At 45.0% G+C, this 72,089-nt stretch overlaps 3 protein-coding genes and 1 long non-coding RNA gene across 4 annotated transcripts; all 4 read right to left on the bottom strand.

Moving 5' to 3' along the window:
- Positions 1-15,813: 15,813 nt before the first annotated feature.
- On the bottom strand, positions 15,814-18,347 carry LOC109786962 (uncharacterized). The gene is made up of 3 exons (XM_020345525.3): positions 17,921-18,347; positions 17,346-17,670; positions 15,814-16,251 (listed from the first exon to the last, which is right to left on the bottom strand). Exons 1-2 carry the CDS (start codon positions 18,191-18,193, stop codon positions 17,347-17,349), a joined length of 597 nt encoding a protein of 198 aa, XP_020201114.1. The 5' UTR covers positions 18,194-18,347; the 3' UTR covers positions 15,814-16,251; position 17,346.
- Positions 18,348-20,357: 2,010 nt separating this feature from the next.
- On the bottom strand, positions 20,358-23,998 carry LOC141041540 (uncharacterized). The gene is made up of 3 exons (XR_012201848.1): positions 22,558-23,998; positions 22,065-22,368; positions 20,358-20,755 (listed from the first exon to the last, which is right to left on the bottom strand). It is a non-coding gene; the product is annotated as an uncharacterized lncRNA (long non-coding RNA).
- A 15,505-nt stretch (positions 23,999-39,503) lies between these two features.
- LOC109786946 (uncharacterized) lies at positions 39,504-42,239 on the bottom strand. Its single transcript, XM_020345512.3, has 3 exons — positions 41,728-42,239; positions 41,123-41,429; positions 39,504-39,898 (listed from the first exon to the last, which is right to left on the bottom strand). The coding sequence occupies exons 1-2, from the start codon at positions 42,148-42,150 to the stop codon at positions 41,157-41,159; spliced, it is 696 nt and encodes a 231-aa protein (XP_020201101.1). The 5' UTR covers positions 42,151-42,239; the 3' UTR covers positions 39,504-39,898; positions 41,123-41,156.
- A 9,911-nt stretch (positions 42,240-52,150) lies between these two features.
- On the bottom strand, positions 52,151-54,841 carry LOC109786955 (uncharacterized). The gene is made up of 3 exons (XM_020345517.3): positions 54,312-54,841; positions 53,736-54,042; positions 52,151-52,554 (listed from the first exon to the last, which is right to left on the bottom strand). The coding sequence occupies exons 1-2, from the start codon at positions 54,729-54,731 to the stop codon at positions 53,770-53,772; spliced, it is 693 nt and encodes a 230-aa protein (XP_020201106.1). The 5' UTR covers positions 54,732-54,841; the 3' UTR covers positions 52,151-52,554; positions 53,736-53,769.
- Between the last annotated feature and the right edge of the window lie 17,248 nt (positions 54,842-72,089).

Raw genomic sequence — 72,089 nt, 5'->3', positions numbered from 1 at the left:
CATTATCCTGACATCGATTTCAAGCAAATCGAATGGATAGCATTGCAGAATTCTCCTTGAGTGCCTTCTCTATGGCCCTCGGATTGAAGTTTAGCAATTTGTCCTAAGGTCTAGACTCAAAATGGTTTGGTAGAATCATATCCAAAGAGTTAAGCTCATTGCATTATCTTTACTTTGGAATTGCAACTTGCCAACTTTACGTTGGAGTCATTCAGTTTTACACGCTCATGACAAAACTGCATAATATTATTCCCCTCTATCTTTGATATGTGGATATCTACCAAGTATTTCCTATCTGCGGTAATTCGGTTGCATACCGATATCACCACTCGGCATACATCATTGGCCCCTCAACATATAGTTGGGATCTATGTGAGGAATAACTGTATTTCCGTCAATACCTCAAGCCCCTCGCATGGGGAGTTATTCAAGGCCAGTATGCTAATTCAATGAGGAACATTTCCAGGCATTAGGGGGAGATTTCAAGTACCATTAAGAATGCCAGGAAATTAGTGGAAGGTTCAACACATTTCTGCCTCAAATCCATGTACTCAAAGATCTGAACCATGCGTTCAGAAGATTTGCAACACATTGCAAATAACCTGCCAGATTCATTTACTGACTATAAAGGTGTCATACAATCCTACAATCCTGAAAAATATGTCAGAAAGAGTGAAGGTACCAACTAAAACCACTCAACTTCCCGTTCAAAGCAACAGGGGGAGAAGTACGACAATGGTACATCAGGATTCACACTAGTAGGAAAAGGGGATTTTACCCCGGTTTGTAAGGGCCTTTTGTCCCGGTTTTTGAACCGGGACTAAAGGGTCGTTACTAAAGCCCTAACCCTTTAGTCCCGGTTCTTACACGAACCGGGACAGAAGGTCCTCCACGTGGCCACTGCTGCCAGCCCAGACAGGGGGGCCTTTGGTCCCGGTTGGTGCCACCAACCGGGACCAATAGGCAGGGCCTTTTGTCCCAGTTGGTGTTACCAACCGGGACCAATAGGCAGGGCCTTTTGTCTATTGGTCCCGGTTGGTGGCACCAACCGGGACCAATAGGCATCCACGCGTCAGCATTTCAGGGGCTGGGGGTTCTGTTTTTTTGAAAGGGGGGGGGGTTGGGGGTTAATTTAGGTGTTTCACATATTGTGTTAGCTAGCTAATTAATAGAGAGAAGTGTCCTCTCTTATCTCCGTGCTTGGTCGACGCTGCGTACTATATACGTATGGAGAGGACTAGACACGCTAGCTAGTAATCAAATGAAGGAAACAAAAGATCGTCATGAACATATGCATACAGAGAGAAGTGATATCGACCACCTCTCCTTCTCCGAGAGATTGGTCGAACAACAAGTTCTCGTATATCTATCCGACACTACCGGCTACATATATACAATAATTATCTCTTACAATACAATCTCCTAATTAAATTGTAAGAACACAGGGTCCATATAGTATTCTCCGTTTTCAGCGATCACGTGGTCAAGGAAGAATGCCGCCAATTCCTTTTGAATTGCTCGCATACGATCTGGTGCTAGGAGTTCATCCCGCTTCCGAAACATCTAATTTGAAGAAGGGGGTCAATACATATATATATATGAATAAATGAAACTCAACACAAATGATGGTAATAAAATAAAATTGTGAATATTATTGCTTACGCACTTCATATTGTTCGTCAGAGTAGCCCCGCTCACAGGTCGTGTAGCAGATGGACTCGCAAACGTAGTATCCACAGTAATTATTCTCGGGTTCCTGCCACAACCACTTTACAAGAAATAGAGGTCAATCAAACTGATAAGCAAGCATGCTAAATGATATTGATGAAACTAGCGCTTGAATCACTAGGAGATGCGCGGAACATGCTACTATAGTACTTACTTTCGGGTGTTTAAATTGTAGCTTCTTCGGCAGTCCCGGAGCTTTTGTGGTGAATTTTCTCCAAACCCTGCCAGACAAAGAAAACAATTACTTGATATCAGGAAATGAACAAAGTTGCTGATATGGTGGATAATGATCGATTTAACTTACTTCTCGAGCATTTGAGTCATGTTCGCATAGTCCTGGGGATCTTTTCGTCTCGAGTCTAAGACGGTTACTACTCCCTGCTCAAGCTTAATCTCTAGGAGAATATAGTGGAAGCTGCGCATGCATGCATAAGTCATCAATTACATTACCATAACCTGGACTAATAAGGGAAACCGAATATGCACAAGACAGTAACACTCACTTGAAGTTGTAAGGAAAGAGTATTATATCTTTGTTTTGATTTAATACCAACGATCGTAGCAAGTTGGCCTCGGCTTCTTTGGCATGTTTTTCAACCGTATATGCATCTATGAGATTTGTGTTAATGAACCCAATATCACCGATTTGTCTTTTCTTCAATTCGGCGATCTTCAATCTGCATAATGTAGTGAGGATAATTATAAATACATGCAATGAAAGAGCTGACCTATATAGAGAGACTTAATGACAGAAGTAGTACTACTTACAGACAGTAGCAAGTGATCGTTGTTTTATCGAGGGCCTTTTGATTGTAAAACTGGAAGAAATCCTCAAATGGAACATTCAGCAGTTCAATTCCAACGAGGTCATGCTCCGGTTTAACTCTCAGCGTCAAAGTACTCATCCCATCAGACTCTCTGCAGGTTTTCATGTACCAATCATGTAATCTTCGCATCATCGTTGTTAGAGATCTTTCATCTTTGACGAGAGGCTTCCCGTAATGGTATTTGTGTTCGTCCACCTCCATGATTTCATAATGTACATCGTCGGGCAGGTAATCTCCAAGATTGCTATAACCGGCCACCATCCTCGGATCATTAGCGACGATGTCTTTTGACACCTTGAGCGGGGGGCACGATTGGTTCGCTTGTTCGCCGAGCTGGGCAATTTTTTTCCCAGCTCGTCGTTCTTTTAACCTTTGATCACTGACAGTACTTCCCGACCGCTCCGCTTCGGCATATGTCTTTGCAAGAATGCACTCATAGTTGCCTCTCGGCGGAGACTTTGGTGGTTTTGTCAGGGTAGCCAGAGTGCGCTTTGCTTTCACCGGATCTACCTTCTCCTCCAGAGGTGGATGTTTCTTTGCTTTCACCCCTTCAAAGAAGTTTGTCACTTCGTCTCGCACGATCTTCCTGGTTTCCTCCTCGGTCCTCTCGTATGGTAACTTCTCTGGAGTCTTCAGAGAAAGACCGAATCTGTATTGCCTCCCGCCTCTGGCAGCTGTACTGCTAGACGCCGGCAGAGCAGACGGAGCGGCTGCGGCTGTCTTCTTTCCTTGCTTACGAGGCGGAGGAGAAGGACTACGACGCGCCGGAGCAGCCGCAGCGGTAGCGGGTCTCTTCCGCCCTTGCTGACGAGGCGGAGAAGGAGGAGGCTGGCTGCTCTGGTGCGCCGGCAGGCGGAGAAGGAGGCGGAGTGCCGCCACACGCCGGAGAAGGAGGCTGAGTGCCCTGATCACTCGCCGGAGGAGGAGGCGGAGGAGGAGGCGGAGTGCCGCCACGCGCCGGAGAAGGAGGTTGAGTGCCCTGATCACTCGCCAGAGGAGGAGGCGGACTGCCCTTACTCGCCGGAGCCGTCTAGTTCGGTAGGTTGATGAGCTCCTTCCGCCATAGGCACGGAGTCTTCAGAGCTAAACCCAGCCGAGTCTCCCCTTCACCGGTAGGGTGGTCAAGCTGGAGGTCCTCAAATCCCTCCATTATTTCATCCACCATCACGCTACCATATCCTTCTGGAATCGGCCGGCAGTGGTAGGTTGCGCCGGGTTCAGGAGGTAAAACAGAGCCAACAGCCGCCTTGACTTTGAAGTTCTGCCATTGCGCCATAAGGTGGCAATGTTGAGACTCCGTGATAGCATCCACGGGGTAGCTAGCAGGAGCCGTCAAGACATGCTCCAGCTGAAGCAGCTCGGTGGAAGCCACACTGCTTCTCCGCTGAGATGGCGGGGTAGCTTCGGGGGTAGTTTCGGCATGTCGATTGTTGTCTCGTTCCTCTAGCGCCTGAACCCTTTCGTGCAGCTTCTGAATTTGGGTCTGCTCCATTTTTTTCCTCCTCTCCTGGCTTTTGTAACCGCCTACGTCCGGAAAACCAGCCTTCCATGGAACGGAGCCTGGCGTGCCTCGTGTCCGTCCAGGGTGCTCAGGATTCCCGAGGGCCATTGTGAGCTCGTCGTTCTCTCTGTCTGGAACGAACGTCCCTTCTTGCGCTGCATCGATATATTGATGAATCTTCTTGACTAGTATTCTCAAAAGCTCGTTCGTCCAAACGCACCTCCCTGATACAGGGTCCAAGGTCCGCCAGCCCCGAAGAACCATGTCCGGCAACGGTCTGTCCAGTTCATTGTCTGTGGTTCGATCCCTTTTTCAAGCAGATCATTCTCAGCCTTGGCCCACTTAGGCCGGGCTTTGAGGTAGCCACCTGACCCCGTGCGATGGTGAAGCTTCTTCTTCGCAGCATTCTTCTTGTTTGTCGCTGACATCTTCTTACTCTTTTCCGATGTCTTGTGGGCCACAAATGCGGGTCAGTGATCTCTGATCTTCTCATACCGGCCGATGAATTCTGGTGTCTCTTCTTTGTCGACAAACGTTTTCAGCTCATTCTTCCACCTCTTGAATAGGTCTGCCATCTTCTTAAGAGCATAATACTTGATTAATTGCTCTTTAACTGGCTTCTCCGGATCCTCCTCTGGCGGTAGGGTGAAATTTGCCTTCAGCTCAGTCCAAAGATCATCTTTCTGCATATCATTGACATAAGTCACCTCAGGGTCTTCCTTCTTAGGCTTATACCATTGGTGGATGCTGATTGGGATCTTGTCCCTAACTAGAACCCCCCATTGAGCAGCAAATGCATCCTTTGTCCGGATGGGTTCAATCGGTTGGCCGTCGCGCGCGATTGCTGTGATCTCAAACCTTTCATCCGAGCGCAACTTTCTCTTCGGGCCTCGTCTCTTTACCGCAGTTGTGCTCGATCCGGAGGGCTAGAAAAAAGAAGAAAGACGAGTGTTAATTAATATGTGTACATACCAAAACAATGAATGCATCAATTAGCTAGTCAGCACAGGCTTAACTAATATATTTACCTGGCCGGACTCTGTTCGGTCACCGGACCCGTCACCACGGGCTCCTTCTTGCACCAGCATTGGGTCACCGGAGCCATCATAATCATGTCTTTCCTCCTCCACTCTTCGATCACCGTAGCCTGCTTCTTCACCCTGTTCTTCCAGACCATCATTGTCGTTAAGATACGACAAGATATCACCTCCGGCTAAGATTATGTCCCCCAACACCTCTTCTGCTTGCTCGTCTCGTCCGTGCTCCATTGTTTCTGCAATATTACAACATGGCAATTATTACACAAACATGACAGCAGGTGGTTAGTGCAAACGTAGACCTAGCTTATTCCGGGTTTGGGGTGGCCTCGGCAACGCTTCAAGGGTAGGGGCGCGGCGGGAGGGGGTAGGAGACCGACATCGTTTTTTTTCTAGGGTTTGGGTGTCCTCGAGAGTTTTGGTCGAGCAAGAGGGCCGGGGGGTGCTCCCGTGGTATAAGTTATCACGGTCGAGAGGGGGTATAAATATCGACCGTCCATCATGTCGAAGTTATCTGGGAGGGAGTTATATATATCGACAACGACGACATACATACATGGGAAAATAATGTTATCGGGGAGGGGGTATATCGACCCCCCCCCCCACGTGTTGAAGTTATCGGGAGGGGGTTATATCGACAACGACGACATACGTACATGGGAAAATAATATTATCGGGGAGGGGGTATATCGACGCCCCCCCCTCGTGTTGAAGTTATCGGGAGAGGGGTATATCGACGACGACAGACCCGATAAAACATAAGAAAACGAAGAAGAAATAAAAAGAGGAGAAGATCGAAGAAAAAAAAGAAGAAAAAAAAAAGAGGAGAAGAAGAAAGGAATAGAGGAGAGAAGAAGAAAAATAGAATTTTTTCTATTTTTTCTTCTTCTCTTCTATTCCTTTCTTCTTCTCCTCTTCTTTTTCTTCTTTTTTCCTCTTCTTATTTATTTCTCCTCTCCTCTTCTTCTCCTTTCTTCCTCTTCTTATTTTCCTTTTTCCTCTCATTCATAAAAAAATGTTCAAATAGAAAATTTCGAAAAAAAGTAAAAGTTTTGCCTAATGCATTGTTCATATGAATAAACAAACATTTGCATATTCTACAATAATTAATAGCACCAAAAAAATCTATGAACAGAAAAAATCCTAACTTTTCTAAAAATCTATCTTTTGCATATATACATGAACATATATATACACAGAGAACATATATACATACATATACTCATACATGAACATATCATCATATATATAAAAAAACAAGCATATATATGAAAAAAAAGAAGCATATATATGAAAAAGGGCGCCGGCCGGACCAAGGTGAGGAGGACCGCGGGGTCGGCGGCGAGGATGGCGACGGGGCAGTGGGCGCGCGCTCGGGGTAGGGGGCGACGGCGGCGAAGGGCGGGGCAAGGCGACGGTGACGACGGGGACGGGCCGGGCGGCGCGCGTGGGGGCAGGGGCGCGGCTGACGGCGAGGGCGCAGGCAACGGCGACGACGAGGGCAGGGGCGGCGGGCGGCGTCGGGGCAGCCTGGCGGCGTCGGGGCGGCGGGCGGCGTCGGCGTCGTCGGGGCAAACTGCAGATGAACTCTGAAAAATTTTCTAAGTGTTTGCTTATATAGCAAAGCCTTTAGTCCCGGTTCGTGGCACCAACGGGGACTAAAGGTAGGCATTAGTCCCGGTTGGTGCCACCAACCGGGACCAAAGCCCTCTTTTCAGCAGCCTAAAGGGCGGGAAGCAGTGGCCTTTGGTCCCGGTTGGTGGCACCAACCGGGACTAAAGGGGGGGCATTGGTCCCGGTTGGTGCCACGAACCGGTACCAATGCACCCCTTTAGTCCCGGTTGGTGGCACCAACCGGGACCAAAGGCCTCTTGCTGCCCGCGTCGCGGCCAAAAGTATAGTCCCACCTCGCTAGCCGAGGGGCGCCCGCACCAGTTTAAAAGCCCCGGTGCGGCTGCTGTCTCGAACTCCTCTCTATAGCAGGCTTCTGGGCCTAACTTTGGCGCGCTGCCCGTTGAGCCTTCTAGCCCTTCTGGGCCTGTATTTGCAAACCCGAGGGTTGGAAGGCCCAGCGGGCAGCGCCCCAACAATTTTTTTTGCTGTATTTAGTTTTTTTGTTTTCTTTTTTGCTTTATTTATTTTGGTTTGTTTCTACTTACAACAAAAAACTTATTTATTTTATTTTATTTTGTTTCTAATTACTTATTTATTTTACTTTATGATAATTCTTTTTGCTATTAAAGTTTCTATCAAAAAAAGTTCTTTATGAAAATTCTTTTTGCTGTATTTAGTTTTTTGTTTTCTTTTTTGCTTTATTTATTTTGTTTTGTTTCTACTTACAACAAAAAACTTATTTATTTTATTTTTGCTTTATTTATTTAATTTTATTTTGTTTCTAATTACTTATTTTGCTCCTCTCTAAAGCAGGCTTACGGGCCTAACCTCTCTGTACATGCATGTGGGCCTACTGGGCCTTCTGCGGGCCCTGAATCCTGTCCCATGGATGGGTTTCTAATCGTATTCAGGCCGTGGTGGCCCAGTACGTGGCATAATTTTTAATTTTTGGCCTATTATTTTTCATGCATTTACTAATTATTTTGAGCTATAAGACCCTAGAATTGAAAAGCATTTCAAATGAACTCTGAAAAGGTTGAAAGTTGGCATGGTATCATCATTTCATCCACATAGCATGTGCAAGAAAGTTGAGAGGGTTACGGAAAAAACTAGATGTACTTCGTGTACAAAACGGACAATGGTATCATACTCGTCTGTTACAAAGTTGGCATGGTATCATCATAATAGTTGCGGGAGAAAGTCTTCACTTTTTCTTCGCTTGTGTCATTTGCTTATTGCGCCGTAACCATGGATAATCTTCATCGTTTATCAGGATGCTTGGGTCAGCCTTGACTTTGAAGGGAGGAATTTCATGAAACTTTTCATAATCTTCAGACATGCCTGTCTTGCCCTCCACTCCCACAATGTCCCTTTTTCCTGAAAGAACTATGTGGCGCTTTGGCTCATCGTATGATGTATTCGCTTCCTTATCTTTTCTTTTTCTCGGTCTGGTAGACATGTCCTTCACATAGATAACATGTGCCACATCATTGGCTAGGACGAACGGTTCGTCAGTGTACCCAAGATTGTTCAGATCCACTGTTGTCATTCCGTACTGTGGGTCTACCTGTACCCCGCCTCCTGACAGATTGACCCATTTGCACTTAAACAAAGGGACCTTAAAATCATGTCCGTAGTCAAGTTCCCATATGTCCATTATGTAACCATAATATGTGTCCTTTCCCCTCTCGGTTGCTGCATCAAAGCGGACACCACTGTTTTGGTTGGTGCTCTTTTGATCTTGGGCGATCGTGTAAAATGTATTCCCATTTATCTCGTATCCTTTGTAAGTCAATACAGTCGAAGATGGTCCCCTGGATAACGAGTACAACTCATCACAAACAGTGGTGTCACCTCTGAGACGTGTTTCCAACCAACTGCTGAAAGTCCTGATGTGTTCACATGTAATCCAGTCGTCACACTGCTCCGGGTATTTGGAGCGCAGACTGTTCTTGTGTTCATTGACATACGGGGTCACCAAGGTAGAGTTCTGTAGAACTGTGTAGTGTGCTTGAGACCAAGAATATCCGTCCCTGCATATTATTGAGTCCCCTCCAAGCGTGCCTTTTCCAGTCAGTCTCCCCTCATACCGCGATTTAGGGAGACCTATCTTCTTAAGGCCAGGAATGAAGTCAACACAAAACCCAATGACATCCTCTGTTTGATGGCCCATGGAGATGCTTCCTTCTGGCCTAGCGCGGTTACGGACATATTTCTTTAGGACTCCCATGAACCTCTCAAAGGGGAACATATTGTGTAGAAATACGGGCCCCAGAATGACTATCTCGTCGACTAGATGAACTAGGACGTGCGTCATGATATTGAAGAAGGATGGTGGGAACACCAGCTCGAAACTGACAAGACATTGCGCCACATCACTCCTTAGCCTTGGTATGATTTCTGGATCGATCACCTTCTGAGAGATTGCATTGAGGAATGCACATAGCTTCACAATGGCTAATCGGACGTTTTCCGGTAGAAGCCCCCTCAGTGCAACCGGAAGCAGTTGCGTCATAATCACGTGGCAGTCATGAGACTTTAGGTTCTGGAACTTTTTCTCTGGCATATTTATTATTCCCTTTATATTCGACGAGAAGCCAGTCGGGACCTTCATACTGAGCAGGCATTCAAAGAAGATTTCTTTCTCTTCTTTCGTAAGAGCGTAGCTGGCAGGACCTTCATACTGCTTCGGAGGCATGCCGTCTTTTTCGTGCAAACGTTGCAGGTCCTCCCGTGCCTCAGGTGTATCTTTTGTCTTCCCATACACGCCCAAGAAGCCTAGCAGGTTCACGCAAAGGTTCTTCGTCACGTGCATCACGTCGATTGAAGAGCGGACCTCTAGCTCTTTCCAGTAGGGTAGGTCCCAAAACATAGATTTCTTCTTCCACATGGGTGCGTGTCCCTCAGCGTCATTCGGAACAGCTAGTCCGCCGGGACCCTTTCCAAAGATTACGTGTAAATCATTGACCATAGCAAGTACGTGATCACCGGTACGCATGGCGGGCTTCTTCCGGTGATCTGCCTCGCCTTTGAAATGCTTGCCTTTCTTTCGACATTGATGGTTGGTCGGAAGAAATTGATGATGGCCCAGGTACACATTCTTCCTGCATTTGTCCAGGTATATACTTTCAGTGTCATCTAAACAGTGCGTGCATGCGTGGTATCCCTTGTTTGTCTGTCCTGAAAGGTTACTGAGAGCGGGCCAATCGTTGATGGTTACAAACAGCAACGCGTGCAGGTTAAATTCCTCATGTTTGTGCTCATCCCACGTACGTACACCGTTTCCATTCCACAACTGTAAAAGTTCCTCAACTAATGGCCTTAGGTACACATCAATGTCATTGCCGGGTTGCTTAGGGCCTTGGAAGAGAACTGGCATCATAATGAACTTCCGCTTCATGCACATCCAAGGAGGAAGGTTATACATACATAGAGTCACGGACCAGGTGATGTGATTGCTGCTCTGCTCCCCGAAAGGATTAATGCCATCTGCGCTTAAACCAAACCATACGTTCCTTGGGTCAGCTGCAAACTCAGCCCAGTACTTTCTCTTGATTTTTCTCCACTGCGACCCGTCAGCGGGTGCTCTCAACTTCCCGTCTTTCTTACGGTCCTCACTGTGCCATCGCATCAACTTGGCATGCTCTTCGTTTCTGAACAGACGTTTCAACCATGGTATTATAGGAGCATACCACATCACCTTCGCAGGAACCCTCTTCCTGGGGGGCTGGCCGTCAACATCACCAGGGTCATCTCGTCTGATCTTATACCGCAATGCACCGCATACCGGGCATGCGTTCAAATCCTTGTACGCACCGCGGTAGAGGATGCAGTCATTAGGGCATGCATGTATCTTCTGCACCTCCAATCCTAGAGGGCATACGACCTTCTTTGCTGCGTATGTACTGTCGGGCAATTCGTTATCCTTTGGAAGCTTCTTCTTCAATATTTTCAATAGCTTCTCAAATCCTTTGTCAGGCACAGCATTCTCTGCCTTCCACTGCAGCAATTCCAGTACGGTACCGAGCTTTGTGTTGCCATCTTCGCAATTGGGGTACAACCCTTTTTTGTGATCCTGTAACATGCGATCGAACTTCAGCTTCTCCTTTTGACTTTCGCATTGCGTCCTTGCATCGACAATGACCCGGCGGAGATCATCATCATCGAGCACTGGTTCCTCTTGATCTTCAGCAGCTTCCCCCCTTGCAGCATCATTGGGCACATCGTCTGGTTCCTCTTGATCTTCAGCAGCTTCCCCCGTTGCAGCATCACCGTATTCAGGGGGCACATAGTTGTCATCGTCCTCTTCTTCTTCGCCGTCTTCCATCATAACCCCTATTTCTCCGTGCCTCGTCCAAACATTATAGTGTGGCATGAAACCCTTGTAAAGCAGGTGGGTGTGAAGGATTTTCCGGTCAGAGTAAGACTTCGTATTCCCACATATAGGGCATGGACAACACATAAAACCATTCTGCTTGTTTGCCTCAGCCACTTCGAGAAAATCATGCATGCCCTTAATGTACTCGGAGGTGTGTCTGTCACCGTACATCCATTGCCGGTTCATCTGCGTGCATTATATATAATTAAGTGTGTCAAAAACCATTACAGAACATCATGAATAGATAATTAAGTGACCAAATTAATAGAAGTTCATCATCACATTAAAACCAAAGTACATACATAGTTCTCATCTAACAACATATATATAGCTCTCCAGAGCATCTAATTAATTAAACCATACATTGAAACTATGTAAAACATTTCAATGCAAAAACAAATGCGATCATAATCACAACCAAGGTAACAATTGATCCAACGGCATAATGATACCAAGCCTCGGTATGAATGGCATATTTTCTAATCTTTCTAATCTTCAAGCGCATTGCATCCATCTTGATCTTGTGATCGTCGACGATATCCGCAACATGCAACTCCAATATCATCTTCTCCTCCTTAATTTTTTTATTTTTTCCTTCAAGTAATTGTTTTCTTCTTCAACTAAATTTAACCTCTCGACAATAGGGTCGGTTAGAATTTCCGGTTCAACCACCTCCTAGATAAATAAAATCTATGTCACATTGGTCGGTATATTTGTCATAAACAATAAATGAACCAAATAGTTATAAAAAGATAATATATACCACATCCGAATCATAGACAGGACGAGGGCCGACGGGGGCGGATACCAAAACCATCGCACTATGTAATAAGAAGGAATAATAAAAGTAACAAAATTAGACAAGTAACTATCTAAAGTAAGAATTTTTTCCTTTCAGAAAGAAGATAAGAACAAGAGGCTCACCACGGTGGTGCTGGCGACGAGATCGGCGCGGGCGATCGACGGCGGTGAAGACGGGGACGGGACGTGACGGACCGCTAAACCTAGACAAATCTCGGGGAAAATGGAGCTCGGAGGTCGAGTTTTGAGAGGAGAAAGATTAACTAGTGTGGCTCAGACATTTCATCGAACACCTCATGTGCATAGGAGGTGAGCTAGAGCACCCAAATGCCCTCCCTTCGCCGGCCAGAAAAAACAGAGCACTGTGGAGTGCTCTGCTGTGGCGATGGGGTATATATAGGGAACTCATTGGTCCCGGTTCGTGGCACCAACCGGGACCAATGACCACCTTTAGTCCCGGTTGGTGGCACCAACCGGGACCAAAGGCCTTGTGCTGCCCCGCGTCAAAAGTTTAGTCCCACCTCTTTAGTTGAGAGGGCTCGAGAGTGGTTTATAAGCACTGCTGCGCCCACCCTCTCGAGCTCCTCTCAACTGCAGGCTTTCGGGCCTAACCGTTCTCTTTGCCTGTGGGGCCTACTGGGCCTTCTGCGGGCCTGAATCCTGGCCCACGGATGGGTTTCAAGTCGTATTCAGGCCGTGGTGGCCCAGTAGGTGGCATAATTTTTTTGCTCTGTTTTTTGTTTTCTCTTTTGCTTTATTTGTTTTGTTTTGTTTCTACTTACAACAAAAAACTTATTTATTTTATTTCTAATTACTTATGTATTTTACTTTAATTATTTTATTTTTATTTATTTTACTGCTGCTATTTTTATTTATTTTACTGCTGCTATTTTTATTTATTTTACTGCTGCTATTTTTATTTAATTTATTAAGGTTTATTTATTTTAGTTACTATAGTTTATTTTATTTTATTTTATTTTATTAAGGTTTATTTATTTTATTTACTACAAAAAAATGAACATAGATGCGCCTATAGAGAAAATTCAACCTAAATTCATAATAAATTTCTATGAAATTCAAAGAAATTTACTGTGAATTTAGGTCAAATTCCCTGTATAAGGGCATCTATTTTCACTTTGAGAGGAGCTCAACAAGGCAGAGAGGGACGGGCTTATAAACTGGTGTGAGCGCCCTTCGGTTGGCGAGGTGGGACTAAACACTGGCCGCAACTAGGACCAGCCCTTTAGTCCCGGTTTGTGGTATGAACCGGGACTAAAGGGTGGTGGGCCAGGAGCGTGGCCCATTGGTCCCGGTTTGTCCCACCAACCGGGACCAAAGGGGCCGGACGAACCGGGACCAATGCCCCCACGAGGCCCGGCAGGCCCCTGGCCGCACGAACCGGGACCAATGCTCGCATTTCCCGGTTCGTGACTGAACCGGGACTAATGTGAATATTGCCCTGTGACCAAAGCCCAGTTTTCTACTAGTGTCAGCTTCTCGCGAGCAAGGATATCAAGACCTGTGAATCAGTAAATGCAAGTCTACTTCACGTTGACAGACACCTGATGGGTAGTATACACCCAGTGGATGGGAAACCTCCACCAACCCAGGTCATAGTGCACAAAATGACTGGGACATCGGAATACCCGACTCAATCGCATTGGAAAATCACGAGCAGTCACTATGTGTAACGATATTTCCATCAACTATATATTGATATATAGATTCTGGAGAAACATATAACCGAAGTCTACAATTGTCGACATAGATTTCTCAACTAGATTGAAAAAACCTTTCAAGTGATTCAAATCCAAAGACCATGGCCATGGCAAAGTGTGAACAACACTCGGACTGAACTCAAGCAAAGGGTATAATCTAGGTAGAAATGATCTTGCTCAATAATGGGAAGATATTCATAAGCAATACCTACACCAGTTTTCTTCTGGAAACAGAATTGAGAATAACGAGGTGGTGAAACAAAGAGCAAGTATTGTAGCACAAGGGTTCACGCAGATACCCAACTATTCTCCAGAGGTGGAATCTCATTCCGATACCTTATATCATTGGCAGTTCAAAATCATCTATCTCTGCAATTGATAGATGTAGTGATTACATATCCATGTGGATCACTAGATTCAGACATATATGATTGATTTCCGATGGAATCTCAATTCTGAATCGAAATACAAAATGCAACATACATTGTGTAAAATTAGTAAGTCACCATACGACTTATTGTGGTCGGTACATATGGTACAACCGACGTAGTGAGTTCCTTATACAAAAGGATTACTCCTGCAAAGATGATTATCCATGTTTGTATGTCTGCAATGACGACACATGTAATCATCTAATGACGGAGTTTAAATGAAGGATTTGGGTAAACCAAAACACCGCTCGTTATTGCAACTTGAGCACCTTCATTCATGCATTATGGTATACTATGTTGTCTATATCCAAAATATATTGGAGAAATTCATTGTGGACAAATCTTATCCATCCATAACTCTCATGGTAGTTCATTCTCTAGACGTAGAGAAAGATCTATTTAGACCGAGAGATGGCGAAAATGAGATATTGGGACTCAACATTCCATAATGCCATTGGATCCACCAAATACAATTGGTTGGTACTCAAGAATATATTTCGATATCTCCAAGGCATCAAACATCTTGTCCTGGTTTTTCAGTTTCACAGAAAGTGTGAACACCTACATCGATCGGATCCTCACTATGTCAGATCGTAGACAAGTTTAGTGTTCCTACTAGGTGTGGTAGCCCCCTCATGAAAAGTCTTCTAAACAGACCTCATGGCTACATTCACCAACCATTATCTCAACGATAATGTTTCTTGTGTTGTCCGGATGCAAACAGGTTACATAATAAGCAATATCACTATATTGCATATCTTGCAAGTCAAATCATGCGACTGATTTGTTCAGCGGGTCTCTACCAACTTCTATGTTTTGGTATGTGACGGCTTCGAATTTTGCAAGAATCAGGGGAGTATCTTCCTGAATTGTTCATGTTCAATGCATCATATTATACTCTTTTTCCCTTCATGAGTTTACTTTACAGGTTCTCATAAAGGTTTTTAATGAGGTAATATCAACATGAGATCATATGTCATACTTTCTGTTTTCCCCATCGGGGTTTTTGGGAAAGTATATATGACATATTTATTGTCCTCTAAACTCTATGAGTTTTCTCGTATTGAGTTAAAAGAGACAATGACCATTATATGTTGTGCCATTTTCTCCTTATTTTTCTCACTGGGTTTGAAGGAGTTTTAGCAACATATCAAACACCTATCTCCTCATATTTTTCCCACAGGGTTTTTGGAGGAGCTTTTTCAAGATGATGATACTTACACTAACAAGCATGGATTAGGAGAAGTGTTAGGATTTAATTAATCCTATTAATCTCTGCTTTTCCTAATTGAGGCGGTTGTCTCATGTCCCTTCGGACGCACCCCTTCGGGGGCTATATATATGTGTAATCCCATCATCAATAAAAACAACTGTTCATTTTACATCCTTGTCGATTGTCTCTCGTTCTCTACTCGAAACAGTCTTTTCCTTATCTTTGCCTCCCATCTACGAAAGGTTTCCACAGACAGGTTCGCTGTCACTGGCCCTGTACGCACTCAGTCTACTGTATGCATTGAGAGGAGTATCTAGCTTTGCTTTGTTAGACACATGCCGGCTGTTCCATGAAGTGTCCTCTCAAATCTTTGGTAATCGTTACGCCACCGCCCACCCACGTCCATATACACGCCAAGTACTCAGCTAATGCGTATATGCAATTATGCATATGTAGACAGGAGACAGGAGTACCATAGATAACCACCCCTTAACTAACCACGAGGATATATATCCGAACATACATAACCCACTTGCGAAACGCTACCAAGCATACAAGTACAACATATACGAACCCAAAACCGACGGCAGTGATACCAATTCATCACCAGATTAACATCTCATGGAAGCATTTACTTCCAACAGGGTATTACAATGGGATCATGAACGAATTGCACCATCATATATACACCAATGCTCTAGTAGTGCAAACTTGTAAGGGAGTCACGCACGGAGGAGTATTCGGATATCGTTGACACGCCCATAATGACGCAACAAACTCATGGCTATTGACGATTACAATCTAGTAATGGCAGAAATAAGCATGCCTACAAAAGTTTTCATGGCCAATGACGATTTGGATATACTAGTAGAAACAAGCAAGTCTGCAAAGACTCTTTTTCACCTGAAAACTTGTATCTGTTGGGATCACTCACAACCATCAGCAGAATGGGTACTGTAGCTCCTTGCAAAATTCTCCACACACCTTCTCTTCTTAGCTTCGTCTGCCAATAATCCAACCCAAGTATCAAACAGTATAGTTTCAAGTAGTATGAATCTAAAGGCAATGCCACTCATTTTCCAGCAATGAAGTAACTTCTATCTTGTGAGATATTACAGAATTTGAATCTTTCTCGTCCTTTCAATTGGTAGTGCTAACAAACACACAACTGACGATATGAACTTGCAAGGCCAGAAATTAACTGTTCTGAAAGGCACGTCTGCCAAAATGTAGTGCCATAGCACCACCTTAGAGTACTAGATGTGCGTCCATTTACTGTCATGTTATTTATTTACATGATCAAACAGTGTATTTTTTTTTACGACAGCATAAAAGCATTAAACTGTGTCACAGAACAGAGGAAAAAGCAACAATGGCAATCCTACCAAATGTATTGGGCATAGCGCCACATAAAAGTTGATAATTGTTAAAAGAACTAGAGGCGTGCCATTTAAACGTCTTGTTATTTATTTACATGATCAAACAATTTACTTCTTTTTACCAGTCACGAAACATGGCAGTCACAATTGCCAAATGCAGCTAAGAAGAGTAGACTCGTATGCCATAGCCAACTTGAAAATGTTGGGTCCTCCCATTGGTTTCAATGGAGAAATTATCAATGACAGGAGTTCTCAAACAATGTTACAATCTCACTCGCTGCAAAGATACAAAGGTCGCAGGGGACCATAGAGTGTAAACAGTTAATATTACTTTTCTCTAATATGTGGAACATCGATCATTTTAATGATCATCACTTCGTAACGAAGGCATATAATAGAAGTGTACAACTGCATCAGTTGGCACCTTGCACAATTTAAGATCGATGCCAATCCCAATTTCATCATGAATGCTAATATGCAATGACCAGTGGAAATAGCAAAATCTTCATTGGTTTTATATAGAACAATGCTCCATCTTAACAAATATCAACACCAGTAGTCACTAAGATAAGATAAATGATGGCAAACTAACAACACTGACTGTTTCCATGATATTAAGAGGCTACACAAAATATGCAGATTATAATTGAGAAAGATGATATGACTCACAGATACAGGGGAGCAAAGCAAAGGGGGAGGTAAATATATATATATATACCTCAACAGAACTGCGATGGTGCATTCCTGTTTGCCTGGTACTCCCTCCAGAGACTAAGAACGAGAGCTGGCATGATAACAAAGCAAGCTGTCGCGTGCGAACCAAATATCCCCACATCTATGATCACCGAACCAACCATTTCTCCCTGAGATATCGATCCCTCCACATGTGGCGACATCATTGCTACCAGAAAACCAGCGACCGCTAGCAGGATGAAGGCCACATATGCGACAAATCCAAGCACAATGGGGCGCAGAAGCCTAAAGAAGCGTGCAACCGACTCCGGCCTGATTGCTCCGAAGGCGCTCTGAGGAGGACAGCAATTCTAACAAAACCATACGGATGAACATTATATATGGAATGGTTCGGAAATGGTAGGATGCAAATGAAGTGATGAACACACATGGAAAAAAAACTACTACTACCACTACTCAGCATCAGGACAGCCTGAACTACGAAATTAATTAGACCACAATATATATAGCAACTTAATTAGAACATAATGGTAACCCTGGCCTATGTACAGCTGCAATTCGACCGGATTAAAGATCACAGGGAGTTAATTTGCACGATACCTTCTTGAATCCCGAAGTGGATCCAGATACAACTGCAATCGCGTAGGCCACGCACTGCTGCAGGACGGCAAGCGCGAGCAACACAAGAAAGCTGTAGACGCAGACCTTGAGAGCCCCGTACGTGAGCGCCTGGAGGAAGAGGAAGGGGGCGGAGCCCTCGCCCCAGGCGCGGCGCGCCACGACCTTCGCAGCCGAGGCCGCGGAGTTGACCCACGCAGAGGCGAAGCCCAGGCAGGCGAGGGCGACGCGGAGGACGAGCACGAGCGCCAGCATCGGGGCAAGGGCGAAGCGCACGACGACGGCGAGGGCAGCACCGCGTCGGCGACGGCCATCGACCGGTACGGGAAACCCTAGCTCCTGGAAGCTTCTCGCCCTCGGAGGAGGCGGAGTGGAGTGGTTGGGCTGGCGCAGAGAGGGAGCGAGGGGGTTTGTGGGAAATGGGGATTAGCGAGGAACAGGGGAGGGGGTTTTGCGGCCAGCTGTCCCGCTTCCCTTCCGGGTTCACTTCTAGCGGATGCGGATGCGGATGCGGGTTCTAACCGGGTACGTGGAAATGATGAGTGCCCGATTCCATCCTGAACAATTACGAATTTCTTTTTTGATAAGAATTACCGAATTTCTTTTTTGATACGAATTACCGAATTTCTTGTTCAAACCACCGGGTGAAGTGTTTATATTTATTACCGAACTTTCTTTCAAACAAACAAGAATTGAGTTCCAGTTAGGGTTTTTGAATTTCAAGACTAGTGTCAAACTATTGTGATCGCACGATTAGGTGGATTTCCATGAAGAATCAGCTTGAAAGGATAAGACAATCTTGAAAGGAAATGACAATAATGTCGCTCGGTTGTCTAAGAATTTGGATGTAATTTATATTATTTTTTCTGGTGTTTTGTTGTCCTGTCATGATTGTTGATGAATAGATCGTAAGTTTTTCCAAAAAAAAAGCAACTGAATTGATAGATCCTTCGTTCTGGTGGCTGGTGTTGTTTGGTGCTCGGAATATAATTTTTGGTTTTTCTAGGGTCCTCTGCATTGTTGTTGATCCTTTATAATACATTTGGGGCCTTTTTGTAAAAAAAAGGAAATAGATTTTGATGAATAACCGGTCTGAAAGGAAAAAAATCCTATTACTAGATAAAGAAAACAGAAACGGTAAAAATTCGATGGCAAATCTGATGTTTTTCATGGTAATTTATATTGGCTCGATGATAGCAAGTTTAGTTTGTAAGCACGATAATTTATATTCGGGTTCTAACAGGGCATGTGGAAATGGTGAGTGCCCGATTCATCCTGCACAATTACCAAACTTCTTGTTCAAGTCACCGGGCGAAATGTTTAGATCTATTACCGAATTTTTTTCGAACAAGATAATAAGAGTTAAGTTTCAGTTATGGTTTTTGAATTTCAAGACTAGTGCCAAACTATTGTGATTGGATGATTAGGTAGATTTTCATGAATTCCGCAAAAAAAAGAGGTAGATTTTCATGAAGAATCTGCTGAAAAGGAAAAGAATGTATTCTCGCTAGGTGGTCTACGGATCTTGATGTAATTTTTATTATCTTTTATGTTCATTGTACTGCCATGATTGCTGGTGAATAGATCAGAAGTTTTTCTGGGAAAAAAGAGCAACTAAAATTTGGGTAGATCCTTCCATCTCGAAATAGATTTTGATGAATAACCGGTTTGAGAGGGAAAACAATTACTATTAGTATAACACACCCGATAATAACTAGATAAAAAAATACAGTTGCAGTTCAATGCAATGTACTGAGAAAATTGATGCTATGAACCACATTCATCATGCATATGAGAAGTGCCTTCAGATGTTACCACCGACAAAAGAAAATTAAGTTTTCAACGACCCAGAACAAAGGCAAGTAGACACCTCAACCACGATGGACAGCGCACGTTGCAATTGGCGACGAGCTCCAACAATCAAGAATTCGATCGAGAATGAAATGGAAATTCAGCTGACTGAAAATTTAGTAAAATTGAAAGAAAAAGGGCACACATCTTTTTTCACCGTTAACACATCTTGTAAACAAAAAATGGATAAAAATGTCTAATTTATTTTTTGACGGTTGCTTTTTAGGCTAATTCTTTCTTACATTGAGAGATTTTGCGCAAAGAATCTGTCTTCACTTACTTAACAGAAAACCAAACTGAATAGAAGTTAAAACTGAATAGAAGTTAAATGAAGGCTTCTTCAGTTTATCCATGCATTTCGGTTGTCAAATTTGGAATAACAAAATGGTGAACAAACCGGTCTAGTGCACCCTCTTAATGGTTCAGCTTGTCTTTGTAACACAGATATATAATTCAAATTTATTTACCAAATATCCGACACTGATTGCAAATTTGTATCTCTGGTTGTACCACTTGCAGAACGTTACTACCATGCACACAACATAAGAATGCAAACCGACGGTAGTCATACCAATTAATCACCAGATTAATGTCTCATTGAAGAATTTTCTTCCAACAGGGTAGCATTACAAACAGAGCATGAACGAATTCTACCATCATATACACCAATGGTCTAGTGTAAACTTGTAAGCGAGTAGCGCGGAGGAGTATCGAATATCGTGACCGGACCCATAATGAGCCAACAAACTTCATGTCTATTGATGATTAGGATCTAGTAATAGCAGAAAGAAGCAAGTCTACAAAAGTTTTCATGGCTAATGAACAAACGTACAAAGAAGTAAGTCTGCAGAAACTTTCTTTTTCCTCTGAAAACTTGCATCTGTTGGGATCACTCACAACCATCAGCAGAATGGGTACTGCAGCTCCTTGCAAAATTGTCGGGACACCTTCTCTTCTTAGCTTCTTCTGCCAATAACCCAATCGAAGACTTGATCAGATTACCACATTAAAGAACATTGTCATATCAACATTAAGGATTCAATAATATAGTTTCAAGTACTGTAAATCTAAAGGCAATGTCACTCGGTTTCTAGCAATGAAGTAACTTCTATCTTGTGAGATATTATAGAATTCGAATATTTCTTGTCCTTTCGGTTGGTAGTGCTAACAGATACACGACTGATAATATGAACTTGCAACGCCAGAAATTAACTCTTCTTAAAGGCACAGCTACCAGAATGAAGCGGCATAGTACCACCCTAAAGTCCAAGATGTGCGTCCATTCACTGTCATGTTATTTATTTACATTACATGATCAAACAGTGTACTTCTTTTAATTGAAGTATAAAGGCATTAAACCAAGTCACAGAACAGGGTACAAAACGGAGAATGCATCAGTGGTGTTGTCCCTGATTAGAGAAGATGTTGTGGCCTTAAGGGCTACCCGGAGAGATAGATAGAGTTGTGTGAGTGTTTTGGCTGAGTGAGGGTGCTTTCTTTCCCTACTGCAATTCTTTCTCTGTAAGATTTTTAGCTGATGTACATTACTTCCTTCTAACTGTCATGTTAGCTGATGAAAAAGCAGTCCAACTAGTTCTTTCTGGTAAAAAAGAACAGGACAAACGCACAATGGTACTTCTACCAAAATGTGGTGGCATGGCGCCACATAAAAGTTTATCACTGTTAAAGGAGAAGAGGTGTGATATTTTACTGTCATGTTATTTCCATATGATCAAACAGTATACTTCTTTTTACCAGTCACGGAATATTAACACAAAGTCACAATTGCAAAATGCAGCTAATTAGACTAGACTCATATGCAATAACAAAAACTTGAAAACTTTGGGTCTTTCCATTTGTTTCAGTGGAGAAATTATCAATGGTAAGAGCTCTAGAAGGTGCTTGTAAACAGTTTGGAAGCATGCATACATTGCATAATCTCACTCGCTGCAAAGATACAATGGTCACAGGGAACGATGGAGCGTAAGCAGTTAATATAGTTATTTCCTAATGTGTGGAATTGATCATTTTTATTAATCACTTCATAACAGAAACACACAGTAGAACTGCATCAGTTGGCTACTCGCACAATTTAAGATCGATGCCAGCCCCAATTTTATCATGAATGTTAATATGCAATGACTAGAGAAAATAGCAAACTACTCGTTGGTTTTATACACAACAATACTCCCATCTCAACAAATATCAACACCAGTAGGCAGTAAACTAAAATAAATGATTCCATGTGTATTTCAAAGCAAAGGGGAAGAGGTACCTCAACAAAACTGCGACTGTGCTTTCCTGTCCGCCTGGTCCAACCTCCAGGCACGAAGTGCTAGAGCTGGAATGATAACAGAGCAAGATATCGCGTGGATAGCAAATGTCCCCACATCCACGATTACTAATCCAACCATTTCTCCCTGAGATAACGATCCCTCCACATGCGACATCGCTGCTACCAGAAAACCAGCAAAAACTAGCAGGATGAAAAGAACATCTGCCATGAGTCCAAGCACCGCAGTGCGGGGTAGACTGAACGAATCTGCAGCTGAGTCCGGCGTGATTGCTCCCAAGGCGCGCTAAGGAGGACAACAATTTCAAGAAAAACACATGGATGGGCATGAGTATACATGGAATGGTTCGGAAATGGAAGGATGCGGATGAAGTGATGAACTCAAATGGAAACACTACTGCTACCCATCAAGTAGCCTACATACTGCTGTAATTCGATCAGGATAAATGTCACGGGGAGTTAATTTGCACGGTACCTGTTTGAATTCGTGACGGGATCCACGTACAGCTGCAACCACGTAGGCCACGCACAGGCCGCACAGCAGCAGGACGCCAAGCGCGAGCAAGACAAGGAAGCAGTAGCCGAAGAACTTCGAAGCCCCGTACGTGAGCGTCTGGAGGAAGAGGAAGGAGGCGGAGCCCTCGCCCCAGGCGCGGCGCGCCACCACCTTCGCAGCCGAGGCCGCGGAGAGAATCCACCAAACGGACAAGCACAGGTAGAGTTAATTGCTCAAAACCATCAGATTTGAGGCTAGGGTACTTCAAAACTACCATTTTTGACAAAAATTATAAAAAACCACCAACCCTGTGGCAAGTGAGTAACAAATGCCACTGATTTGCATATTTGTCGCGGCTGACAGCAAAACTGACAGGTTTGGCCCACACGTCAGGGTGACATGGAAGACCTATGTGGATAAGATGCTGAGGTGGCCATGGGACCCACATGTCATCCCCACTGTCTTCTTCCTCTTTCTTCCTACCTCATCTCTCTCTCCTCCGCTTCCTGGTCGCATCGCGCCGCCGCCGCTGCACCCTTCTCTGAACACCGTCCATCTCCTGGTCGCGTCGCGCCGCCATCCCTCCTAGTCCGCCGTTCAAGCGCCATCGCCGGCGAGCCAGAGGTGGAGCTCGCCTTGCCCGGCCATCCCCTACTCGATCCGGTCGCCGACCTGGCCGCCGCCGCCGCTCCTAGCGCGCCCGTCCCTCCTGGTCCGACCGCGTCGGCCTCGCCGCCACCTGCGCATGCAGTTCCGCTGCCCGGCGCTTGCAATGCTGCCGCCCAGCGCCTGCAGTTCCGCCGCCCGGCCCTTGCAAGCGCCGCCGCCTCGCGCTCGCCTCTCCGGCAAGCCCCGCCCCGTGCCCGCCTCATCCCGCGGCTGAGTGCCGGGATCTCGCTGGCAGGGGCGCGGGCGTGCGGGGGCTCGGCCTCGCCGCAGGGAGAAAGGGGCACGGGCACGCGGGGGCTTGGCCTCGCGGAGCGGGCAGGGGCGCGGGCACGCGAGAGTTCGGCCTCGCCGGAGCGGGCAGGGGCGGGTGGGTGGGGGAGGAGGCTCGGCCACGCCGGAGCATGCTGGGGCGCGGGGGTTCGGCCTCGCCGGAGCTAGCAGGGCCAGTCGCTGCTGTTGTTCCTCCACCGCTCCTGTTGGAAGGAAGGAGGAGAGGAGATAAGAGAAGGAGAGAAGAGCTCACAGGTGGGACCCTCGTCCACATCAGCTGGTCAAAGATCGACTAGGATTAGTCTTTGCCACATCAGCGGTCCCACCCGTCAGGTTTGCTGTTAGACACGCTCAATTTTGAATCAGTGCGATTTGTTATCCACTTGACGCAGAAGTGGTGGTCTTTTGTGATTTTCGGCAAAAGTGGTAGTTTTGGAGTACCCTAGCCACAAATATGGTGGTTTTGGGCAATTAACTCGCACAGGTAGGGGAGCGCTTCGGCCGCGACGCACAAGTCGCGCCCGAGCGCCATCATCGGGGCGAGGGCGGAGTGCACGAGCGCCAGCACCACGACGGCGATCCGCGGCGGCGGCGAGGGCAGCGCCGCGTCGGCGACGGCCATCGGTCCGGGAAACCCTAGCTCCTGAAGCTTCTCGGCCTCGATGGGGGCGGAGTCGCGGAGTGGTTGGGTTGGCGCAGCGAGGCAGAAATCACATACTGACCTGTTTTCAAAAAAAATTCACTCTGCTGACCCTTTCGTGTGGCGGCCCGACAGCGAGGCGCCGCACACTACTATGCAACGCCCTTCCCTTAGGCATCGCACATCCAGCCAGCGTGGCAGCCATGGGCCAGTTTGCAGCCCCACAGAGTGCAGCGCCTAAGGCATGGGCGCCACACTGTGTAAAGTGCAACGCCTATGGCTTGGGCGCTGCACCAGGCAGTTCTTCCCCCTCTGAGGAAGTTGCTCTAGAGAGCGGCGGCGGCGTCCCCTTCGGATCCCCCCACACCCCTCTCAGATCTGAAGTTTTGAGGCCCGGATTCGATCTCCAATCCCTCCTACTAGGTAAACTCCTCCGTTCCCTTTCTTTTCCTCCGTTAATTCGTTGCATTTTTATGGATTTGTCCAAGATTAGGTGGAACCTTTGATTTGCTTGGTTTGGATCTTTGTTTGCCCAAGATTAGGCTGAACCTTTGATCCCCCTCCCCCACACTATATGATTCTTGTTAGTGAAACGTAGATTGTATATATTTTTAGATATATATGAGATGCCTAGTTTTGTAGATAATTATGAGATGTTGATTTTTTTAGATATATATTAGATGTTGAGTTTATTTGAAATATGAGATGTTTATATATATATGAGAATTTACAATCATTTGAGATGAACTCATATATGTTTATTTGAGATGAACTCATATATGTTTATTGTTTGAACTTTGTAAGGATGGTTTGGCTTCTCGACAATGCCATTGACACACAACACCGGGCCTACATGATGCGCGAGAAGGGGCTGGTAATAATGAGTAATCTAATATTTAGCAAATTTGCCTTTAGTTGAAATTGGCATGGCCTAAGATTTGTCATTACTTGTTTTTTGCAGAAGCTTGAACCTCTGAAGATTCGGTATCACGGGGTCTCTGGTCCTGCCATGCCTTACGATGAGCGGTACACACCGTACATCAAGCAGGCATGACTACTCCCGTGGATTCAGTTGGTCAGCCGGTCGACGCCGAATCTGAACGCTCCACTGGTGTCCGCTCTTGCTGATCGGTGGAGGCCGGAGACGCACAGTTTCCATCTTCGGACTGGGGAGATGACCGTGACGCTCGAGGATGTCTCGTTGATCACCGGTCTTGCTATCGACGGGATGCCTCTCTGTATGAGCACCGATTCTGATGGGTGGCGCGAGCAGATGATTGCTCTTATCGGTAAGGCTCCTACCGAGGCTGAGGTTGATGTAGAGGAGGGAGAAGAGCCGAAGAAGAAGGAAAGGAAAGCAGCCATAGCTGCTTTCACGTGGATTCAAGCAAACTTCGCGCATTGCCCTGCGGATGCCACTGATGATGTGATACAGACACATGCTCGTGTCTATATGTGGTACGTTGTCTCGAGGACTTTGTTTCCTGACTCCACGGGCAAGAACGCTCCATGGATGTGGCTGAAGGCGTTGACCGTCTTCGATAACAAATGGAGCTGGGGTTCAGCGACTCTTGCGTACTTGTACGGACAGGTAGTTGGTTTGTTTTGTTATCAACTCATTTGTTCATTACCAATGCAACCTTGCTGTCAACTTAACATTGTTTTTCTTTCATATGCAGCTGGACGATGCGTGTTGCAGGATCACAGATAGGGCAGGCATTGGTGGTAATATGCTTCTACTTTCTGTATGGAGCTGGGAGCGTCTGCCTGTTGGACGCCCGAAGAGCGTCAGGTTTAATCCTTGGTATGAAGATGAAGATGACGACTTACGGCGCCCCACTTGGGCTTACAAGTGGGATGTGGTTTCCGAGATGACGAACGATGTCAATCTCATGTACCAAAAGTACATTGCCGAGTTGGACACGATTACGCCTGAGCAGGTAACGAGGTCATTACTTCAGCCATTTCTCATGCTTGCCTGAAAAAAGTCACCAATTTTGCATTGTTGCCCTATTTCATAGGTGGAATGGCAGCCATATGGCGCCGATGACAGACTTGGGTACACCCCGGAGTTTTCCATCAACCCGATGTGCTTGCGGGATAGGGATCTCTAGCTTATGCGGTGCCCACTGATATGCAACTGGGTTGTTCAGTTTCATTTGCCACATCGCGTGTTTCGTCAGTTTGGTCTGTTCCAGCCTCACCCACCGGAATGGGTGGATACGGACAAAGCACTTCATAGGTAAGAGAGCGTATTGACTAAGCATCGTCAGTCCTTCTTGATTTTGCTAATGTTTGGTATTGTACCATGCAGGTTGGACAGGAGAAGGCAGCGGAAGATAAAGGACTGGGACAAGCATCATGCTTCGTATGTTACCCGCTTCCAGCTTTGCGTGGAGCAAGCTCGTAGCAGTGCACGCGCCCAGCTTCGTGAGCATAACCCACTTGCTTTTGATAACTACATACGATGGCTTCTTGAAAATACTCGAGTTGAGATATGCCCGCCGGTATATAATGAGGATATTCTTGAAGAACCCGTGAACTTTGAGGATCTATCAAAGGGGAAGTACAACAGAGATGTCAGGGTAGGGCAAGGAGTCCCTGCTGTTCCGGTGATTAACTATGTGGTAAAGTGTTTCTTCTTTACTTTCCCGTTGGCCGTATTACACATGTCTGAATGGCTAACGTGTTCATTCATTCTCATCCGCAGCGCACCGAGATCAAGAAAGCAGCTGATGAGAGCCAGTCTATTCTGGAGAACACACCGGTTGGAAAAGGCAATGATGATGGTCCACTACGAGCATTCCTCAAGGTACATATCGCATTCACTATGAGAGCCAGTCTATGTTGCGGAGTTTGATATCTTCCACACTTGTTCATGTTATAGCGTCAGGCCAGGAAGTTAAGGCGGTTATCAAATCTTCTCGGTTGTCGTGATCCCGATTTTGATGAACCATCTGCCTCCAGGTCTGGTACACCATCAGACCCCTAATCTCACCATCATGGGGACGATGTGAGTTCCTCATATGCTTATCTAGATGATGAGGGTGCGGTCACCCAAGAGGTATGACTAATCCTTTAGATGTGATTCTCACTTGATTACGACGCCGGTCTTCACCATATTGTTTGATTGTGTGATAGGGCCATGACATTGATGATGACATGACTTTGGCAGACACTCAACTTCGGTCCCCATATGTGTTCAAGCCTAGGCAGCCCAGACGCCGGTACACGCCCAACGACTTTGACAACAGAGGCAACCCAAAGGTGGTCGTAGGGACCTCGCGGATGGCTAGCTTGGATCATGAGGCGGAGGAGGAAGTGCAGGAAGAGGAGGCTCGTCCACCCAGGAAGAAGAAGATTGCCTGCAGGCGTGGCACCAGGAACACGCGCGGAAAGCATTAGTGCTTGTGTTTGTTAGTGCTCTTGTAGCCGTTTCATTAGGTTGATGAACTTGTGAGGTTATGTTATATGTTGGTGAGCTCTTACTAGTGTGGTATTTGTGTTTGCGAACTAGTAGTAATGTTGAATTGTCCTAAATGATGTGATGTTCAAGTTATTAGTTGTCTTTGTTCAGTATTTGTGTTTACAGTAATTTTAGTTATGTTGAACAAGTTATGTGAGTGCTGCATGAGCCCAAAATGGCATCTGTTTCTGTAGTTTGGCAGTTAACAGCACTGCAGCGCCCAACAGGCAGGCGCTACACTGTACTGTGCAGCGCCCAACGCTTAGGCGCCGCACCATACAGTGCAGCGCCCGTCTCATAGGCGCTGCTCAACTGGCCATGGCTATCCGCCACAGAAGCCTTGCAGCACTGACCATCCACGAAAATTACCAAGTCAAAGTGCAGCGCCCGAGAGCCAGGCGCTGCACTGTACTGTGTGACGCCTATCCCTTGGGCGCTGCACAATGTAGTGCAGCGCCTGTGTTCTGGGCGCTGCACGGCTGTTTACTGGAAAAACAAAGTTTACAACACGTTCATTTCACCGGAACATCATAATACTTACAATGATTGTAGCATCACAACAATTCGAACAAACACAAATTTTATGCCGATGAGTTCATAACTTCAGACAATTCAAACATTACTACGACATGGTTCACGATACATTCATTACAAATGACAAATGGCAGCTTGCCCTCACAAGTTCACCAACATCTCACATGCCCTCACAAGTTCACGACACATTCATTAGAAGATAGTTGACGACGAGTGCACCGAAGCGAAGTCCCTACTGAGTAGAGCGAGGCCATTTCCCCTTCTTGTCACATGCCGAGTCCTCCTCTTGCGCCTCGCGAGCCTTTGCAAGCTTTCTTGCCCTCTCCTCCTCACGAGCAAGTTTCGCTTGGCGTGCCCTCTCCTCCTCTCGTTTCTTCCGCTCCATCCTCTCCTTCTGACGACGCTCTTCCTCCAAGCCTCTTCGAAACGATTCTTCGAACCGCCGTTGCCGCCTAAGACAATCTTGGTATTGGTCCTTTTTGACATCTTCTGGCACTTCAAGATCTATCCACGTGAAGTACTTGCATAGAGGAGGCGGTGACTGCATACAAAATTTATGTTAGTGTCGACACACATTTGATAGTAACATTTTACTTCTCGAGTTTACCGGTGGTTGGTCATAGGCATTAGTTGGAAGTGCACGATCATAAGCATAGTTCGGGCATACAAAATATCTCCGCCCTTCCGTCCATGATTTCTTTCGGTCGGTGGACACCTTCACCTTGCAAACATCTCCACACCAACATGGCGGGATGTTGACATATTTCTCCTTCACCTTGTCCAAAGATGCGTCCTCCCACTTGTTCGTCATGTCTTCTTGGTTAGCACACGGTGGCCTCGTCATGGAACCGGATGAAGCCATGCCTACAAAACCGAGAATTCTTGGTTAACCCTAACCCCCACTTAACAATAACCACAACCCTAACCATAGCATAACCCTAACACCAACATCAAACACACATAAACCTAACCCTAGCATACTATGAAAGCCTAACCAAGCCAAAACTAGGGTTTCCCCAAAGTAGCAAGATTTGAGCAAATGTGACAATTCCTATGGATGAAAACGAGGGGATCGGAGGAGATTACCTTAAGGGAGGGGTTGGCTTCGAAATCCACGGTCAAATACTCCGGATCTGAGAAGGATTTGAGAGGAGGAGAGAGGAGGGAAGAGGGGAGGCACTGAGCTTCGGGTTTGTGTGGGGGTGGGGGTGTGTGGGATGGGGATAGGTGGGAGGGGGGTGAGTGCAGCCTAATAGATGTCCAGATGTGCAGCGCCCAAGGGTAAGGCGCCACACACCACAGTGCAGCGCCTTGCCCTTAGGCGCTGCACACCTGGACATCCCAGTCCAGAGAGCAACAGAAGGGTTCCAGTAGCTTTTCGACCAAAAAATTTGCTAAGTCAGTGTGCAGCGCCTAAGAAAGAGGCGCTGCACTGTACTGTGCAGCGCCTAGCAGCTAGGCGCTGCACAGTACAGTGCAGCGCCTCTTTCTTAGGCGCTGCACACTGACTTAGCAAATTTTTTGGTCGAAAAGCTACTGGAACCCTTCTGTTGCTCTCTGGACTGGCTTGTCCAGGTGTGCAGCGCCTAAGGGCAAGGCGCTGCACTGTGGTGTGTGGCGCCTTACCCTTAGGCGCTGCACACCTGGACATCCCAGTCCAGAGAGCAACAGAAGCGTTCCAGTAGCTTTTCGACCAAAAAATTTGCTAAGTCAATGTGCAGCGCCTAAGGTAGAGGCGCTGCACTGTGTAGTGTGGCGCCTTGCCCTTAGGCGCTGCACTGTGTAGTGTTTTCAAATACCAAGTGCTTTTTATGTTTTGTGATTCACATGGATGGCACATAATCATATCCAGATCACATGTAGTAGTCCAAAACACAGAAAGAAGGCATAGCACATATAGTAGTCCAAATCACATAGTCATACACACATAGCAATAGAGTAGTCCAATCACATAGTCATACACAAACATTGAGCCAAAACACATAGTCATTTACGTCTCATAGCCATAGTAGCACACATTTTGGTTCATAAGAAGGTCACGGTCCTTGTCCCTTCTTCTTCTTCCTCTCTTCTTCTTCTTCTTCGCCCTCCTCCGACCACCAAGGGATCTCACCTTCCCCCTCCGTGTCCTCCACCCCCTTCATTGTTTCCATACCTATGAAAATGCCAATATAATAGTTAGTCACACAATGCAAAATGACAACACAAGCATTGAGCCAAAATAACAAGATCATAGTAAGTCACATACGGTAATGGTCCATTGAGCCAAGTGAACATTCCTCCACTACAGCCGCCGCCAAGGCCAAGCTCACCACCACGGCCTCTACCGCCACCACGGCCTAGACCACCACCACAGGCTGTACCACCACCATGGCCAAGACCCTCACCACGGCCTCTCCCACCACCACGACCAAGACCCTCACCACGGCCTAGGCCTTCACCACGGCCAAGACCATCACCACGGCCTAGGCCTTCGCCACGGCCTCTCCCACCACCACGGACAAGACCCTCACCATGGCCTAGGCCTTCGCCACGGCCTAGGCCTTCAGCACAGTCAAGACCATCCCCACGGCCTAGGCCATCACCACGGCCTCTACCACCACAACGGCCTCTTCTAAGACCTAGTTGACTCCCTCTTTGTTGCCGAGTTCCTCCTTGGCTTGTTTGACTTGGTTGGCTACTCCTTGGTTGACTTGGTTGACTATCATTTGCTTGGCTTGTGCTTGCATCATTTTTCTTTGATCTTTTTCTTGGTTTGGGACAAGTTCTTGTGTTGTGTCCCCGATGACTGCAGTCCCCACAACGGGATTGCTCACGAGGCTCTTGGAATTGGCCGGTGCCGTATTCTCCACCGCCACCACGGCCCCATCCGTCCATGTCACCTCTAAGACGCTTTGTCTTACGTCTTCCCCGTCTAACGACCTTCAATTCCGGGTCCGGCCATAGTTGAACTCCATGATACTCCGGCCATTGTGATTGGTCCAAGTATGGCTGAAACCGGGGAGCCCATGTATTCTTTACCGTCATGATTGAGAACTCGGACTCCCTCACGGTAAGAGGGTGATTGACGTCCACATTCCTAACACGGGATGCGTTTAACAAGTGCGAGCATGGGAGATGAAGCAATGATGGCCTCATGCAGCTGCAATCACACCGTGTTAGGGAGACCTTGAAAGCGCGGCCTCCGTGTTGGTGGCCATCGTTTGTGGTTCCTCCAGGCTCTTTGACCTCATACTTCCACTCGTTGTCGTCATATAGTACAGCTTCTTGGGAGTCTGCCTTTCGTGATTGAAAGTCCAACCATTCTTCAACCTTTGGTGGGAAATAGTACTTGTGCTTATCCTTGTTCTCACCAGCAATCTGCTTATCCGTCTCCATTGAGTACTTTAAAAAGTATCCATTCATCTTGTCAAATGTGTATTGAACTATTGCCATCACGGGTAATGCACGTACACCCTTGAGCACCTTATTGAAGCATTCTGCCATATTGCTTGTCATTTGACCGTACCTCCGGCCATCTTCATCGAAAGCACGTGCCCACATATTCCTTTCGACAATGTTCTTATTGAGAAATTCAAGACCACCGGGGTCAAGTTTCTTGTGTCTGAGCAATGCATTGAACAATGTGGCAAACCGCTTGTTGGTGAAAGCGAGACAACAATCTTGAAGATCATCGGCCAACTCCTTGATACCACATGCCCTATAGAAGTTTGCACAAAAGTGCCTCATGCACCATCGATGGTGCAACTTTGTATGTCCGGGAATGTCAACCACCACCGCGTTTAGAATTCCTGGATGGCGATCCGATATGACACAAATTTCCCTTTCAGCCGGTAATACCCTTGTTCTCAATTGACGCAAGAACCACTCTCAGTTATCATTGTTCTCCACCTCAACCAAAGCGAAAGCCAAAGGCAACACCCGGTTATTGGCATCACTTGCTATTGCAACCAATAAAGTGCCCTTGTATTGTCCGGTCAAGAACGTGCCATCAATGGCGATGACGGGCCGACAATGCTCAAAAGCCCTCACGCATTGCTCAAAGGCCCAAAATGCACGGCCAAATACTCGGACGGTCCTCCCGTTATGAATCAATGTTTGGTGCCCATGAGGCTCAACCACGTGAACCATGCTTGGGTTTGTGGCGGCCATAGCTAACAACAACCTAGGGAGTCAGTTGTATGCTTCCTCCCAATTGCCATACAACATCTTGAATGCGGCTTGTTTCGCCTTCCATGCCTTGCCGTACTTCACCTTGTAATGAAAGATGACTTTCACAAGGTCAATGACACTCTTGATGCTCATTATTGAAAGTGTGGATATTTGGTTGGATAACCTGTAAGCAATGAACTCGGACGTGAGTTGTCTGTGTTGTTGGTACACAAGCTCGCCATCCGCATTCTTGTGCCGGCACATGTGAGTTGGTAGACAACTCACTATGCGCCAAGTGGGACCTCCTTTCCATGGCCTCGCACGCACAATCCATGGACATCTTGGCACTTCACATTTGATCGTGTAACGCACATTGACGTCCGAGGTGGCCACTTTATGTGGACGATAATGTGTAACCGAGTAGTTGTCGAGCCACATCTTCAATTCCAAGAAGGATTCAAACTCACAACCGGGATATATCCCGTTCTTGCCGTCTTCCAAATCACGGTGAGAACTTGGCCTAGCTCCAAGAGAAATGCATTTTCCACCATCCACAACGGCTTCATCTGCGAGACTAAGATCCTTGAACAATGGTGTCTTGTGATCCCGCCCGAATACCTTCTTGAATGCTTGGGCCTCCTTCGGCGTGAACCCCTCCTCATCAACTTCTTCATCGGGACCATCGTCATCCGAGTCCGATGCATATGCACGGGAAAAAGGGATGGATTGGTCCATTGTCTCTTGCACATGATATTGGTCGAGATCACCCACATTGTTGTCATGGAGATCAACTTTGTTGTCATCCTCCTCGTACTCATCATTCTCCTCTTCAAAAGCTTCATTTTGGTTGTTTGGAGTCGGGCTCAATGTTGGCCAATCTTGTTGCATGAAATGAGGTTCACTCATTTGATCTTGGTTAATGGGTGGGGGAGTGCTAGCAACCAACGGGGAGGGGTTCCGGTTCAAGTCCAAATTCAAAGTAGACTCAACCTTCTTGGAGGCAAATAACTCAAGAGCCTTGTCTAGAGATTCGGCAACCGTCTCCTTGTATGCAACCCAACGTTGCTTGGAGTTCACACGCATTGTCTTCCAACGGATGTGCATTCCAAAACCAACATTATGCCTTCCCTCGAACTCAACAACGTCACTTGGGTCCATCCAATTCAAATCCTTCCTCACTTGGTCCAAGAGCTCCGCATAGCTAGGACTACTCTCAAACACCATGTCAAGCTCATCCGGGTCCGGCTCAACATTGCCTTTCAAAAAGGCCTCTTTATCCACATGATGAACATAAACACATGTTCTCCCCATCCCTACAATAATCAAAAACACATGTATATCAAGTAAGTACATAACAAAAATATTTGCACAAAATACATATGCCATAACATATAAATGAATTAATTCCCATAACCCCCACTTAACAATAACCACAACCCTAACCATAGCATAACCCTAACACCAACATCAAACACACATAACCCTAACCCTAGCATACTATGAAAGCCTAACCATACCAAATTAGCAAAGAAACATAACACGATTCAACACAAATTTGCAAATCCAAGCCAAAACTAGGGTTTCCCCAAAGTAGCAAGATTTGAGCAAATGTGACAATTCCTATGGATGAAAACGAGGGGATCGGAGGAGATTACCTTAAGGGAGGGGTTGGCTTCGAAATCCATGGTCAAATACTCCGGATTTGCAAGATTTGAGAAGGATTTGAGAGGGGGAGAGGGGAAGAGAGGAGGGGCGCAAGTCTAAGGGTTTGGGTGGGGTGGGGGTGTGTGGGGTGGGGGTGGGAGGGGAGAGAGGGTGGGGCCAGCCTAAGTGGAACACAGACTGTGCAGCACCTAAGAGACGGGCGCTGCACATTACAAGTGTGGCGCCTAGGACTTAGGCGCTGCAGTGCAGTCTGTGGGGCCGCAACTGGACCAGGGCTGCCACGCTGGCAGGAGGTGCGACGCCTAAGGGAAGGGCGCTGCATAGTAGTGTGCGGCGCCTAGCTGTCGGGAGCCACACGAAAGGGTCAGCAGAGTGAATTTTTTTCGAAAGCAGGTCAGTTTGTGATTTGATTTCGCACTCAGGTCAAATATGTGATTTGTGCCGCGCAGCGAGGGTACGGGGGTTTGTGGGAAATGGGGATAAGCGACGAACACGGGAGGGGGTTTTGCGGCCAGCTGTTCGGTCTTCGGGTTCTGTTTCTTAACCCGTAATCTAAAGTGGATTTGGGTTTCCCTCCAAAAAAAAGTGGATTTGGGTTCTAACCGGGTGTGCTGAAAGGCTGCCTGTGCCTGGATCGATGGTGCAAAATTGACAATCGTCTCCCCTCTGTCAAGCCAGAAATATTCAGACATGTTGCCTCATAAGTTTGAAAAAAATAAGTTGCGGCTTGTTTTTGTAATTTTTGTGATTTCCTGCTGGAAGTTCGATACATATTGACTTTTCTGATTTTTTTTCCTTTTTCCAGTGCCTTGATCCCTCCTCTCACTTATAGCCCCTTTCCGTTTCTTCCCTTCTGCCCCTCAACTCTCCCTCCGGCCAACTCTCGGGGCGAGCTAGATGAGGGTCCCTTGTAGGTTTATATAGATCTTCGGTAGAAGTGGCAGTAGGATAGTTCCTCCATGTGTCTTTGATGGCTAGACATGGATGCTTACCGTTGGGTTAGAGGGTTAGAGGATCCAAGGGCAATTCGTGGTTGTCCTTGACATTAGTGCTCTTGTATCCGGTGGTTTCTATGCCCTAGTTAGCTCGATTATCCCAACCTAAATAACCTCCCCTACTTTCTAGAGTCTTATCATGGCATTTTCTCTCATTTCGAAGCTTGGTATCGTGGTGGTGTGAAGCCATCAGTGATGGGAGGTGCCATGTCTTTCTCTGGATCAATCTACTTTCCTCTGTTCTTGTTCTCCTGCGAGTTTATCCACCAACGATTATGAAGATGCATGAATATCAGATAACCCAAAGATCTTGTGCTTCAGTTTTAACGTCCTGGAGACTGAACAGACTCCTTTGAAACTAGTACATGTCATTTCTTCCATGGTTTGTGGTTTTCTTTGCTTGAGTTGGGGATTGTATCTTATCTTTTCTTTTGCTCCAGCTTCAGGGGAATTTCTGCCGACATCCTACGTACATAGAGTCAACCACCCTTCAAATCCTCCTAAATTGGAAGCCTACTTTGTGATCTTTGGGTGCAAATCCTCGACATGGAGGCTCTCAACGTTGCTTCATCTTCCACAGGGAGGCCACCGCCCGTTCTAGGGGCTTCTCCCTCGTCAGTGCATTCAGTTTTACAAGATTTATGGCATCAGTCAGCTTTTTGATCCTCTGTTTCCAAAGGCTAGTAGACAAAGATGTTTTCGTCCTCTTTCGGATTGCCGCTACCATTCCCATCATTGGTGATTGATAGTGTGTCCTGCTCTCAACGGTGGTCGCCGGCGGCGAAGCTTCTAGGTGGAGCAACGTTCGCTCGATGTGTGGTCCTCTATGTGCCGTCTCCCTACGTAGTTGAGTGGCATGTGTAATATGGGGCGTCGTTGTAACCCCCCCCCCCCCCCCCCCCCAATGGGGACTGTAATCTTTTAATTTCACCAAAAACAAAAAATGATTCTAAAATTCAAGTTGAATGAGTTCAAATTACATATTAAGAGTAAAAAGTTAGATGAGAGGAGGCTGATTGCCCTTAACAAGAAAAGAGATTTTACAAGTGAGCAATGCCGTTTTAGATAGTGTCGAAGTATTATGCGATGGAGGCTCCTGAAGTTTGACGTTCACTGTGCTGCTTCGTGGTGGGACGCCAAGCTCGGGGTCATGTTGTTGGACTCCTTCGATCACAGACCAAAGGGGGCCGACAAGGGTGCTCCACGGCACCCCGATTCCTCGGTTGGTGTCAAGGTTGTTTGCTTTCGAGGTACTCCCTCATTTTTCAGTTTGTTAGACCAATATAAAAAAATCAGAATATTCCTTTTGTAAGGCTTGTTATTTTGTGAATATGCAAATATAACTATACCTACATTAAATATACCATCAATTTTTGGTTCTTAATGTGGAACCAATCACTTGAAGGAGTGAGAGGGTCATGCTTAATATATTGTCTAGCACTTAATTAGGTCTTCATTAGTTATTATGATTTGTATTATGGGCATGATAAATGGGTCCCACCGATCAAAATCACCATTAGGTCAAGCAAATTGTTGGATCAATGCTATGTGTTAAATACCTACCCCAAACGTTGCGATGGTGGTGTTTTTGCTCCCATCTCCATGTCTAGCGCGCCTTTCACTCTTTTTTTAGGGGTGTTACCATCGCTTTATTTAAGATCCAAAGCTCGGAATGTCATCCGATATTACATCCAACATACAATCTGGTGGAACACCGAACCAGCTATTACAAAGCTCCTCCCAACCCCAACATTTGCTAGCTTATGCGCAGCCACATTTGCATATCTACTAACCCATGAAACCTTGAAGTCCAGTCGAGAGGCAAGCATCTCTTTAATTTCTCGTATCCAAGGGCCCACCACCGAAAGGTCTTGCTGTCCATGATTGATCCGTTGCACAACAGTCTTGCAGTCCAGCTCAATGTGTACTCGATCGAAGTTCATATCCATCGCAACCTGTAATGTCTTCATACATGCTAAAACTTCAGTAGGTTCAGGATCAACAATATGAGGAAAATGGGAGCAGATCCCAGCAATAAAGGCTCCGTTATGGTCGCGAAGAACAGCTCCGCCCCCACCTTTCGCTCCAAATTTTTTTTCGAAACAAAGGCAAAGATTGCCTCATCTATTAATTAAGTAGAAGAGAATTGCCCAGTCAATTACGGAAAACCGGGCAAAAACCGGAACAACAAGGGCTGAGCCCACTCCCATAGACTGAAACACACAGGGTAAAGCCCACCCTCCTCGACGACATGTCGACCTGCAGACAGACAACGCAGCTCCGATTCTGACAGAGAACACAGAAGAACGAAACCAGGCACGGCTGGCACCACGGAAGATCACCGAAAGGCCACCTGCAGCCAGTCATCGTATACCACAGGGCCTCGCCGCCGCAGCTTCGACTCCACAGCAACAAACAAACCGAGGCAATACCGTGGACACGTCGGAGAAGAGCCGACTATCGCAACCACTGCCGCATCGCCGACATCGCTCCCACCATCTCCATTGCCACAGAAGCCTGGACGCCACAGTGATTCTCTCGGGGCCGCCGCCCGGACATCCACCACTCCGTCGCGCCTAGCGCAATCAACCGGCACCACCTTCCGGGGCCGCCGCCCCGACATACCACCGCTCCGCTCGAGCAGCAACGTCACACAACCCAGCTGCCCGCAGCCCACATTGCTCAGGGCAACCGCTCGCAGACCACAAACGTCGCACCACATCCGGGACCGTCGCCCCGATGCAAAGTCAGGCCACCCCTTCTGGAACGCGTCGATCGGACCGACAAGCCTGCCACCCAAGTGGCCCAAGATTGCCACCCAAGCGAAGGCCGAGCCGCCGCCCCGCCCCATGGAGCCGCCCCGCGCATCACTTTCTGAGGCCGCCGCCTCGGCGCACATCAGCCGTCCGGGGCCGCTGCCTCGACATCCACCAAACCCGACGTAGGAGAAAACCAAACGCACCAAGCACAAGCTAACTCTCCGAAGCAACGCCCCCAAGAGGGAAACGACAAAGACGCCGCCGTCGCCCGCTCCGGAAAATCTGGAGCTTAGGTTTTCACCCGGAGAGCCCGAGCCCCACGTAGAAAAGATGAGTTCCACAACGACGCCTCAAAGGAGGGAAACGACGCCCGAAAGCGACGCCATCGACGGCACCGACAAAGTCGGGTCAAGGCTTTCGCCCGAAACACACACATCCCTATGGAGGCCTGCAGATCTGATCCACCCAGAAGCATGGAGATCATTGGGGCCGTTCCTGTTGCGCCTTGCACTCTCCAACGCCGACCACCAAGCTTCACCGCGCAGCACCCACAACAGCAACACCTCAAGCTGCGAATGAGAAGCGAGCGCACACGTCACCACGGCCAAAACGCCATGGCTCCCAGCCCGGCGCCGCCGCCCCGGCTTCCTCCTCGCGTCACGCCCGCCTGACAAGCTTCCCTGCCCGGTGCCTCCCGAGCCGAACCACCTCCCACCCGCGCGCCCAACGCGCGCCGCACACAATGCCCGCACCGCGCGAGACGCCCGCCCGCGCGCCCCTGCTGGAGCGCCAGATCCCGCGCCCCCTCGGACCGCCGGAGCCTCACCAGCCCGAGCCAGAGCCGCGCCCGCGCGCCTCGCAGAGGGATGCCCCGCCGCCACCCTCCCTGGAGGCAGGCTGGGCTTCGCCGGCGGTCTCCTCAGGCGGCGGCGAGGTGTGTGTGTGTGTGTGGGGGGGGGGGGTGGAGGGAGGAGGGAAGGTGGCGGCGCCGGAGTGGTTCCTCCCGTGTCGCCAGGGAGAGGCGACGCGGGGTCAGGTCTCGCTCCAAATTTTGACACCGCACCATCAGAGTTGATTTTAATCCAGCCCTCCTCCGGCGCCGTCCACTTAGGCCTGTTCTGCATCGCTGGTTCGCGCACCCTTGGCTGATGAATACTTCTCCACTCCTGCAGGTGATGCACCACCTTCACCATGATTTCATGTGCCGGGGCTATTCTGTTCCCATCACGCGCTTCGTTGCGCGCCAGCCAAAGACCATACACCGCCTGGATCATAGTCTCTCTTTCCTCCACTTTTGCTCCAGCTCTTAATGCATGGTTTCCTTGACTAGCGTCTCTGTAACATACACATACATAGATTCCACGCAATTTTTTTTACCAAATACGTATTCAACAAGAATACAAATTTGTAACTCTAGTCGTACCACACTAACCATCATAATGTGAAAAAAATGTAATGAGCCACTACTCCCTCCGTTCCTAAATATAAGTCTTTTTAGACATTTCAAATGGACTACAATATACGGATGTATGTAGACATATTTTAGAGTGCATATTCACTCATTTTGCTCCGTATGTAGTCACTTGTTGAAATATCTAAAAAGACTTATATTTGGGAACGGAGGGAGTACAATACAAGCATGCCAGCAGGTAGAGGCAACATACAACGACCACGATGGCAGTAGATAACCATGAGGATATTCAAAATGGCAACCCACCTGCAGAACGTTAGTACCGTGCATAAAACATACAAGAGCACAAACCGACGACAGTGAATTTACGAGATTAATGTCTCATGGAAGCATTTTCTTTCAATAGGGTATTACAAAGAGATCACGAATCAATTCCACCATGATATACACACCAATACCCTAATGCAATCTTGTAAGCGAGTAGCACGGAGGAGTACCGAACACCACCTGACTCATAATGACCCAAGAAACTTCATGGCTATTGACGATTAGGATCTAGTAATAGCAGAAAGAAGCACGTCTACAAAAGTTTTCATGGCTATCGACGATTAGGATCTACTAACAGAAAGAAGCAAGTCTGCAAAAACTCTGTTTTTCCTCTGAAAACTTGCATCTGTTGGGATCACTCACAACCATCAGCTGAACGGGTACTGTAGCTCCTTGCAAAAATTTCCGGACACCTTCTCTTCTTAGCTTCATCTGCCAATAACCCAACCCAGAATTTGATCAGATTACCACATGTAAGAACATTGTCATATCAACATTAACTATCAAACAGTTTAGTTTCAAGTAGTATAAATCTAAAGGCAATGCCACTCATTTTCCAGCAATGAAGTCCTCCCTCACTAATATAAGACTTTAGATCACTACTTTAGTGATCTAAAAAGACTTCTATCTTGTGAGATATTACAGAATTCGAATCTTTCTCGTCCTTTCAATTGGTATAACAAACACACAACTGATGACATGAACTTCCAACATCAGATATTAACTGTTGTCAAAGGGACGTCTACCAAAATGTAGTGGCATAGCACCACCTTAAAGTACTAGATGTGCATACATTTACTGTCATGTTATTTATGTACATGATCAAACAGTTTACTTTCTTTTACTAAAGTATAAAAGCACTAAACTGAGTCACAGAACAGAGGACGAAGGCACAATGGCAATATTACCAAAATGTAGTGGGCATAGCGGCACATAAAAGTTTGTCATTGTTAAAAGGACTAGAGGTGTGCCATTTTACCGTCATGCTATTTATTTACATGATCAAATAGTTTACTTCTTTTTACCAGAGTCACGAAACATGGCACAAAGTCATAATTGCCAGATGCAGCTAAGAAGAGTAGACTCATATGCCATAGGCAAGACTTGTAAACTTTGGGTCTTCCCATTGGTTTAAATGGGGAAATTACCAATGACAAGAATACTCAAAAAAGGTGCTTGCAGGCAGTTTAGAAGCATGCAAACAATGTTATAATCTCACTCGCTGCAATGATACAACGATCACAGGGGACCATGGAGCATAAACAGTTAAATTTACTTTTTTCTAATATGTGGAACATCGATCATTTTAATGATCATCACTTCGTAACAAAGGCATACAGTAGAAGTGTAGAACTGCAACAATCGGCACCTTGCAGAATTTAAGATCGATGTCAATCCCAATTTCATCATGAATGCTAATAGGCAATGACCAGAGGAAATAGCAAAATGATCATTGGTTTTATATGGAACAATGCTCCATCTTAACAAATATCAACACCAATAGTCACTAAGATAAGATGAATGATGGCAAACTAACAACACTGACAGTTTTCGTGCTATTAAGAGGCTACACAAAATATGCAGAATATAATTGAGAAAGATCATATGGCTCACAGATACAGGGGAGCAAAGCAAAAGGGGGAGGTATATATATACCTCAACAGAACTGCGATGATGCGTTCCTGTCCGCCTAGCACTCCCTCCAAACACTGAGAACGAGAGCTGGGATGATAAGAAAGCAAACTGTCGCGTGCATACCAAATATCCCCACATCCTCGATTACAGAACCGACCATTTCCCCCTTAGATATCGATCCCTTCACATGTGGCGACATCATCTCTACCAGAAGACCAGCGACCGCTAGCAGGACGAAGGCCAAATCCACGACAAATCCAAGCACCGCTGGGCGCAGAAGCCTAAAAAAGTGTGCAGTCAATTCTGGCCTGATTGCTCCGAAGGTGCTCTGAGGAGGACAACAATTTCAACAAAACCATACGGATGAACATTAAATATGGAATGGTTCGGAAATGGTAGGTTGCAAATGAAGTGATGGACACAAATGAAAACTACGACGACGACTACTACTACTACTCAGCATCAGGACAGCCTGAACTACGAAATTAATTAGACCACTTAATTAGAACATAATGATAACGGGGAGTATATGTACAGCTGCAATTAGAACATAATGATAACCCTGGCCTATGAACTGCTGCAATTCGATCGGAATAAAGGTCACTGTGAGTTAATTTGCACGATACCTTCTTGAATCCCGAAGTGGATCCAGATACAAGTGCAATCACATAGGCCACGCACTGGGTGCACAGCAGCAGGACGACAAGCGCGAAAACGGCAAGGATGGTGTAGACGCAGACCTTGAGGGCCCCGTACATGACCGCATGGAGGAACAGGACGGGAGCGGAGCCCTCGCCCCAGGCGCGGCGCGCGACGACCTCTGCAGCCGTGGCCGCGGCCATGACCCACGCAACCGCGAAGCCCAGGTAGATGAGGGCTAAGGCCGCGACGCGGAGGACGCGGGGGAGGCGCACGCGCGCCGGCACCACGACGACGACCCGCGCCGGCGGGGGCGGCGGTGGCGGCGAGGGCAGCACCGCGACGACGATCTGCTCCGGCGGCGGCGGCGGCGGCGGCGAGGGCAGCACCACGACGACGGTCAGCGCCATCGATCGGTACGAGAAACCCTAGCTGCTCCTGGAAGCTTCTCGCCCTCGGAGGAGGCGGAATGGCGCAGCGAGGGGGCGGGGGGTTTGTGGGAAATGGGGATTAGCGAGGAACAGGGGAGGGGGTTTTGCGGCCAGCTGTCCCTTTTGCGGGTTCAGTTCTAACCCATTTCCGCTGGTGGATTCGAGTTCTACCGGGTATGCGGAAATAGTGAGTGCCCGATTCGAGCCACCGGGTGTGTTAAGGCCTTCTTTGGTTAGGAATTTCATAGAAATTTTAGAGGATAGAATTCTTATAGGATCTTTTTCTTTAGAGCCCTTTGATTCATAGGAATGGATTTATATTCCTACAAAGGATTGGTTCTTATCCTTCACATTTCATAAGAAAATAAAAATAAGCCTAGACTCAATGGAAAAATTCCTTTGGTATGAACCAAATAACATCTCGTTTCCTATTCCTACTCATAGAATTTGAGTTACATGTCATCTCATTTCCTGCAAATTTCCAATTCCTATGATATCCTATCCTATGAACCAAAAGAGGCATAAACTTTGTTGCCGAATTTCTTTCAAGAGAAATAAGAGTTTAACTATGTCGGAATAACTATGGATGCTCACACAGCTGAAGCTATGGCGACAGAGAAGACTTACTGGCGGCTTTGTTGGGCATTCATAACCTTCTGGTTCATTCAGGTTGGGTTGTGCGAAGCTTGTGGATGAAATGTAGTGAGGGTTTGTTAGTTTAATAGCAGTCCCTATTCTTAATGATTTGATCAGATATTTGTAATAAGTATAGTCTTCTATTAAGTATTGTGCGCGGGAAGTAGGGCTAGCGGTACTCCTCCGTAGCTTGGTCGTCGATGATGTATCTATTTTTGACATGAAAAAAAGCCAGCTATGATGGTGGCCCCTCGGGGAAAAAAGTGTTGCCTAATTTGGTTATGTATTTTAATTTATTTTTTGAAATCTCAGTTACATCCTTGATTTTGTTTCATCAAAAGGTATTAGATTTCAAATTATTTAGTTTGAAGTAGATATACTAGTTGGAACTACATAACTAAGTGGGCTGTTGACTGATGGCAGGAAGTAATGATGCTTATGACGTTGGATTTTACAAGAACCTCTACACAACCGAGCAGGTTGTCGGGATGAATGAGGTCCTCTCCAACATCCCGAGAAAGGTGACTCCGGCTATATATGAGATTGTAGCCGCAATTTACTCTCCTGGTGAGGTAAAAATGTCTTTTTTTCAAGGATTTTTATCATTTATGCCACCAGTTGTGTCTCACTACTCAGTTTTGCCACTAGGAATTTCAACTGCTCAAAAATGCCATCGCTTCGTTAGACACATGCTCAAAAATGCCACTAGACACCATTATTGTGATCTCAAATCTCTTTTGCCATGTTATAATGACATAAATACCTATGGACCAACATGCCAGCTCTCCCTCTATCTCACTACAATAAAGTGTGGGGCCCACTTGATCCCAACAGCGTTCTTATTTTTCTGTAAAATTATTCGCTTGCTTACTCCTGACAAGTGGTGCCACACTTATCATTGTGAGATAGAGAGAACTGAAATGTGGGTCTAAGCTTATTTTTGTCATATAACATGGTCAACGGGTTTGACGTGAAAATAACAATGTCTAATGGCATTTTTGAGCAAACATCTAACAGAACGATGGCATTTTTTAGATATCTAATGGCATTTTTGAGTAAGCATCTCATGAATCGATGGCATTTTTGAGCGGTTGTAACTTCTAGTGGCAAAACTGAATAGTGGGACACAGCTAATGGCATAAATGATAAAAAACCCTTTTTTCAAATCTTCCCCACTAAGGCGTTGTCTGGGTGGGTATCCTGCTCATTTTTTTCAACGCAATTGAGATGTATGTGGTTAGGCAATTACTAAAACGGTGCTTAAAAGATTTGTCGGGAAGAGAGGACGGAATGCATCCATGACTTTTACTACCAAAGGTACAAAATAAACTTTAACTCTCTCTGTTCCATCCTATAAGCGTGTGCAATGTTCTGTATAAAATTGCTTTCAAGTTTTGGCCAGCCGTTTGAGGTTGATATTGCCTGACATCACATCGGAGGATCCATCTGCCTTTGTGCATGGTAGACTCATCACAAAGAGTATTATTTTGGCCTATGATGTTTGCATTTTATGAAGGTGTTTAACACAAGAAATAATAAAAATAATGTGATTGTTATGTTATTATCTCTCTACGCACCAGGGGAAATGAACATTGCAGGTGTGCCATTGTACTAAGTACACAAATAGATATAGGAAAACTTGTACTTTATTAACCTCTCATCGGAGAAACAAATTACACGATCCCACTACATAAGCGCTCCGTGGCCTACTAGCGCGGCCAATATGACTTGGGCGACTGTGAAGTCCTGGTTCATGGGGCCTCAGAAGGCTCCCGATTAATTGCTTTCATGAGTCAAAGTCGCAAACCACCTCCGATTAAGTTGCTGCAATGGTCGTCATCTTCAAGTCTCGTCTTCTCCATTGATCACATAGGCAATGATAATTCTGATAACAAGTAGCATCTCTTCATTAAGTTCAACATATTATGAAGTGGTAATGAAGTATCTCGCAATCTTTCAAGACTATATTGCAAACATAAAGCAATCAATGAATGACAGATGACGACTAGGTACCCGAATTTGAAGATAACCATCATATGTATACAATGTTTAACAAATTGCTATGAGAAGAATGCATGCAAAGCTAAGAGTGATCCCCATGCTCAATATGTGGTGCCAAAATGTAAACAGATAGGCCATTCGCGGAGGAAAGCAGGAATTAACATATGTGTCAGAGCTCATTTGGTTTAAAAGAGAGATAAATTTATTTTGAGACGTGTATTTCTTCTGTTAGCGGTTTAATAACAAAGGTTTCCAATATCTTCCATGCTAAACACATTAATGACGGTTCTCATGCTTTTACACTCCCCCTCCACCATACTAACACAAACCATGACTAGCTGAATCCACGTGTGCGTGTCAACTTCTAACTTTTTCAGGATTGTCCTTTTTTCAATATTATTTTATTGGGACTGGGCATGCCTAATACCATCCTTTCTCATAAATTTGACAAGCGAATAAACTCTTGTCATGCGTAAAACACATTTAGAATGGGAAGATATGGACTACCTCTGTCACTCCATGAGTTGTACGGACACACAAAACAGAAGTTTATTTGAAGATTTAGAGGTGGCACATGCAAATTTACTTGGAATGGCAGTGAAATACCATCTATAGGTAGGTATGGTGGACATTTTATGTCATGAACTTGTTTCAAGGATTTTGGATGCACAACATTATTTTCGCTTAGTACAGGAAAAAGGCTAGCAGAAGATTGAGGGCGACCACTTTACTAAGCACAAGAACCGCAATCATGCATTCTCTAATAGTAACATTATTGAGAAAATATAATCATGATGATAATATACAAACTTAAACACTACCAAGGCTGAATTTGGAATTTATCAAACATGTGTAAACATGTGCCAAGTCTATCATCCGTCCTTCACTGAAAGATACTTATCACCACAACATAATAGTTTTAATAAACAAATGCTCATTGTCATTATAATACAACTCCCTTACTTGATTAAAGATATGTAATACCATAGTCTCACTCTTTAACGGGTTAAACAGAGGATGCATGTTTACTTCTCAACATACATATAATAAGCGAAGCACATGACATTCAATTCATTCATAAATTTCTTACTCTAAAGATATAACTGGAGCACAAGAATAAACAATAAACTACTCTAAAAGTTAGAAGTGAAGAACAAATAGTAGTTAATTAATTAGGTAGCTATGTATAAACTCTCTCCAAAACAAAATTTTCAGATCTAAGGATTGTATCAAACAACAAACAAAATAAAAATACATTCCAAGCAAAACACATATTAAGTGAAGAACAAAAATATAGCTCCAGGTGAGGTATACCAATAGTGTTGAAGACGAACGAGAGGATGCCTTCTGAGACATCTCCAAGCATAGACGCTTGAATATTCCTTAGATATTACCTTTGGGAGCTTTGGGCATCCCCAAGCTTACACTACTAGGGAAAACCCTAGTAGTAGCGCTTGTTTTATAGCTAGTAGTAGCGCTGGTACCAGCGCTACCACTAAGGCGCTACAGCTAACTAGTAGCACTAGCGCTGGAATGGGAGCGTTACTGCTATACCTAGTTAGAAGTAGCGCTTGTTCTAAAAAGCGCTGCTGCTATACCTAAGTAGCAGTAGCGCCTGTTCTAAAAAGCGCTCCTCCTAACTTTTTCTGTATTTTTAAAAATACAGCTTATTTTCGTTGTGTGGTTTTATATACAGTACTTTCATCATATGATTTTATGACCATGAGAATCTATTATATATAACAGTGGGTGAAATAAACGTAGAGTAGATTCAAGTGGAGGCAACATGTGGTGCATGTCGAAAGTACTACTCTAATCCAAACTTGAACTTGTTTGGATTAGTAGTACTTTCGATGTGCACCACATGTTGGCTCCACTTGAATCTAATTCATGTTCATTTCACCTACTAATATATATATAATAACTCATCATGCTCATATAACAACTTAGCATCATGCATCATCGATCATAATAATAAATAACTCATCATTGGTATCATAATAACAAGTCATACTCATCATCGTCGATCATACAACTTCTACTCGATACCACATCATCATCATAGTCATCTAACCAATCCTACTTAGTTGTTCTTAGCACATGATCATGAGTATTATTAACTAGGACCTACTACCTTCTCTTAGGTAAAATAGTATAAAACAAGATAGGCCCCGACTCTCCATTATGGAGAATGGAGATTATCCTGTCTCCAATTCTTGCATTTCGCACAATGTTGCTTCCAAGTACCTCACTACGACTGTCCACATATTTTTTCTATTCTTTGATTTTCATGTCTTCACTTCTTTTAGAAATCCAATATGGACAGGTGTGACTTGTAGGATGACCTGGCTGTATGTTCAAAACATCAAGGCGACCATTCTGATACATCAGATGAGGCACACAATCCGACGGGATTTTCTGTTGAAAAACATATTAATAACTTCGTAGTTAGCAATGTACTTAAGTTTTAAAAGAATTTATGTAAAAGATGCACGGATGTCGTAATAGTAAAAAATCTTACCATGGCATCTCCATGGATGTTACCGTGGTTCAACACGTGCACTAGTGGCACATATTCACCATAATGTGGAGGAGTTTGATAATAGATATTGTAATTCTTAAGACCAGTACAAATGCGATCAGATGATTTTTCTCCTGATAAGTTAACTCAGAGCCATCGGTGTAGTAGGTTCTGTCTACCATCTTCCGCACATTTTTTGAACAATGAAATAAGCTGTCAATGAAAATAAGCTATCAACTATTTTGAAATAAACAATATAAATTAGTTAATGACTATGTTTGAGAAACTCACATAGCGGTAGAATTGGAAGCGTATCAACAAGGACTCAAATGTCCATATTGTCTTGGTCGATGTCAGGATCACCAAGATCCATGGTGACAAGCATACCCTCATAAAAACCATACATCTTGCAAAGTGCTTCCCATTTTTTGCAACCAAAATGGGTTACGCTCTCAGAATTGTACATATTTACTTCAAAATCCATACCATGATGGGTCCTTAGGTGAATTTTCTTTGTTTCCATACTTTTATGGTCTTCAAAACCCATCCTCTCCAAGACATAGCATCTTGCATGACATGTGGTAAGCTAGTCGAATTGTAAAAGATGAAAATTACACGTTGAAATAGTTGAAGTCGTGCTTAATTATTAAAAAAACACTTGTCGTCGTTGCGTACCGTTTCAACATCGAAGGTCTCCTCGAGCTTAATGCTGAAGCGCCGATCTTCGTCCAGGTGAGGCCTGTTGCACAGACCTCGGTCGTCGTGGCACCAGTCGCACTCTCCCGGGAGACTTTCGTCGTCCGAGTACGGCATTTCCTATGTTCATAATTCAAATTTAAACTTGTACAATTAAATATATGTACTAAAAAACCTAAATTAGATCATTATTATTCATCACGGGTTAACTATCGGTCTGTCGAGTCTTTTCTTGAAAACTCTCAGCTCACGTGGTGTATATATTCGACCACCGGTGCTGGTAGCTCCTCCTTTCATTCCCAAGTGCATTACACCAAATTGTCTAGCACACGGGAATGAAGGAGAAGCTACCCCCATGACAACAGTCAGGATTCTTCGTCCTCTCATATATGGTGGAGACTCTCCCTCACTGATTCCTCTCTGACATTTGCGACCATCGGTGATGGTCGTTACTCCTCCTTCCCCTAGTGCATAACAAAGGTCTAGCAGAAGGAGAAGAAGGAGAAACGACCCCCACGACAACAGTCGGGATTCTTCGTCCTCTCATATATGGTGGAGCCTCGACAGACTTAAAGTCAACCCGAAATGTCGTTTAATTATTTTTCGAGAAAATCCAGGCCACTCGATATTTCCTACATATTCTAGCACAAGTCATGCCAGAATTCACGGAAAAATCCAGCATGACCTTTGCTAAAAAAGGACATATCGAGAGCCTGAAATTTGCCGAAACGAAAATTAATCAACACTCTGCCAAAACATAGGCCACTATAGAAGGTGTAACCTGCAAACATGACAGGCCACTTGGGCAAGCACATATCCTATTTGAGCAACACAAGATATACATGTTTATATCTACATCATATGAGCATTCAAACTTGATGGAGTAGTTTTCCAATTTGAGCATTCAATAAGCAAAACCAAATCGTAAAATAAATTAGTATTCAAATTAGCATTCATTCAATAAGCAAACTAAACCATCTCTTTCGTCCGTACATCGTCGAATATTATCACTAATAGATCTCGAATAGTATCATACATATAACACCACTAATACAGCTAAAACCGTAGCGAACGACGGGTATCGGCGCGGGCGGTGGACACCCAAAGAGAAGGAACCATCACAGGATCATAGCTCCAGTGAGATCCCTGAAGAACCTCCCAGGTATTGGAGAACCTGCCCTCCAACGCAATCATGTAGCTACGGACGTGCTCGTCCTCCTCACTGACCAGGTGACGTACCACCTCCGCGGGGTCCTCAAGCCTCCGCACCATCACTGGCCCACCCGACCGCCACCAAAGAAGGTTCGGGTCAACGACGGGCTAGCTCCTCACCAAGCTACGCCCCTCGGAAGGTAGCACCTCCCAGTACCACCCCGGCGGAGCCCAGTCCCGGACATGGCTCCTCACCAAGCCCAGGCCTCCTGCGCCGAGTCGACGACGAGGATGCGGGATAGGCATCGTCGACGTCGATGCGGGAATAATTGGTTTAACTAAAAAAATAAACTAGTTCTATTAATTTTCTTACTAAAAATAAACTAGTTCTATAGTAAAATATTAATTAGATCATCAAATCTCATATACCTAAATTTTCTTACTAAAAATAAACTAGTTTTATTAATTCAACTAGTTCAACTAAGCACTTACTATAAATAAAATAAACTAGTACTTACTAAAAATAAACTAGTTTAACTAGTTCTATTAATTTTCTAACTAATTCTATTAAACACTTACTAAAAACAGTAAAAAAACTATATTGAATTTTTTCTATAAACTAAACACCACTGCCCTAAATTAGCATCTACTTAATTAGTTACCTAACCTACTTCCCTAACTAAAAAACATCTAAGTTAATTAACTAAATTCACCTAAGTTAATTAACTAAATTCACCTAAGTTACCTAACCTAATGAACTAAATGGAGGGAGGAGGAGTACCTCACGGTGGTGGAGGAGGCCGGCGCGGGGAGGAGGCCAGCGGGGGAGCAGAGCCGGCGCGGGCGAGGGTGGCCGGCGTGGGAGGAGGCCGGCGCGGGGGAGGGTGGCCGACGGGGGAGCAGAGCCGGCGCGGGCGAGGGCGGCCGGCGGGAGAGCTCCGGCGCGGGGGACGGCGGTGCACGGGGGACGGCGGCGGCGACAACGGCGGAGAGAGGCGAGTGAGTGTGTGAGGGCGGGGGAGTGAGAGAGAGCGGTCGAGCGCGGGCCGTTGGGCTGGATAAAGAGCCCGTAGTAGTAGCGCTTATATGTAGAAAGTGCTACTGCTATGCCCGGTAGCAGTAGCGCTTCATATATAAAAGCGCTACTACTATGCCTCGCCTGCCGGCAACGGCCTGGCAATTATAGTAGTAGCGTTTTTTTAAACTAAAACAATGCTACCGGTAAGTGCATAGTAGTAGCGCTTTTAATAAAAAGCGCTACTGATAAGTAGTAGCGGCGCTTTATTATAAAAGGCGCTACTACTATGCTACTAAGCATTTTCCTAGTAGTGTTAGGGTCTTGCCGCTCCTTTTTCTTTCCATCGGCATCTCACCCAAAACTTGAAAAATTCATTCACACAAAAACTTAACAGAACTCATGAGATGGGTTACTAAATCCTTCACTCATGTACTACAAAGACAAGATTCATAATTATTCCCAAATGATGTCTATTGTATTCTATCATTTCCAGAATTTTATATCACTCGATGCCCGTGTTAGCTCGATTATCCGGCGTTGCTTCATCTTTCACAAGGAGGCCACCTCCCGTTCTAGGGGCTCCCCTCTCGTTAGCGCATGCAGTTCTACAAAATCTATGGCATCGGTGAGCTTCTGATCCTCTGTTTCCAGAGGCTAGTAGACAAAGATGTCTTCGCCCTCTTTCGGATTGCCAGTATCATTCCCATCATTGGTGCTTAGTAGTGTGTCATGTTCAACGGTGGTCGGCGGCGGTGAAGCTTCGAGGTGGAGCAGCGTTCGCTCGATGTGTGGTCCTCTACGTGCCCTCTCCCTAAGTGGCATGTGTATATGGGGCGTTGTTGTAACCCCCCCCCCCCCAACCCGCCCAATTCTTTTTTTTTGGAGGGGGGGGGGGATTGCAATCACTTCTTATGAATTAATGTAGTTTTTTAATTTCCCAAAAAAACAGCGATTCTGAAATTGAAGTTGAATGAGTTCAAATTACATATTAAGAGTCAAAAGTTAGATGAGAGGAGCTTGATTATCCTTAACAAGAAAGGAGATTTTACAAGTGAGCAATACCATTATTTAGATAAGGTCGAAGTATTATGCGATGGAGGCTCCCGAGGTTTGACGTTCACTGTGCTGGTTTGAAGCGGGACGCCGAGCTCGGGGTCATGTTGTTGGGCTCCCTCGATGACCAAAGAGGGTCGGTGAGGTTGCTCCCTGGCACCCCGACTCCTCGGCTTGTCTCAAGGTTGTCTTTGTTGTTTGCTTTTGAGGTACTCCCTCCTTTTTTCAGTTTGTTTGACCAATATAACAAATCAGAATTTTCTTATTGTAAGGCTTGTCGTTTTGTGAATATGCAAATATAACTATGCCTACTGCCTACATTAAATATACCATCAGATTTTGGTTCTTAATGTGGAACTAATCACTTGGAGAAGTGAGAGGGTCATGCTTAATATATTGTCTAGCACTTAATTAGGTCTTCATTGGTTATTGTGATTTGTATTATGGGCGTGATAAACAGGTCCCACCGATCAGAATCACCGTTAGAACGAGCAAATTGTCAGATCGATGCTACTGTATGTGTTAAATACCTGCCCCAAACGTGGCGATGGTGGTGTTTTTGCTTCCATCTCCATGTCTAGCGCGCCTTTGTGCTGCACTCTTAATGCATGGTATCCTTGACTAGAGTCTCTGTAACATACACGCATATAGATTTGACGCAAATTTATTTACCAAATATCCAACAAGATTGCAAATTTGTCGTACCGCTAACCATCATAATGTTAAAAAAATGTAATGAAGTTCAGCAGCCACTACAATACAAGCATGCCAGCAGGTAGAGGCAACATACAACGACCACGATGGCAGTAGATGACCACAAGGATATTCAAAATGGCAACATACATAACCCACCTGCAAAACGTTACTATCGTGCATACAACATACAAGAACACAAACCGACGGCAGTAATTTCACGAGATTAATGTCTCATGGAAGCATTTTCTTCCAATAGGGTATTACAAAGAGATCACGAATCAATTCCACCATCATATATACACCAATAGTCTAGTGCAATATTGTAAGCGAGTAGCGCGGAGGAGTACCGAATATCACCACCTGACTCATAATGACCCAAGAAACTTCATGTCTATTGACGATTAGGATCTAGTAATAGCAGAAAGAAGCACGTCTACAAAAGTTTTCACGGCTATCGACGATTCGGATCTACTAACAGAACGAAGCAATCTGCAAAAACTCTGTTTTCCACTGAAATATTGTATCTGTTGGGATCACTCACGACCATCAGCTGAACGGGTACTGTAGCTCCTTGCAAAAATCTCCGGACACCTTCTCGTCTTAGCTTCATCTGCCAATAACCCAACCCAGAATTTGATCAGATTACCACATGTAAGAACATTGTCATATCAACATTAACCATCAAACAGTTTAGTTTCAAGTAGTATAAATCTAAAGGCAATGCCACTCATTTTCCAGCAATGAAGTACTCCCTCACTAATATAAGACTTTAGATTACAGAATTCGAATCTTTCTCGTCCTTTCAATTGGTATAGCAAACACACAACTGATGACATGAACTTCCAACATCAGATATTAACTGTTGTCAAAGGGACGTCTACCAAAATGTAGTGGCATAGCACCACCTTAAAGTACTAGATGTGCATACATTTACTGTCATGTTATTTATGTACATGATCAAACAGTTTACTTTCTTTTACTTAAGTATAAAAGCACTAAACTGAGTCACAGAACAGCGGACAAAGGCACAATGGCAATTATCTACTAAAATGTAGTGGGCATAGCGGGTCATTGTTAAAAGGACTAGAGGTGTGTCGTTTTAGCGTCATGCTATTTATTTACATGATCAAATAGTTTACTTCTTTTTACCAGAGTCACGAAACATGGCACAAAGTCATAATTGCCAAATGCAGCTAAGAAGAGTAGACTCATACGCCATAGCCAAGACTTGTAAACTTTGGGTCTTCCCATTGGTTTCAATGGGGGAAATTATCACTGACAAGAATTCTGAAAGAAGGTGCTTGCAAGCAGTTTAGAAGCATGCAAACAATGTTATAATCTCACTCGCTGCAATGATACAACAATCACAGGGGACCATGGAGCATAAACAGTTAATATTACTTTTTTTCTAATATGTGGAATATCGATCATTTTAATGAATAATGATCATCACTTCGTAACAAAGGCATACAGTAGAAGTGTAGAACTGCAACAATTGGCACCTTGCACAATTTAAGATCGATGTCAATCCCAATTTCATCATGAATGCTAAAAGGCAATGACCAGAGGAAATAGCAAAATGATCATTGGTTTTATATGGAACAATGCTCCATCTTAAGAAATATCAACACCAACAGTCACTAAGATAAGATAAATGATGGCAAACTTACAACACTGACTGTTTTCGTGCTATTAAGAGGCTACACAAATTATGCAGATTATAATTGAGAAAGATCATATGGCTCACAGATACAGGGGAGCAAAGCAAAAGGGGGAGGTATATATATATACCTCAACAGAACTGCGATGGTGTGTTCCTGTCCGCCTAGCGCTCCCTCCAAAAACTAAGAACGAGAGCTGGGATGATAAGAAAGCAAGCTGTCGCGTGAAAACCAAATGTCCCCACATCCATGATCACCGAACCAACCATTTGCCCCTGAGATATCGATCCCTCCACATGTGGCGACATCATTTCTACCAGAAGACCAATGACTATTAGCAGGAGAAAGGCCATATCCACGACAAATCCAAGCACCACGGGGCGCAGAAGCCTAAACAAGTGTGCAGTCAACTCTGGCCTGATTCCTCCGAAGGTGCTCTGAGGAGGACAACAAATTCAAAAAAACCATACGGATGAACATTATATATGGAATGGCTCAGAAATGGTAGGATGCAAATGAAGTGATGAACACACATGGAAAAAAAAAACTACTACTACTACTACTCATCAGGACAACCTGAACTACCAAATTTTTTCGAACATAATATATATGGCATCTTTAATTAGAAGATTAATGATAACACTGGCCTATGTACTGCTGCAATTCGACCGGAATAAATATCACAAGGAGTTAATTTGCACGATACCTTCCTGAATCCCGAAGTGGATCCAGATACAGCTGCAATCACGTAGGCCACGCACAGCCGCAGGACGACAATCACGAGCACCGCAAGGATGATGCAGACGCAGACCTTGAGGGCCCCGTACATGACCGCCTGGAGGAACAGGACTGGCGCGGAGCCCTCGCCCCAGGCGCGGCGCGCGACGACCTCTGCAGCCGTGGCCGCAGACATGATCCACACAGCCGCCAAGTGCAGGAAGATGAGGACTCCCGCCGCGACGCAGAGGACGCGGGCGAAGCGCACGAGCGTCGGCGCCACGACGACGATCCTCACCGGCGGGGGCGGCGGAGGCGGCGGCGGCGGCGAGGGCAGCACCACGACGACGATGTGCTCCGGCGGGGGCGGCGGTGGCGAGGGCAGCACCACGACGACGGTCAGCGCCATCGAGCGGTGCGAGAAACCCTAGCTCCTGGAAGCTTCTCGCCCTCGGAGGAGGCGGAGTGGTTGGGTTGCGCTTGCGCAGCGAGAGGACGGGGGTTTGTGGGAAATGGGATTAGCGACGAACAGGGGAGGGGGTTTTGCGGCCAGCTGTCCCTCTTGCGGGTTCTGTTCTCACCCATTTCCGCTAGTGGATTCGGGTTCTACCGGGTATGCGGAGATAGTGGGTGCCCGATTCTTGCCACTGGGTGAAATGTTAAATGTTGTTGCCGAATATTTTTTGGGAGGAACTTTCAATCTATTCTATTCAATTTTGCTAGCACAAAGAACACTAAAGGTAATAAAAATTACGACCAGGCCCGTGGACCACCTAGCGAGGACTACAAACACTGGAGCGAGCCGAAGGCGCGACGCCGTCATCACCCCTTCGTCATCGGAGTCGGGCAAACTTTGTTGTAGTAGACAGTCAGGAAGTCGTCATGTTAAGGCCCTATAGGACCAACGCACCAGAGCAGCAACCACCACCGATGAAGAAAGTCGGAGATTAGAAGGATCAATCCTATAAACAACCAAACAAAGACGAAGAAGACCAGATCCAAACAAATCCACCTAAGACCAGCACTGACCGAATCCCACGAGATCCGATGGAGACACAACTCCACACGCCCTCTGACGACTCTAGACACACCATCGGAACAGAAATACAACATGGAAGACATTATTCCTACTGAGGGACATCGCCGCTGCCACACAGACCCAACCAAGACGCTGGATTTAATAAAAACGAGAATGGGGTCCCTCCCATCGGCGGGGTGGCCAAGATCCTCCGCACGTCCATGGCCCAAAGGCCATTGGAGATGGGCCGGACCAGCGGCGGCGCCGACGGGAGGAGAAAGAAAGGCTAAGGTCTTCTCTTGTTGCAGAATTTCTTTCAAGAGAAATAAGATTATACGGCTAAAAGAAAAGAAAAATGAGATTGTAGATATATTCAAATAACTATGGACGCTCACACGGACTGAGCTATGGTGATGAAGAAGGGCGTTCAGAACCATCTGGTTCATTCCGATTGTGCAGAGCTCGTGGATGAAATGTAGTGAAGGTTTGTTAATTTAGTAGTGATCCCTTATTCGTAATGATTGATCAGATATTTGTAATAACTTTGGTCATCTATTTAGCATTGTGTGCGTGAAACTAACCTCATGGCTCATGAGTTAGCTAGTAGGGTTACGGGTATTCCTCCGTAGCTTGGTCTTAAATATAAGATGACAATTAATTCTGTACACCACATGGCAAATACTTGTTGCATATGTCATTTGTTAATTTTCTACTTTTGAACACATAATAATAGTTTTGGGCAATTTTTTATTTAGTTTTATTTAGTCTTTTGAGACAAATGTTTTATTTTTCTAACCAAGGGAATTGTTTTGGGCCAGGAGGCTCAGAAAGGGCATGGCTAGCGTCAGGGACCGCAGTGCAAGGTGATGGTACTGAAAGAAAAGTTGTTCGTTCATGGGAAAGCTCCACAGAGAACCTTCCGTCTGTTCTGGAGGTCCCCAGATCGAACGTTAGGTGTACTAGCAAAAAGGACCGTGCGTTGCAATGGGAGGAAAAAAAGCCACTCATATCTCTAGCTGGGTTTTTTTTTAGACAATCTAACTGGGTCAGTTGGACAAACTGTGTGTGGCCGGTTGACAGGTTATGAGATCGAACCCTCCCATCGAAAATTTATTTTTCTTCGGACCTGGGCCACAGTGCGCCGTCAGATGGGCTTCCTCCGTTGGGCCAAAACGGGTGGCAAGTAACGAGATCAAATAGTGTACGTGAAATTATTTAAAGCAGGACCAAACGAAGCGGGACGAAACCAAGAATATCACCTTTCTTTAATAGTAGGTATAGATATAGATATGGGGTCGTTGATCTATGGGTCCATGGTAGAACAATTTTATAGAAAAATGAGAGAGTTTTAGGGGCTGTTTGGTTGCCACCCTGACGCAAACTTACCTGGCCGGACGTCTACTTGGTAGATGCCTGAGAGCTGTTTGGTTAGAGACCAGAAGCTTCCACAGCCAGCCTGCCCTGACAACCCACTTTATTGTTAGAGCGTCTCCAATAGAAGACGTAGATGCAAAAATAGCTAATTTTTGCATCTCCGAAACCCTCAAATTCCTCTTCAACAGATGATGTAGATGTAAAAAATATTACATCTCTGTCTTCCGGAGATGTAAAATACAACACCTCGCGATGCAAATTTGCATCTCCACCTACTGGAGATGTAAAAACGCCAGTCGTGTGCATACCATCCAAGTGCCTTCAGTTGGCTTCCGCGCGACCGCCGCCCATCCGCCTCCCGCCCGCCGGCCGCCATGGCCGACGTCGCTGACCCCGCCGCCTCCTCTGCCGCCACTGCCGCCGGTGGTCTGACCCACCTCGCTGTAGCCGCCACCTTCGCGACCACTTTCCCCAATTCGGCCTCTGCCTCCATGCCGCGGCCATGCTGGCGTCCCGGTTTTGCCCCACCACGGTCGGTCACCGTCGCGGCTGAGCCACCAGCAAAGAAGCAGCGGGCCGGCAAGCCCTGCGGTAGAGGCATGAAGCGGCCAGCGACGCTAGGCCGCAACCCGGCGGAGAACCAAGGTCGGGCGACCAAGATTTTGAAGCTGGACGCGGATGCGTCGGCTGATTGGTACCGCCGGTGGCCTTGGCATCGTCCTCCGGCAAAGGAGCCCCTCCTCCACCCCCGCCGCCGCCACCGCCGGCCATGAAGGAAGATGTGGTCACGCCGACGGCAACCGCATCCGACATGTTCGACGATATGTCGCAAAGGTAAAAAAAGTTATTTTACATTCTTTTGTGCTCTTGTTTGTTGTTTCAATTTTCGATTCAAATAGAATGTGAAGTTGATTACGTGTATGTTCATTTATAGTCTTAACGATGAAGCTTTGATGTCTGCTAGAACTACGTCGGTATTTCCCCAAAGAGGAAGGGATGATGCAGTATAGCGACGGTAGGTATTTCCCTCAGTGATGAGACCAAGGTTATCGAACCAGTAGGAGAACCAAGCAACACTACGTAAACAGCACCTGCACACAAATAACAAATACTCGCAACCCGACGTGCTAAATGGGTTGTCAATCCCTTTCGGGTAACGACACCAGAAATTGGCAAACGGACGTGAGAAAGTTGTAATAAATTGATAGATCGAACGCCAAATAAAATAAAGTGCAGCAAGGTATTTTTGGTTTAATAGATCTGAAAATTAAAGCAAATAAAAATAGATCGCAAAGGCAAATATAATAAAAAAGAGACCCGGGGGTCATAGATTTCACTAGTGGCTTCTCTCAAGAAAAATAGCAAATGGTGGGTAAACGAATTATTGTTGGGCAATTGATAGAACTTCAAATAATCATGACGATATCCAGGCAATGATCATTATATAGGCATCACGTCCAAGATTAGTAGACTGACTCCTGCCTGCATCTACTACTATTACTCCACACATCGACCGCTATCCAGCATGCATCTAGTGTATTAAGTTTATGGAGAAATGGAGTAATGCAATAAGAACGATGACATGATTTAGACAAGATCTATTTATGTAGAAATAGACCCATCTTGTTATCCTTAATAGCAACGATACATACGTGTCGTTTTGATGCGGCTTGAAGCTACGTCGGTATTTCTCCAAAGAGGAAGGGATGATGCAACACAGCGACGATAGGTATTTCCCTCAGTGATGAAACTAAGGTTATTGAACCAGTAGGAGAACCAAGCAACACAACGTAAACAACCCCTGCACACAAATAACAACTACTCGCAACCCGGCGTGTTAAAGGGGTGGTCAATCCCTTTCGGGTAACGGCGCCAGAAATTGGCAAACGGACGTGAATAAAATTGTAGTAGATTGATATATGGAACGCCAAATAAAATAAATAAGAATAAAACGCAGCAAGGTATTTTCGTATTTTTGGTTTAATAGATCTGAAAATAAAAGCAAAGGAAAAGTAGATCGCAAAGGCAAATATATGAGAAAGAGACCCGGGGGCCGTAGGTTTCACTAGTGGCTTCTCTCGAGAAAAATAGCAAACGATGGGTAAACAAATTACTGTTAGGCAATTGATAGAACTTCAAATAATCATGACGATATCTAGACAATGATCATTATATCGGCATCACGTCCAAGATTAGTAGACCGACTCCTGCCTGCATCTACTACTATTACTCCACACATCGACCGCTATCCAGCATGCATCTAGTGTATTAAGTTCATGGAGAAACGGAGTAATGCAATAACAACGATGACATGATGTAGACAAGATCTATCTATGTAGAGATAGACCCCATCATTTTATCCTTAGTAGCAACGATACATACTTGTCGGTTCCCCTTCTGTCACTGGGATCAAGCACCATAAGATCGAACCCACTACAAAACACCTCTTCCCATTGCAAGATTAATAGATCAAGTTGGCCAAACAAAACCCAAATATCAGAGAAGAAATACGAGACCATAAGAAATCATGCATATAAGATATCAAAGAAACTCAAATAGCTTTCATGGATATAAAAAAGATAGATCTGATCATAAACTCAAAGTTCATCCGATCCCAACAAACACACCGCAAAAAGAGTTACATCATATGGATCTCCAAGAGACCATTGTATTGAGAATTCAGCGAGAGAGAGGAAGCCATCTAGCTACTAACTACGGACCCGAAGGTCTACAAAGAACTACTCACAAATCATCGGAGAGGCACCAATGGAAGTGGTGAACCCCTCCGTGATGGTGTCTAGATTGGATCTGGTGGTTCTGGACTCTACGGCGGCTGGAATTGATTTCTATCGACTCCCTAGGGTTTCTAGAATATTGGGGTATTTATAGAGCAAAGAGGCAGTCCGGGGGGCACCCGAGGTGGGAACAACCCACCAGGGCGCGCCCGGGCCTCCTGGCGCGCCCTGGTGGGTTGTGCTCCCCTCGGAGCACCCCCAGGCGCAGCCTTGGCCCCTTAGGTGTCTTCTGGTCCATCAAAATTCTCCGTGAAGTTTCGTTGCATTTGGACTCCGTTTGGTATTGATTTCTTGCGATGTAAAAAACATGCAGAAAACAACAACTGGCACTTGGCACTATGTCAATAGGTTAGTACCAAAAAATGATATAAAATGACTATAAAATGATTATATAACATCCAAGATTGATAATATAACAGCATGGAGCAATAAAAAAATTATAGATACGTTGGAGGCGTATCAGCATCCCCAAGCTTAACTCCTGCTCGTCCCGAGCAGGTAAGTGATAAAAACATAATTTTTGATGTGGAATGCTGCCTAACATGTCATATCATATTCTTTTCTTTATAGCATGGACAATTGCACTTTTATGTGATTCAAATCAATAGTCTAGTTTTGACATAATGACTTAAATACTCAAGCATATCAACAAGCAACCATGTCTTTCAAAATATCAACGCTAATATAAGTTATCCATGTTGGGAAATGTAGTAATTCAAAAACATTCCTACGATCACGCAAGATCTATCTAGGAGAAGCATAGCAACGAGCGGGGAGAGTGTGTCCACGTACCCTCGTAGATCGAAAGTGGAAGCGTTAGTTAACGCGGTTGATGTAGTCAAATGTCTTCACGATCCAACTGATCCAAGTACCGAACGTACGTCACCTCCATGTTCTGCACACGTTCAGCACGATGACGTCCCTCGAGCTCTTGATCCAGTAGAGGGTCGAGGGAGAATTCCGTCAGCACGACGGCCTGGTGACGGTGATGATGAAGTTACCGGCGCAGGGCTTCGCCTAAACACTACGACGATATGACCGAGGTGTTAAACTGTGGAGGGGGCACCGCACACGGCTAAGAGATTGTCTGTTGTGCCTTTGGGGTGCTCCCTGCCCACGTATATAAAGGAGGGAGGGAGAGAGGCAGACGGCTAGGAGGGGCACGCCAAGGGGGGGAGTCCTACTTGGACTCCTAGTCCAAGTAGGATTCGCCCCCCCCCCTTTTCCTTTCTTCCACCGGAGGGAAAGGAAGGAGGGGAGAAGGAGAAGGAACGAGGGGGCCGCGCCCCCACCCGTTGTCCAATTCGGTTTGGGTAGGGGGGAGGCGCGCGCCACCTCGTGGCCCTTCTTCCCTCTCTCCACTAAAGCCCACTAAGGCCTATTAACTTCCCCGGGGGGTTCCGGTAACCCCTCGGTACTCCGAAAAAATACCCGAATCACTTGGAACCATTCCGATATCCGAATATAACCTTCCAATATATTAATCTTTACCTATCGACCATTTCGAGACTCCTCATCATGTCCGTGATCTCATCCGGGACTCCGAACAAACTTCGGGCACCAAAACACATAACTCATAATACAAATCGTCATCAAACGTTAAGCGTGCGGACCCTACGGGTTCGAGAACTACGTAGACATGACTAAGACACATCTCCGGTCAATAACCAATAGCGGAACCTGGATGCTCATATTGGCTCCTACATATTCTATGAAGATTTTTTTCTGGGATAATGTGAATTTATAGTGTCAGGGGGGTCGTCAGCGGGGCCATCAGGTGGGTACAACCCACCTGGGCGCGCCAGGAGAGGGGGCGCGCCCTGGTGGGTTGTGCCCACCCAGGTGCCCCTGTCCAGTAGGTCTTGGCTCCAGAAATTCTTATTATTGATAGAAAAATCCTCGCAAAGTTCCATTCCATTCCGAGAACTTTTATTTCTACACAAAAACAACACCATGGTAGTTGTGCTGAAAATAGCGTCAGTCCGGGGTTAGTTTCATTCAAATCATGCAAATTAGAGTCCAAAACAAGAGGAAAAGTGTGAGAAAAAGTCGATATGTTGGAGACGTATCAACTTCCCCAAGCTTAAACCTTTGCTTGTCCTCAAGCAATTCAGTTGATAAACTGAAAGTGAGAAAGAAAAACTTTTACGAACTCTTTTGCTCTTGTTTGCATAAAGAAGCTTAAACAACACCCAGGTTTTCAACCAACATTATAACTAACCATGTCAACAATAACATTTAAATATTATAATGATTCATATCAATGACATAATCAGCTAGCGAGCAATAATAGGATATCTCAAATGGCAACACGTTGTCAAAACAACCATGATATAATATGACAATAGTGGTATCTCGCTAGCCTTTTCTGAGACCGCAAAACATAAATGCAGAGCACCTCCAAAGTTCAAGCAGCGACTAAACATTGTAATTCATGGTAGAAAAGATCCAGTCATGATGCACCCAACATTAGCTATACACAATGCATAAATCATGACAGCTGTGCTCTACTCAGTTTCTGGCGCTTGTTTATAAAAGGTGATGACACAACATAAAAGTAAATAGAAAGTCCCTTTGCAGAGGGAAGCAGTGATTTGCAGAGGTGGCAGAGCTCAATTTTTAAAACAGAGATAAATGATATTTTGAGGCATGCACCCTTCTTATTCACTTCACGACCATCAGTTATCAACATCTTCCATGCTAAGCACGCTAGTGGCGGTTCCCAAGCGGAAAGTGAAGGTTTTGACTCCATTGGGAGTTTTTGTTTGATTATTCAAGAGATGAACTCTTTTTCATGTTTCAGTTTGGGACTGGGCATCCCTATTACCGCCCATTTCCTCATGCGATGGCGAGTGAATAAACACTCGACCTAAGGATAACCCGCTTAGCATGGAAGATATCGACCACCTCCTGTCATTCCATGAACGATCCAGGCACACAAAACGGATAACTTTTTTAGAAGTTTTTAGAGATGACACATGCAAATTTACTTAGGACGACAGGGTAATACCGTATATAGGTAGGTATGGTGGACTCATCTGGAATAACTTTGGGTTCAAGGTTTTTGATGTACAAGCAGAGTTCCCACTTAGTACACGCGAAGGCTAGCAATTAAGATTGAGAAGCGGCTAGCTAGAGAGAAACAACAATCATAACCAGACATTATGCATAAGTAACATTGGACACTAGCATGAGTAGGATATGAACACCATGAACATAAATATTATAGAGGCTATGTTGGTTTTGATTCAACTACATGCATGAACATGTACCAAATCAAGCCACTCGAACATTCAGAGGAGGATACCATATCATCTTACTACATCACAATCATTTTAACGCTATGTTGATATCCGAGATAAATCATTATCAACTCCCAGCTACTTATGCATGGAATGAGAAACTATAATCTCTAATTGTCATTGCAAACATGTTTAATAATAATGGGATGAACCATGGGCACTAGGTTAAACATATTTACACAACAAGAACAAGTCGAGTTCATACCAGTTTCTCTTTGCCACGGCCAGCTCATCGAATATCATCATTATTGCTTTTCACTTGCACGACCGAATGATATGAAAATAATAATAGTGCAAGAGTGCCATGGACTAAGCTGGAATCTGCAAAACATCTTATTCAACAGGAGAAGACAAGGTAAAATGGGCTCTTATTACTTCAACAATTATTCATATGAGAGCCACTCAACATTTTCATCGTGGTCTTCTCCTCGGTAAGACTCGAATAAAAAGAAAAGAAATTCAGAGAAACACACTGAACTATATTTGGATTTTTTGGTTTTCTTCAACAAGCAAATAAAAAGCAAAAGAAGAACAAGGAAATCTTTTTGGGTTTTCTTCTTTTTAGTACTACTACTAAGCATGCATAGAAAGTAAATTACTACAACCAATTTTTTTGGTTTTTCTAAAGTTTTTCAAACACACAAGAAGAAAGCAAGAAAAATAAATCTAAGCATGGATGATATAATGAAAAAGTGTGAACACCGACAACTAGAATGATACGTGAACATGAATATAATGTCGGTGAGAAACACGTACTCCCCCAAGCTTAGGCTTTTGGCCTAAGTTGGTAATCGATCAGTAGCCTGGAGGGTAGTAGTCGGCGTGGTAGCTCACAGAGGCTCTCGGTGCAGATGCCTTAGCACGCCGTGCCGCCAACACTGCTGCGTTGTGAGCTCGGGCCTCGCTCTCAAGAACAAAATACCTTTCCTTGCTGTTATAATCAAAGAGAGCAGGCACAAGCAAATATGTGTCCACAACATGTGATTGGTTAAACAACAAATTATAAGTGAAGTTATCAGCCCTTCCCGTGAGAATCTTATGCTCTTTTAAAGCATCAAAAATCTAAATACCGAGTGGGTAGGATAGGATCAAAAGGCAAAGGTGAAACACTCATCCCTTGTGCTAAACACGTGGCATATATTCCACCATAGAACCAGCCACTTTTGGTGTTATGCTGAAGTCTACGTGCAATAATCGCTCCAAGGTTATAATTCCTTTCGCCAGTGAGAGTGGTGTGAATGAGGCTCAAGTCTGGCGCACAATGTATGCTACAGTCTTGCTTGCCTACTATGCATTTCCCGTTAAATAATGCAAGGTACTGAATTGCGGGAAAGTGAATGCTCTTTATTCTTCCTTGTCTCACTCCCCTATTTTCACCGTAGCAAAGGCTAGTCAAGAAAGACTCATACTCAGCCTTTGCTGGCTCATCAAGCGAACCCCAAAATGGAAGTTTGCAATGGTAAGCAAAGTTCTCTAGTGGAATAGTAAATGGGTTATCATAAAGCATAAACGACACCCTAGACTCACGTGGAAAATATTTAAATCCTTTGACAAATGATTCAGTGAGAAGATGGCACTGTTCACATTATCTGAGAGGTAGGGACTGAGACCGGCATTGTGAACGTATTGCTCGAATTCCTCCTTGATGCCCACTTGCATCATATACTCATTGCAAGGCCATAAGCAAGTTTTGGTGGCGGCATCTCGCGTGGAACTTTCACTTGGTTCAACGTAAGACCGGCGAGCAGAACTGTCACTAGAAGATGCCCCCGAGGATCGCCTCCTCGAAGAACTCCTTCCAAATAGGTTCATAATGTCCGCGTACAATTTTCTGAAAATAAAAGTTGTGAGGTGACAAAAATTTGTCAACAAAACTTTACAAAATTGATAGCAACTACTCATAGGGATACATAGAGGCCATAGCAAGCATTCAAACTACTTAGAACACTAAGAGTTCAACATGCAAGCACATCTACAGCAGCACCAAGAGTAGCTATTTATTCAAAGTATAAACCACTAAAACAAAAAATGATTGGACAAATGATGGAGTCACATACCAAGCAACAAATCCCTGAAATAGTTTCGGAAACGGAGCTTCGAGCAAAGAAATCAAAATCCGCGGGTTTGAGCTCAAGAACACGGGAAAGAGAGTATGAGGGATTTTTTCTGGAGGTAGGTGACAATGTGGGCTAAAGAGATAAGTGAGGGGGCCCACGTGAGGACCACAACCCCCCAGGGCGCGCCAGGGGGCGCTCGCGCGCCAGGTGGGTTGTGCCCACCTGGTGCACCCCCTCTGGTATTATTTGCACCAAAAATTCCTAAATATTCAGAAAAAAATCATATAAAATTTTCAGGGCATTCTGAGAACTTTTATTTTTGGGTCATTTTTTTATTGCACGGGAAATTCAGAAAACAGACAAAGCAAGGCATTTTATTTTATTTAAATAATAAAAACAGAGAATAAAAAGTAAGGAGGGTAGTGCTTACTAAATTCATCAACTTCATACCGTTCAAAAATGATGGTTGATCAGGTCTTATTAACAACCACTTTCGATTAGCATGAAACCAAAGAACTTTCGTAAATCACTAAGTTACCTCAATGGGGATATGCATCTCCCCAACAATAAGCATTTCATATTTCTTTTTGACAGTAGGTAGAGGTATTTGAAAACTTCCAATAGTGATTGTCGGAGATTTTTCAATAACATTAATACCATTCACTTGGAATTGTTTCTTCGGAAAGTGCACCGTATGCTCTTTACCATTAATATGAAAAGTGACCTTGCTTTTATTGCAATCAATAACAGCCCCTGCAGTATTCAAGAAGGGTCTACCAAGGATAATCGACATGTTGTCGTCCTCGGGCATCTCAAGTATAACAAAGTCAGTCAAAATAGTAACATTAGCAACAACAACGGGCACATCCTCACAGATACCGACAGGTATGGTAGTTGATTTGTCAGCCATTTGCCAAGATATTTCAGTAGGTGTGAGTTTATTCAAGTCAAGTCTTTTATATAAAGAGAAAGGCATAACACTAACACCAGCTCCTAGATCACACAAAGCAGTTTTCACATAATTCTTTTTGATAGAGCAAGGTATAATTGGTATACCCGGATCTCCAAGTTTTTTAGGTACTCCATCTTTAAAAGTATAATTAGCAAGCATAGTGGAGATTTCAGCTTCCGGTATTTTTCTCTTATTTGTGATGATGTCTTTCATATACTTTGCATAAGGAGGCATTTTCAAGATATCAGTCAAGCGAGTACGCAAAAAGACTGGCCTTAGCATTTCAGCAAAGCGTTCAAATTCTTCATCATCATTCTTTTTAGTTGACTTGGGTGGAAAAGGCATAGGTTTTTGAACCCATGGTTCTCTTTCTTTACCGTGTTTTCTAGCAATGATGTCTCTTTTATCGTACCTTTTATTCTTAGGTTGTGGCTTATCAAGATCAACAGGTGGTTCTATCTCAACATCATTATCTGGTTCTTTTTCATTATTTGGTTGAGCATCTCTATGAACATCAGCATTATCTTTTTCATTATCACTAGGTGGATGTTCATTACCAGATTGAGTTTCAGCATCAGAGGTAGAAATTTCATTTTCATTATCAGGAGGTTTTTCTATTTCAGGTTCACTAGAAGCATGCAAAGTCCTACCATTTTTCTTTTTCTTTTTCTTTTTAGAAGGACTAGGTGCAGTGGTGTTGCTTCTTTGTGAATCCTGTTCAATTCTTTTTGGGTGTCCCACAGGATAAAGTGGTTCCTAAGTCATCTTACCTCCTCTAGTTGCAACTCTAACAGCAAAGTCATGCATATTATTATTCATTTCATCAAGTAATTCTCTTTGAACCATAGAAGCATGTTTTCCAACACCTCTAACATCATTTGATATTCTAAATAACAAGTCACTCAAGCGAGCAATCATATCTGAATTATATTTCAATTGTTTCATAACATTTGCATTGAAGTGATCATGTTTCCTAATGTAGTTTTCAAACTCATAAAGGGATTGACTAGGATGCATATTGTGAGGATTGTCATTATCATTGAACTTCATTAAAGAATTTACCTCTACCACCTTAGGCAGTGGTAGTGTATTAAGCCCATGTATCTCTTCAATAGGAGGTAAATTTCTAACATCCTCAGCTTTAATACCTTTTTCCTTCATAGATTTCTTTGCCTCTTGCATATCCTCAGGACTGAGATATAATATACCCCTCTTCTTCGGAGTGGGTTTAGGTGGTGGTTCAGGAAGAGTCCAATCATCATAATTTTTCAATATGTTATTCAATAATTCTTCAGCTTGAGCAATAGTTCGTTCCCTGAAAACACAACCAACACAACTATCTAGGAAGTCCCTAGAAGTATCCGTTAGTCCATTATAGAAGATATCAAGTATTTCATTTTTCTTAAGAGGATGATCAGGCAAAGCATTAAGTAACTGGCAAAGCCTCCCCCAAGCTTGTGGGAGACTCTCTTCTTTACTTTGCACAAAGTTAAATATTTCCTACAAGGCAGCTTGTTTCTTATGAGCAGGAAAATATTTTTCAGAGAAGTAATAAATCATATCCTGGGGACTACGCACACAACCAGGAGCAAGAGTAGCGTACCAAGCTTTAGCATCACCCTTTAATGAGAAAGGAAATAATTTGAGAATAAAGTAATAGCGAGTTTTCTCTTCATGAGTAAAAAGAGTGGCTATATCGTTCAACTTAGTAAGATGTGCCACAACAGTTTCAGTTTCATAACCATGGAAAGGATCAGATTCAACCAAAGTAATTAACTCTGGGTCGATAGAGAATTCATAATCCTTATCAGCAATAAAGATAGGTGAAGTAGCAAACTTAGGATCACATTTCATTCTAGCATTGAAAGATTTTTCTTTATACTTGCATAGTAATTTCTCTAGATCATCTCTATCATTGCAAGCAAGAATATCTCTAGTTGCCTCCTCACTCATAATATAACCTTCTGGTACCTTAGGCAATTCATATCTAGGCTAGTTCTAGCAGGTGTTTCAGGAGTTTCAGTTTCAAGCTCATCATCTGATCCAACAACATCATGTTGTATAACTCTAACAATTTCTTCATCAAGAAATTCACCAAGTGGCACATCATCATTATCAAGCAAGGTACTAGCATCATCATTTTTCCTAAGCATCATTCATAGTAGAAGTAGCATCATCAATAACTGGTGACATAGTAGAACTCATAGCATGTGGTGGTGTTGCAAGTTTACTCATAACAGAAGGTGAATCTAAGCAGAACTGGATGGCAGTTCCTTACCTCCCCTCTTCTTTGAGGGAAATATCTTAGTCTTTGGATCCTTCAGATTCTTCATAGTGATAATATGATAATAATCCCAAGTGACTCAACAAATATTGCTATGCTCCCCGGCAACAGCGCCAGAAAAAGGTCTTGATAACCCACAAGTATAGGGGATCACAACAGTTTTCAAGGGTAGAGTATTCAACCCAAATTTATAGATTCGACACAAGCGTAGAGTATTCATCGATATAATGTAGGCATGTATTCCGTAAATAGTCACACGTGCTTTATTAAAAGAACTTGCATGACATCTTTTGTCCTACCCTCCCGTGGCAGCGGGATCCATATTGAAAACTAAGGAATATTAAGGCCTCCTTTTAATAGAGAACCGGAACAAAGCATTAACACATAGTGAATACATGAACTCCTCAAACTACGATCATCACCGGGAGTGGGCCCGGTTATTGTCACTCCGGGGTTGCCGGATCATAACACGTAGTAGGTGACTATAACTTGCAAGATCAGATCTAAAACATGGATATAATGATGAAATCATAAACGGTTCAGATCTGAGTTCATGGCACCCGGGCCCAAAGTGACAAGCATTAAGCATAGTGAAGTCATGGCAACATCAATCTAAGAACATAGTGGATACTAGGGATCGGGCCCTAACAAAACTAACTCGATTACATGGTGAACCTCATCCAACTCCTCACCGACCAATGAGCCTACGAAGGAATTACTCACTCCCGGTGGGGAGCATCATGGAATTGGCGATGGAGATTGGTTGGTGATGACGAAGAACGAAGATCCCCCTCTCCGGAGCCCCAAACGGACTCCAGATCTGCCCTCCCGAGAAAGAGCAGGGCTTGGCGGCGGCTCCTTCTTGTGAAACGTGATAATTCCTTCTCCCTGATTTTTTCTGGAATAATGTGAATTTATAGTATCAGGGGGGTCGTCAACGGGGCCACCAGGTGGGTACACACACCCGGGCGCGCTAGGAGAGGGGGCACGCCCTGGTGGGTTGTGCCCACCCAGGTGCCCCTCTCCAGCAGGTCTTGGCTCCAGAAACTCTTATTATTGATATAAAAAATCCTCGCAAAGTTTCGTTCCATTCCGAGAACTTTTATTTCTGCACAAAACAACACCATGGTAGTTCTGCTGAAAACAGCATCAGTCCGGGGTTAGTTTCATTCAAAGCAAGGAATGCAAATTAGAGCCCAAAACAAGAGGAAAAGCGTGAGAAAAAGTAGATACGTTGGAGACGTATCAGGAGAACACAGCAAGCAGTTGAAAATGAAAGGGAGCTCTCTCTCTCTCACAAAACAAGGAAGGCAAAGGAGGGTGTGGCAGAAGTGTACGTGCAATGATTCCCCCAACTCCTTCCAATGTGGATTCCCTCTTAATAGTACGGGTTCCCTACGACCAAAGAGATAAACACGTAGAAAAACACCGTCTTCGAGCTTTTCCGTCCAGAGAGAATAGCTAACCGATGTAAGCCTAATCACCGAGAACCTGAAGCACTTAGCACAAGATTAGACCAACAAAGGGTTGTCATCATCATCCAAAACACAAAGTAGGGAAATGCCCTTACAATCTCCCCCTTTTTGGTGGATGATGACAACAACACGATTTGCAATAGAGAGGTCTAGAAAATATAGACGGGACTCCCCCTAGATGTGTGCCCTAATTTGATATTGCTATTGGAATGCAAGTGCACACATTAGGGGCAAGACTCCCCCTAGATTTTATAGACCCACCACTCCTACTAGACATGCGAAGATAAGCAATAAGCACATAATAAGAGAGTAAAGACTATAACGGATAAATAAACGATATTCACGACAATAATGATAAAATAGAGGAGCGCATGTCTCACAACATGCAAGTCGAGATAAGCAACACGGTCCACAAACTAAAGTTCAACACGACGCATGAAAGAACAAAACACAAACCCAAGCAAAGCAAATCCCATGCAAATCCCGAGACCTAATAGAACTCTCTCCCCCTTTGGAATTAAGACACCAAAAAGGAAAAGAGCGAAGCTAGCGCCCCAGAGCTCAGTCATCCTCCTCTGACTCCTCAGTTGCATCTGGATCCTCATCATCATCAGACTCCTCATCATCGTCCCGATCCACGTCCTCCATGATATCATCATCAGCAGCAATGGAGATGAAGGGATGGCAAGGAGCCTCATCATCAGACCAAGTGATGTGCGCAGAGATCCACCGCTCCTCCTGTGTGATGCTCTTCTTAGAACCACTCTGAACAGGCATATTGAGGTGCTTCATCATAGCAATCTGATGACGCCTGGCATGCTTCTCATTGACATGGGCCTCATACAACTTCTTCTGAATGTCAGTCTGGAGGCAGAAAGTCTTATTCACTTTAGCAGTGAGCTAGGGCTTGGCCCCGGGATCCATCTCAAAATCTTCATCATCTGAAGTAGCATAGACATCCTCGGGATCATTGGCAGGAAAGCGAGGCTCGGTGTGCTTCTTCTTCTTGAGCTGCTTAACCTCATGCACGGTGAGGTTATCTGGAGAAGTGAGAAGCTCTCCAGGACGGCGAACAGCCCAAACTGAGTTCAGAAAGCACATGACAAACGGAGCATAAATAGGGACCTTTATGTAGATGACCATGCTGTACATCTCGTGCCACATCCAGTTGGACACATCAAACATTGCACCACAGCCCAGCTTGGTCTTCATAGAAACCATCAAGTCAACAAGGTAGCCATGGACTTCATCTTGATTTCCCACCTTGGGCAAAAGCACATTGCAAAACACTCGATGCATGATGTCATAGACCTTCTCAAGATCCTTGGATTCTCCAATAATACCACGGCCCCGAATGTAGAGAGGGGCAAGCTTCTCCTTAGGCATGGAATCAGGATGGTTGTGAGGACGAATGCCACCATTCCCTTCAAGGCCTGTATCGTCATACCCAATAGCATTGCAGAAAGCCCTCCAGGGTACTTGAAAGAGCTCATCACGGCACATGAATGTGAGTGTGCGAGCGTCATCTTCTCCAAAATGAACAGTGGCATAAAACTGATGGATAAGCTGAACATCAAAGTCACAGTTTACTGACATGAGCTTGACCAGATCAAACTCCTCACAGAGAGCCAAAGCCTCACCAAAATACTCCAAGTTGCTCCTCCAATGGTCAAGATCAATGGTCCACTGCTTGGCATACCTATTCTTGTTGTACTCAAAGATTTCATGAACAATCCGCACTTGCATCTCATTTCGGAACTGAACGGTGGTCCAACGAGGCGCAATGGGAACCTCGTATGGATTTTTTGAACAGAAGGCTTCCCAATCCTTGGCTTTCCACCGGTGCAAGGGCATAACCACATGTTGCTTGGCAGCGGCAGACTTCTCACGACGAGTGGGCTTGGTGGGAATCACAACCTCTTCTTCTTCATCAGACTCAACCGGGCGCTTGCATCTCCTAGCCCTCTTCTTGGTCTTGCAAGGAGCAAAGCGAGAACTAGAGCCACCTGCACACACACACGAGAAGAACACAAGAAACCCGGCAAAGATGAGAGGATTGCACACACGAGCAGAGGAATAGATAGATTGCAAAACAGAGAAGATAGAATAGTGCTACGTGGTTCAGATACCGCGGTTGTACCGGTTCTACGACCGGTAGTACCGCTCCGGCGGTTGTACCGCCCCCTTGAGGCGGTAGAACCGCTGGGACTACCAGTTGGAGAAGGACTAACCATGAGATTTGAATCAAACTAGCCATATTCTAACTTCTAAGAAATGCAAACTAAGCAGGAGGCATATATAGATCTCTTCCACCCAATAGTTTGAACAATAAACGTGGAATGTCAAGTAATGCCCTAGAGGAAGGGAAAGAACCCTAGAACGAAGAACAAAGGAAACGGGCATTACCGGCATCCATGGGAGGAGATCGGGAAGGAGGGGGCCTCCACAAAGCAAATCCACGGAGAGCCCACGGATCCGGAGCATGACGAGTACCCCGGGGCAGTGGTAAT

Source organism: Aegilops tauschii, chromosome 2 (assembly GCF_002575655.3).
Source record: "Aegilops tauschii subsp. strangulata cultivar AL8/78 chromosome 2, Aet v6.0, whole genome shotgun sequence".
Lineage (NCBI taxonomy): Eukaryota > Viridiplantae > Streptophyta > Magnoliopsida > Poales > Poaceae > Aegilops > Aegilops tauschii.
The sequence above is the reverse complement of the archived record's forward strand: the minus strand, read 5'-3'. Positions and strand labels throughout refer to the sequence as shown.

Excerpts from the sequence above, each read along its gene's own strand:
- LOC109786962 (XM_020345525.3), bottom strand. The coding sequence starts at position 18,193 with ATGCTGGCGCTCGTGCTCGTCCTCCGCGTCGCCCTCGCCTGCCTGGGC. Across the intron at positions 17,671-17,920 it reads CCACTTCGGGATTCAAGAAG|AATTGCTGTCCTCCTCAGAG; the intron begins GTATCGTGCAAA and ends TGGTTTTGTTAG.
- LOC109786946 (XM_020345512.3), bottom strand. The coding sequence starts at position 42,150 with ATGGCGCTGACCGTCGTCGTGGTGCTGCCCTCGCCGCCGCCGCCGCCG. Across the intron at positions 41,430-41,727 it reads CCACTTCGGGATTCAAGAAG|AGCACCTTCGGAGCAATCAG; the intron begins GTATCGTGCAAA and ends TGTCCTCCTCAG.
- LOC109786955 (XM_020345517.3), bottom strand. The coding sequence starts at position 54,731 with ATGGCGCTGACCGTCGTCGTGGTGCTGCCCTCGCCACCGCCGCCCCCG. Across the intron at positions 54,043-54,311 it reads CCACTTCGGGATTCAGGAAG|AGCACCTTCGGAGGAATCAG; the intron begins GTATCGTGCAAA and ends TGTCCTCCTCAG.